This window comes from Trematomus bernacchii, unplaced genomic scaffold (assembly GCF_902827165.1).
Source record: "Trematomus bernacchii unplaced genomic scaffold, fTreBer1.1, whole genome shotgun sequence".
Classification (NCBI taxonomy): domain Eukaryota; kingdom Metazoa; phylum Chordata; class Actinopteri; order Perciformes; family Nototheniidae; genus Trematomus; species Trematomus bernacchii.
In genome coordinates, this window is record NW_022987876.1 from 2,176,752 (window position 1) to 2,248,840 (window position 72,089).

Below are 72,089 nucleotides of genomic sequence, written 5' to 3' on the forward strand. Positions count from 1 at the left end.
GAAGCAGGAACACAATTCCCCAAACTATCACAGTTACTTGTCTGTTTACTCCTCGCGGTTTGTATCTAAGGTCGCATTCACACCAGCCTTTTATAGTCCGGTTGAATCGAACCCTGGTGCGTTTAGCCGCTTGGTGTGGTTAATTTGGGTCGGTGTGAACGCGGTCCGAGACCTCTGAAATGAACTAAACAACCGGACTCTGGTCCGCCTAAAAGAGGTGGTCTCGGACCGCTTGCTAGTGAACTCTGGAGCGGTTCATCGCTGGTGTGAACGCAGTCCGCACCAAAACATAGGAAGCGTAGTATTTACGTGTCACAAGAACGCGGGTGTCTTCAAAATCGTTAGCGAAAGAGTGAAGCAGAATGAAGTGTTGAACAGTGTCGTGTAAAGTAAAAACAACTATCAAACTAAAAACTATACATAAAAGTCAGAGCCACCTGCCGTCTGTGAAACGCCCCTCCTTACTGCAGAACGTCTCTCATTATATGTGTTATAATGTTTTGTATCGCACGTTGTCTGATTATATAATCATATGCGCTGTTGATATGCTCTCCAGATTAACAACAGCATGAGAATAACCGGCCGACGCTCCATGGCGGAGGCGCCGGTAGAAATTGCCGGGATTTGCGTTTTTACCCCCTTAATGTCTGACCAATGGTTGAACAGCATTTCCGTGCACATGACTTGTGTTTAAAGTTTATAGTCCGTTTGAGTTTTGCCCGTGTGAACGCAAACCGAACCTTCTGAAAAATGAAACAATGTAACAAACTGTCGTCTGGTTCGCAGCAGAGAAGCGGACTATAGGTGAATGCGACGCCAGTGTGAACAAAATGCATTGATACATATTTTTTGTTTTCAATAGGTGAACTAAATTAACCAAACTACAGATGTGAACGCACCAAAAGTCCACAAATCTAGCCAGAAATAAGTAATTGTCATACATTTTTGTTGCAGGTAAAGAGGGCAGGAGCAGCTGGAACAAGTGTTGAAATCTTTGTCATTTTATCCGTTAATTCTAAAAAGAAGCATGTTGTGTCACTACTGTCTCATCGCTGCTACGAGCTATGCAGTGAATGTTGGTTGGAATGTTGCTCATCTTATGCTGTGTTTCAATTCAGATACTTCCCTTCTTACCCTGTCAGGTTATACTGTGAAAAACCACTTTGCAACTACGTAACATTGTCTCAAATCTCATACAGCGGCTTTGCCCTCACCAAGTGACGACTGCTGCCGATAGCAACAGTGAGCTATAACATAGCTTGCTAGCTACGTTAGCTATGTTAGAATTGTTAGCTAGCTAGATGTGTCAAGAGTTTCACACTCAACTTTGTTATGTTATGTACCATCTGGGAACTCCAAGTGCATTTTTCTATACTTTGGATTAGAATGACTCAAAATAGCAAATGTATAACCGAAGTATTGAGACACAGCATCACTCTATATCTGAAGTCTATTTCTGTTTCCCACGTAGGGGCGTGGTTCGTTATAAAAGCAAAATGCTTTTTGAAGCATGCAATTCCTTCCTTTGTTAAAGATAAATAAGCATGTACACTGTGAGGGAGATAATGGAGGGCAGACGCATATAAACACACATAGTAATTTTCTTCAAGTTTATCCTGATTCATCCTTCATAGCCAGACTCTTACATTGGAACTTCGCCAACAGTATCTATATCACAAGGCCTTAAAGATGCCATTGTCATTCTCAAACTGGAGAAAATATATTATTCAATGAAAGGCTCAAAAATGTCCATGAAAAACAATGGAAGACAAATTTAAATGTTGAGTATCAGGGATGAATACGTCTGCTTTAAAGCACTGACCTGTCGGAAAAACGTGTTTCTTTCAAATCATCTTTATTGGACTTCTTTCAACTCAACACACGTTTATTTGACGGATTTTCTAACTCAGGCATGCCTTAACACAGATCACACGCGTTATATTTGTCTTTATATCTGTATCTTAAATCACTATTAAATCCCTTTTTTGTGCTGCTGTTACTCACCATGACTACAGCTCAATAATTTGTTGAATTTGTTGTAACATGCAATGAAATGCAGCCATTTCCTGTGTGTTCAGTTGCCCATAATGATTATCCAACTTATCAACTTGGCAGATTTGCAAAACAATACAGATTTCTAGGCTACAGCCACAAAAGTCTATCAAGATGTATTGTCTGCTCCATCCGTCATTTGACCTGCTAATTCCACTATTTCACCAGGATATTGGTGAATAGAATAGGTTTTATTGTGTCCAAGGTCTCAAGTAAACGTAATGAGCGTGACTCATATATGGGAAATACAGTATTGCAAAAATCACCAAAAAGATGGCAGACTTTATTATAACGTTAAACAAACAATAGCTAGGCTACTTTTGGCATGCTTTCAACAGAGGGAGGGAAGACAAATCAGAATATTCAGTTTATAATTTGATTTGATATTTTATTGTATTTTTAGAAATTCTATAAATTATGTTTCTTTAATATTTTCTTTAGTGATTTTACTTTCATGACTGTATAAATCAAGTGAGTGTGTGTGTGTGTGTGTGTGTGTGTGTGTGTGTGTGTGTGTGTGTTGGTGGTCTTGTGTGTGTGTGTGTGAGTGAGTGAGAGTGAGAGGGGGGGGGAGAGTGAGAGGTGAGAGAGAGAGAGAGAGAGAGAGAGAGAGAGAGAGAGATCGGAGAGAGAGGTAGGATAGAGAGATATATAGAGAGGAGAGGAGAGAGAGAGAGAGAGAGAGATGATGCCTTCCAGTTGTTTTCCCTTATTTCCGGATTCTCTCAGGTGAGTCCCGCCTTCCTCCTCGCAGCTGATTGGACCACATACTCATCCTCTGTTTTCATTGGTTGTGCTGTGTGTGGACCGTCTCCTGCAGGTAGCAGGTCCATACTTGAGCTCAGGTAAAAACCTACCTGTGCGCCAGAACAGAGGGGAGGGCTTTGGAATACGTAGCATTTAGTCTAACAAAAGACGCATTTATCAGTCATAACTCTTCCTATTCTTATAACCTAAATTCAGAATAAGATATATATTGTATAAGAGATTAAATATAATGGCAGCGATGGTAGGACTGGCGATGAATCCGCCGCATACGACAGACGAAAGGGCTGTTTTCACGCAGCTGAAGCCGGTGAGGATGCCTGCAGCGGATGGCGTTGAGGAAGCGGCCGTGTTTGAGGACGTCAAACCCGGGGTGAGAATCTCCACCGACCCGCTAGGGAGGGCCGGGCTTCCCGGGTCTTTTATTCATTTTCCCTCCAATGCTTTAACAGGCAGTGTTGATGCAGGCTCTGTTAGAAGTAGTTTTGATTAGACACAACGCTGTGCAATTCTTTAAATCTACCAGGCTGCTTTTACCTGGGGAAGGTATCAGCTCACCTGTACAGGCAGGTTAAAGTCCTTCACACACACCTGACATGTTAGAAAAAGCAGGTAAAGTTCGCCTGGGAGCTGTTTAGTGCAACTATAGTAGCAGCACTGCTCTACAAATGATTCAAATGTAACTTTATTTATAGTTCTGTAATGTAATGAAGGTTGATTTTAGTAGCTTGAAGTTGTTTTTTAAGACTTTTTAAATATAATTCCATTAACAAACACTCACAAAACACTTACATTGATTGAATTCATACAAAATATGCTATGTAATTACATAGGCCTGATGTTACAAGCTTATTGTAGTTGTAGGGTTTTTATTCCTAATGTGTCGAGATATATGAATGCATTGTGAATAGAGCTGCAACGATTAGTAGCTTGACATTAAAATATATTACAATGTAGGAAAGTGCAGTTTGAGCCTCTCAAATTAGAACATTTCCTGTTTTTCTTTGATTTCTATCATATACAGTGAAGATCTTTGGATTTTGGACTGAGGAAACAAGATATTTAAAGACATCTCCTTGGTCTTTGAGGAACTGAGATGGACATTTTTCTCTATTTTCCAACATTAAAAAACTAATCATTAGTTGCAGTCCTTATTGTGAAGTAAATACCCTACTGGCCTTTTTTTTTGTTGATTACTACACACACACAGCTTGGTCCTATTGGAGCGGAGGTACATGTGGTTTCTTGCTCACTTCCCGACCTGCAGAGGCTGTGCAGTCATGGGGTTTGATCACATGATGGAAAATCAGGTTGAATTTTAGACACGTGTGCTAAATGTCATTTTCTCTCCATCCATCATTCCTCTGTAGATCTGTTGGTCCAAGATAGTACATATTTCTCAATCTGATGCCAGAAGCCTGCACATTTCAGGAAGTAACTCATGCCATATTTTAGCGGAGGATTGTGTCTGAAAATGGGAAAAAAGCTATTCGTACAAAATAAATAATAACGCTTTTGGACCACCCCACCAATGTTACACATGAACAGCGGCTCACAGCAGAGACATGACAGCTGCATTAAAGTATAATGGCTGTGGATTTTACGCAGGTCACAACAGAAACCAGAAGCCTTCGTGCGGTGCTGAGTTTGGTTTGCTGCCAGGCGTTAGATCCTGAGGGCTTTTCCCACATGAGAGACCCCCTGTGGATTAGATGGGTTTGTTCACTCTTGGAGCGTCCTTTATATTTGTGCAGATGCATGGGGATATGAGAGATTATTTTTGTGTGTGTGGACTCATGCTGTTGGTTTTTATGCAAACATGGAGTGGTCACATGCTGTGGCTGTTTTGAACAGACTTTATTGGCATTGTCAACGTGACAGGTGCGATGGTAGAAGCTAACCAACGTCTAGCAGCAGTTGAACTGAAATTAAACTCAATAGGATTAATCTTCTACATAACTTTTATGTATGTGCAAACATCATAAACAAGTATACTAATGTAACCTGCCCTTCTGTCAATACAACAAAGCCTCCTTAGTTATTTTGTCTTCAACTTTGCATAGTATGTTTTGTGTCAAACACTGTTTCACTGTCTGCAGATACATGTAGACCACAATGATTGTCATAAACAGGAAGAGGTATTTTATGGCCTTATGTGCGCTTGTGGGAATGAATTACAATAAAATGCAGTCTGATTAGAGCTCAACCGTGCAGGTTTTTATAGTAAATCATTGACTATAGCATCATAAGACAAATCTCTGTCTTCTTTTGCATGACAGTCAGCAAAGGTTGCGTCAAATAAAGCAACTTACAAGTTCATATTTCACATAAAAACATCACGTGATATTATCTACAAAATATCCCTTTTGTTGTTTGATTTGAGGTTTTTCTCAAGACAAGATGGCAACCAGTCAACAGCTTGTTCATCTGTTTTCCCCTTGCTGTGACGTGCCGTGCTTGATGTTATTCAAAACATGCCAAGAACAAAGCAGCCGAGTTAAGTGAAATAGTCGCCCCTCGGGCAAATATAAAGCGTGACTGGGTTCACCTTATGTGCTCCTGATTCACCATGAATGTGCATGAAGATGGTTTCTTAAACACATTCCTCACAAATAAGTCAGGTCACTGTCTGTGTTTCTTTCACCTCACTCTCCGTTGTATCCTCCTGACTATACTTTTATTTTAAACACAGGGTATCCCATTCCAGTAATGCACAAGAGAAAGTAAAAAATAAGTCTGCTTCTCGTCTTTTCCCCCTCTCTGAGACATGTGTTTGTGTCATTGTGTTGGCGTTTTAATGAGTGCTAAACTGAGCAGTGTCGTGACAGCAGTATGCGGCTCGACCTGTCTGAGCAGGGCCCGCATACACGCAGGCCGCCTCCAGGCAGAGAGCAGGATGGTAGAGGCCGACCTCATGAGAAAGTCTCGGCAGCAGTGAAAGGCTGTGAGGCTCCTCAAACACTCGCCACCTGCACGTCTTTGGTTCTCTCCAGTGTTGTTTTATTATCGTGCCAAAGGCTTTCTTTTGATGCTGAAAAAAACAGTCCAGAAATGAACTCACTGATCTTAAATGAGTGCCAAAGTGTTTGAGAGGGCTGATGAAGTGTTTCAATCCTCAGAAGATGACGAGATATTAGTGTGAAGTGTGTTTTCAAACCTTGCATGTATTGATTTTCATGCAACTTGGGTGCAGCGTAACAAGCTGTAAACCTAGCATTGACATTTTCCACTTTGTTTAAAGACAACTCTTTGACTGCTAAATGCAGATATGTTGACCAACTTGTATGCCTGCCATGTGGTGCGGGGCACATAAGGTTGTTGAGAGCATAGAAAGCGAAACTTTAAAGTGGCAGGTAGCTCAAACAAAACAGTGTGCTAAAAGACGCTAAGCGTTAATTGAGCAAAGAGAAACGGTCCAAGGCCATTGATCAGAACAAGTTAGTGTTTTTTTTTGGTGGTCTAATAATGGATAGTGAGGGGGGCTGATGATCAGAAGGTTGCGAGTTCAAATCCCGCCTGGAACACCACTACTAGTGTGCCCTTGAGTAAGCCCTTAGTTACTCCAGGGAGAATGTCCCTGTAATTGGTCATTGGAAGTCGCTTTGGAATAAGGCGTCTGCTAAATGCCTAAATTATATTTTTGGGAGTATAAACCCCACAGATCCTCAACTCTGGTGTGTCTCACTCATTAACAACGCCAAACAGAGCAACAAGAACGTTGTCTACGCATGTACTCGCATGTATTTTCTTATTTGAGCGGTGTCCCCACAGATAGAATCAAATTCTGTGGGAAACACTGAAGTAATCAGAGTTTATTGTGTAGTGCAGAGGTAGCATTAATAAATTGGTGTTAGGGTTGTTTTTTCTGCGATGTTTCTGAAGTCTCTTGGCGAGATGTTTTCAAACCAGTTAGGTTTCATATACCTATGATATGAATCAATTTCTTCCATTACTTACAGACTTGCTTTTTAATTCAAAAGTACAGAACCAACATTTACAAACATCATCTCTTTGTGACTGAAGTTGAGCTGCTCATCAAAGTTTGGTGAAGGCTGAGTCCATCTTTTTATCCTACTCTTCTTCCAAACAATGCATGTTTTATTCTGGAATTAATCCGCTCATGTACGTCAGCAGTAATGGCAGAATAAGTAACTAATATGAAACCTATTTCCAGATTATTTTGTCGTTAAATCAGCGAGAGGTTTCCTGTTAGACGGAGCACAGACTGGAGAAGTTACAGAGTAACTTCATGGCACACTGTGCTGCCAGTCACGCCTAATGATTCCTGGAGATCAATACTCAGATATGGTTTGTATTGGTTTTGGAGATGTTTCCTTTAACATCCTGTTATTGTACTGGGACATCACTTTGTGAGCTGACACTATCCACATGTTCTCCTGTCATCTCAGCCTTGTCGTACATTTCCTCCTCTTTCTCCGAACCTTGTTGATGACAGATGTTTTTCAGGCTGCTGATGCTCAAATGGTTTTTGGTTTGACTAATGATTTGACTTCCAGAACAGCACGCACAGCTTCTTTGCATATGAGCAAGTGTCTGCTTACAACCAGTCTCAGCTTGCAGGCTCCCACACTGATTGGTGATGCGAGTCAAACACTTAGGAAGATAGTTTAGACTTCTTTTATCTTTACTAATTGGACATTGGCATAAGGAGAGTTCAAGCTTGTCATTTATGGACTTTTGTTGGTCGGCTTTTCTGCTGCTTTCATTGATTTGGTATCACATGACAAAACCCTCAGCTAAGAGTAATGTATCATGTAAACGCAGCAAGCACTACGTAAAGCTGTTATGCAAATTCATCAATAAATGAGAAAAAGCAGTATACAGCGACACATACTTACCAGTGGCGGCGCTAGGGGGTGGCTACTTGGGCTCAAGCCCCGGATGTTTTTTTGCACTAAATGTCTCGTGAGTAATTTGCAGTACCGGAGTCCAACAGAGAGGCAGCAGCTGCGGGACAGTAGCCTGCGTACTGCGTAGCCTTCCCTGCCCTGAAGAAGAAGTGATCCTTCGTTTGCGTGAAGCCCAGCTGCCACAATATGGTCCAGCAGCGAGGCTCCGGCGAGTTCACAGTTCATGAGCATGCTAAGCCACGGATCTCCTACGATCCTAAATCCGCCACTGATACTTACTAGTTTTTGTAGGAATACATTTTAGCAACACTATTAAATATGTCTTTTATATTCAAGCAAACACCTACAGTATAGTAAAATATGCAAATTAAATATTTTATCCGCAGCCTTTTCTGAGCTGCGGTGAATGCATCATATTGGCATACAATGATATAACTTGCCCATAAACAAGTATGTTATATATGCTCCTCCTGCAGTCCACCAGCAGATGAGTGAGTGATGAGCTTTCGGGGAGATTCATCATCTGACTCAGTTCTCTGTTCAAATTGTTTGGTCTCCTGAAGCCATCACTACCCATAATGCCCGGCGGTGTCTCAATAGCAGACAACACAGGCCGCCCGCAGACAGTCCTGTTCTGCTGATCATAAATCCTGTGGTCGGCACACTGAATCTCTGTAATGACTGCCACTGTTTACCCTTTTTAATCCGTCTGGGTAAAGTGCTCTGGTGAATGAAAACAAAAGGTGAAATCATTCTGTGGTGAGACACAAGAATCTTTTAATATCTCTAAACATTTAGATACAGGGTGTGTTTGTCCACATCGTCAACCAGCAAGTCTCTTGTCTCAACAGAATACATTGTTGACTTGATTTTACGTTTCTTCATTAATTTTGAACTCCTTAGATCACATGTGTCAAACTCAAGGCCCGGGGGCCAAATCAGGCCCTTGGTGGATTTAATTTCGGCCCGCAGGATAATTTCTAATTACTATTAGATCTGGCCCTCCGGTATATTGCACGCACACATTCACTCAATCCTGAGGGTCTCCTCAGCTCAGAGCCTGACCCCAAACATTGATGACCTTGCACCCAAGATGAGATGCCAAGTATCTGGCTTGAACTAGCATCACAGAGCAGCACACTGAGTTTACATGGATGTTTCCTTCTGCACTTTGTCTCTCACGACAACAGGGCATGTTTGGTTTTTTCTTTGAGGGAAATAGTTTTTTGAAGCTGTTGTTGGCCTGTGGAAAAATGTACTCATAAGAAATGAAGCTGCAGATCGAGCCATAAGAAATGAATGCAACTGATTATTTAATGTTTAATGTTGTTTTTATTGGCAATAATTTAAGCTTTGTTAGTTCCAGGTTTAATATGTCCAATAAGTTCATTTCAATAAGTTCTGCAATAAACATTGAACCAGTCCGACCCTCGACTAGCACCCATTTTTTTTATTTGGCCCACTGTGTATTTGAGTTTGGCACCCCTGCCTTAGAGTGTGTTTAATGTAGAGCTGCAAATATGTATTGATTAGTTATCAGCTTATAAATGAATAGCCATCTGTTTCGAGTATCAGTTGTTTGTTTTAAGTTGTTTCTTTTTTGTTTAATCAAAATTCTCAAATGTTAATATTTACTGGATTCTCACTTCGTTTACTGAGGTTTTAAGACGCAGGGAAGTCATCTTGAGGCGTTTGGAAATTGACATTTTCCACAATTTTTCTGACATTTTAGACCAAACATCTAAGTCTGAGAAAAACCAGTTGAGAAAAGAATCAACTTATTACCAAACAATGAAAATATAATCATTTTGTGCAGCACTAAAGTGGATTTCATATCTCCTTATTCACAGCGATTATCCAATGGAAATCAGAATACCAGTAGAGTAACTCTTGATCCCCCCCCCACCCCCCTTGCAAGCTATATTTGAGAAGCACCTTTTCTGTTTGGTGGGACAATAGACAAGAGACAGGAAAGGCTGAGAGAGGTTATTGTTTGGACAAACTGTAAACCTGAATATAAGGATGTTGCAGTTATCTTTGTTTAAACCATGATTGATGGCAAAGATGAGTTTTTAAACAGGTGTTGGTTCATGTCATCATAAAGATTTATGTGCATACAGTATATTGAGAAAGCATGTAAACATATAATAATTGATGGACACTGTGTATACATAAGTTTAAATCATTGATTGTAACTTTATTCAACTTCTAGACTAACTTTTTTCAGTTGTATCAACGTTTAGTCAGACTAACTTTAGCCAAAACATAATTGCTGTAATTGAAAAGTATAATATAGAAAGAAGAAGTTAATAAACGGAAGTTTAACGTGAACGTTTGATCAAATCCTTCAGTTTACCAGACTTTCCCAGAACAGCTAAAGGTGTTCAGCCGCCAGTAACCTCAGTTGTTCCTCACCGCTGTCCTGAGAAACCTCCATATCTGTCCCTCCATCAGCGGCCATAAAACGTCTCCACAGTCTCAAAGGTTTTGTTTTCGCCATGATTTCTGCTCGGCTCACAGCGAGCAGACTGGGGGGGGCCCCGGCACTATCAGTTCACTTTTTTTTTTATGGAGATCCAAAGGCGAATGGCCAGCGTTTCTCTGCATTCCTGAGAGCCATAAAGACAAAGTGGTGTGCAGACGCTGCCATTTGTTTTGCAATTAGCAGGGGGAGATAGGGGGGAGGGGGGGATGATGGCAGACCTTGTAGCTGGGAGGCTTTTGGGTCAGATTAAGCAGAGACGGGTCAAAGTGCTGCTTCGGTTGTTTATCTGAACTAAGATGACTTCTGTATGAGGCTGACAGAGGTGGTTTAAACACCTGTTGAGCTGAATTAGCAATATGTATGTGAGATCTGTCAAAGAAAATAAATGTTTTTGCAGTTAGGAGAGACAAAGGCTGAATAGTTTGGCTGAACATAGTGATGCTGGATGGTTTAAAGATCTACCAGTCAATGCATTTGTTGAATATGTGATGAATCGGCACAGAAAAGTGGCAATTGGAGGAAAAATACGGATATGTCGAATATGTTGAACTTTTGCGATTTCATTAGGACTGACCCCGTCTTAGCTGACTAATTGGTTGAGTTGTATCTAGTTGACTTAGATTTATTTAGTAGCTTTCATGCCTTTTACCTGCTGATTGACTTATTTCCGAGATTTATTGTATTGCGTTTATGCGGAGAAACATTTAGAAATCTGTCGATTAACTAATCTAAAGTCGAAACAGTCTTAGTGTGACGTCAAATCCTGTTGATCATCAGCATCACAACCCTAATGATTTAGTTAATCAGGGAATCACAATGTCTGTTGCTATTGTGTGTAAACATTGCACACATTTAAAAAAAGTCAGCAACATCTGATTTGTATTAAGTGACTAAGTATTATTATGTAATTGTCCAATAGATAACCGTGTGAATAAGTATATCCTGTGTGCTGTAAACACGGCTAAACATAAGGAGATCTTACGGATGGATTTTAGTGTGGAAACTCCCACTCCATCCCATAAAGCTGAGCAGAGCTGATAAGAGAGTTTGTTATCAGGCAGAAGGACTCATAGCAGTTGTACATGTTCTCCAATTATTAACTAAGCCTTAGGGCCGGAGATATTCTCTTGCTTTCCACATAAAATCATACAAAGACATTTTTCAATCGTAGTTCATCTACTAGTTTCCTTTGAGGTTGCCGTGCCTCTTGTGCAATGTGTTGTGGAGCGCTAACTTTACTAACAAGACACTGATACACCCTCACCTTGTTATTGGAAATGGCAGGGTCTCCCTTTATCATCTGTAAAGTTTATAGGATGGAAATGGTGGAGATATACTGTTTGTGAACGGCTGCGATTCTATTTGCAGAGATTTTAGAAAGGGGAGGAGAGGAGGTATTGAATTGTTATAAAACTGCAGCATCAGCTAGGGCTGTGCAATTCATCGTTTTTTAATCGCAATTACGATTTTGGCCTGCCACAATTACAAATACAACATAATCGAAAAAAACGATTATTTTGCTTTGCTAGGTTGTGACAGTGCACTGCAACATATTTGATCTAATTAATTTGATAGTCTAATTTATTTATCATATTTATATATGTTTAGTAGCTTGTTGAAGTGCGCTCCAAAATATTTGTTGATCTTTTATTATTATATTATATTATTATTTTTTATTTTTATTGGTATTTATTATTTTGATATTATTTATGTACATTTATTATTTATTTTATTTATTGGTTTTTCAGTTGAATTATACGTTCAGGGTAATCAACAGTTAAACAGATACTGTTCAAATTATTATTTTAATTTGTTTTAAAGTTCAATAAATTGACGTTTTCAAAGCCAATGAACAATCGTATTTAATAATCGTGATATCAATTATTGACCAAAATAATCGTGATTATGATTTTTGCCATAATCGCACAGCCCTAGCATCAGCCTTTCTTTGCATAATATCATCTTTACAGCGCAAACAATTGCCAAATATGACAATGTCGAGAGAGGAAGCGGGCAGTCGGAGAGCAGAGGTTGACAGTAGCAGTGATCCACAGCAGGGAAGTGACCAAGGGCAGCGCAGGGTCACAGCGACACAGGGCTGTTTGTGAGAGGAACACAGGAGCCTCAGAGCGAGGGAACAGAGAGGCTGATTTTGTTTTCTTTTTTTCCCCTCCGTAAATACCCAGGACTTTATTTCCAGCGAGTGCTCAGATTGCACTGATGACAAGGTGGTGTGAGTTCACCGGAGACAAAACATGATGGACATCTATTAACCCTGTGGCAAAACTGAATAAAAACACACAACATGCTTACATAGACACTTCTGCATAGATACACCAACATATGTACACACAGAGACAAATGTGCAACACCCAAAGAAAAAGTGCAATCCATGCAGTTTTTACTGAACACTGAAAAACTGAAATTTGCATCAAGCCTGGAACATTTCTGGAAATATTGACTTCAAATATTATATCTGTTTAAAACAGTAACACATACTTAATGAACTGACTAACATTGATATTACATTCAAACTCTAAAAGGCACCTAAAGTGAAAGTATTGAGCTAACAATTAAACCATATGACATGTCCTACACAAAAATACGCTCAGTATTTGAACACACGCATGAACAAAAACCACATTCACATATGCAAAGAGCAATAACCTTCCAGTGTGTGTGTGTGTGTGTGTGTGTGTGTGTGTATGGAGATGTATCAGCAGGTTATTACTGGAGGGATGTGTTTTGAGTGTGTGTGTTGACGGTGCTGGCACTTGGAGCTGCGCTGCACAATGAGGTTTTGAAACAGGAACTCTCTCCTGCTCGACTCGACCTCGAACACTTCAGCACCTCGGCGGGTCATTTGTCCCAAAATCAGGACTCCACTGTTCACTCTGTGTTAGGGTTTCTTGATGGTCAGATAACTTAGAAACTCAATCTGCTTCTTAATTAAGGGTCGCTCAGGTCAGTGGGTTTAAACCTAATTGATTTAATGATTTGCCTCCTTTTTCCAATTCAAAATGAGCATCATTTAATACTTTTGGGTGTTGCTGAGCAGGCTGCAGATTTATACAAAAATTAAACAAGAACGTTGTATTGTTATTGGACATGTATCATACATACAGTTGCATACATATTTCTATTAACACACTTCCTTTGTTGTTTTTAATCATTTTATCTAATCATTAAGATCATTTTCAGTAATAAGTAGTACAATTTGTTTGACAACTATTCTGTTATCTTAGCCTGGTAAAAAAGAGGTTTTTGAGAATCCATAAGATAACAAGTAAGCCCTGTATTAAACATGCATTGTACACAACCAAGATAAATGCATGTTGTATAGAAAATGATAAGTTTCATGGCTGCATTCACACATGAGCCCCAGTTTCATTATTAGCTGCCATCTTTCTTCCTTCTCTCTTTGCTTTGCTCTCCCTCCATTTCCTCATCCTGTCTTCACTGCCGTGTATCAGCTGTCACATGGAGGATCACATTTGTCTGGCAGGTCTATTTTTACCTGACAGTGTTTAAGTTTCGCTGCGTCGTTGTCATGCCTTCAGCCTTTTGTTTTGGTTTGACTGGTTGCTTTTTTCACGCTTCAAATCACCTCCATCTGCCACACCCATGGAGGGAACTCTGTTTGTGTTCTTGTGTGCAGTTGAGTGTGCGTTCGTAAGATTGCCTACTTGTGTGGGTGTGTGTTAATGTGTGTGGTCTGCAGAAGAGATCCTTAATTTAACGGTTTGTGCACCTCTAAAGGAGAGATGCTCGCTTCATAGACTCTGAATGACACACACACTCACTAGTTAATCAGGATTAAGATCAGATAATACCTTAAATACCTGCTATCTATTTCCCCATACCCTCCTCAACCTGTCTAGACTTGTTGCTTAAAGAAACTTCTCTCAACATCCACAAATGCAGTGTTTCCACACCTTTTATCACATGTAACAAAAGCAGATCTGATCAGATATGTTTGACCGTTGCATCTCCCCAGAAACATCATAAAACAACAACAGCTGTCTTCAGACTTAGCTTGTTGTATTGTTCAGTTTGATGTGGTGTACAGAAATAGCTGGAGTCACCTTTAACATGAATACCGAAATGTTTTGTGCGTAATAGTGAGACTGTTAGATAATAGTGTGTTTATGTGAAGGGTTTAACACTAAATAAAACGTGTTTTTTGGTTTCTTTGCAAATGAACCCCATTCTGAACTGGACTGAGAAACAAGCATGTGAAGAAAGGAGGAGGAAGTCTTGGTATCAGCTTTGCTTAACATTTTCTTTATCATTTCTTAAAAGTGTTTATTCTTTTGTAATTCCTCTACTACTTCCTCCTCTTCACCTATACTGTGTATCTATAGATGACTGGACTGGGTGGAACTGAGCCATGTCAAAGTCTCCTTATCACCATCTGCAGCTCATTCATCTCTCAAAATAATTACATCAGTTAAACAATGTCCATGTTGATCCTAAACAAATGCCGCGCCACATAGGAGCCGTAGTGAATGATTCCACAGAGTTTTAAGGAAGCCTTTAGTTCAGTCAGACAACTCGCGTGTTTCTAAACCCACTTAAAGTGGACCTATCATGCTATATTTGAATAATATAGTGTAGGACCATACCTATATAAGGCATATTTATACTTTTTTTTTTTCAAAATACCAAACAGATCATGCATTTTAGCCATGCCTCATTTTGCTCAATTTGACATTTTTTAGCTCTGTTTTTGCAAGGGCAGATTCAGTGAGAACAGCACCATCTACAGGCCTGGCATATGTACTACAGCGTCTCCAGCGCTTTCGAACGGCAATGGCCGTGGCTGTCTCCTCCTGATTGGTGGAGTTGGCCCAATAGCCGTAGCGCCACTTTCCTGACGTCAGGACAGTGTTCAAATCTGGATCAGTTTTTATCAGATCCGTTGCAGCCCCTTTTTTAGAGATTTGGGTATGGAGGAAAATAGAGAGGGTTGTGTTTTCTGACACTTGGTGAGTTCCCTGGAACACCGGGGACACATATTCATGTAGAAAAGACGTACAAAAGTGCATTTTGCATGATAGGTCCCCTTTAATATGTTTATTATAGCAGCATATAGTTTGAGTTTGGCGTCTAGGCTCGGGCCTCATCACTCACAGATTTACAAAGAACATTGAGTGATGATTAGATAACTATCCCCCCGAGCCTACAGGTGGAAGCTGGGGTGGAAGCTGGGGTGGTGGTGGGGCAGGCGAGCAGCAGCAACATGAAACACAGCAGCAGGAACATGAACGTAGCAGTAGCAAGTGAACACAGCAGCAGCATGAGCGAGGCAGAGGCAGGACGACCTGGCAGCTTCAATAGAGCGGCATGTTTAGGAGAATGTGTTTGGTTGGTTGTAAGAGGGACGAGGTGCGTCACGTGGTAATGTATCATTGGAGCTCGAGTTGACTGCCTGAACTAGCTCGCAGGCTTCTCCCCATTTGTTTTACCCAGCATGATATCCAGGATTTTAACAGGAAATGCTTTCGAAGAGATACAAACCCACAAACTCTGGCAGATATGGTGCAGCATTTTATACAGTTGTTTGAATTTGTCTGATCATTTTTGTGTCCGCATTTATAGAAAGAAGTTCCAAATTCTATTGTCTCTCAAGTTTAACATTTTTGGTAGGGTTTCGTGTAAATGACCCTTCTTAGTCACACAGATTGTTTTCTCTTGGACACACCTCTGTGTTCTTAAACTAGTTTGCTAGGGTTGTTCTGTTTAAATGGCTCGCTTTCTGACAGGTACATTCTCAGGAAATCTGGGAGAATGACTTAGTGAAGAGCAGGTTGTATAAAATAACTACTTATAAAACCAGGTATCCATCCACCCGAGGGTTGTAGTGAGTTGCAGTTTTGACATGTTGAACTCCTGCCTCTAATGTTTCTCTGTCTTCTGTTTCTTCTCAGATTCGATTAGAGTTGGACAAATACCTGCCGGAGGTCAACGGTCCTCTGCTGAGTAACCTGATCGACACCGTGGAGAGGAAGCACCGACGAGGCAGCGCCTCCTTGGTCGACGAGTTCTTCTCGGACGACAAAAGTGTGACCCCTTACAGCCTCAACATCAACGTCATCCTCCCCAACACCACCCACCTCCGCACAGGCCTCTACCGGCCCAACAACAAGACTCTGTCGGTGCAGCAGATCAAGACGGAGCCCGGGCTAGAGGTGCCCTGCTCCATCACCTCCTCCAGCACCCAGGCCCTGCCCGACTTCACCTCCGTGTTCAGCGTGCCGCCTGTCGTCAACAACGTCTTCATCAAACCAGACATGAGCTTAGGGGTAGTGAATGTGTCCACATCATCCCAACAGCACCACCACCAGCACCAGCACCAGCAACAGCACCAGCAACAGCACCAGCACCAGCATCAGCACCAGCATCAGCACCAGCAAAATATGGACACGGAGCTCCACATCGGCCCCCCGGCCCCTCAGTCGCAGGTCTACCACATGCCTTTATCCAGCTGTGGGGACCTCACCATGACTCTGTCCCACAGCAGCCCGTCAACACACGCCTCAGCGAGCGGCAGGACCATGCTGAACCTTGGCAACGTCGCATTGCAGACAAACAACGGCAACTACATGATGGCCGAGCACCAGGTACAGCAGCATCATGGTTATTACCAGGCCTCTCCGTCACACACAGCGCCACACAGCCTGCCCCCGTCCCCCCCCAACTCTCAGCCGGGGAGTCCAGACAATCAGGCGGAGCTGCTGAGTTTACCGCCGCAGCTCCACCTGGCCTACCAGCAGCGCCTGGGAGGGATGAAGGTGACGGGGCTGTCTCCACATGCCATGCTGATGACACACGGCCAGGGGGTCCTGACGGGCCCCAAATACAACAGGCGGAACAACCCGGAGCTGGAGAAGAGGAGGATCCACTTCTGTGACTTCCAAGGTCGGTTTTAGTCCAAAGAAAATGTTCACTAACACAATTGTCCCTATTTTCCACCATGCGCTATAAAAAAAAAACAGTATAAGTGTACATGTTTTGTTTTAAAATAACTGCCATGTGTGGAATAAACAAATAAATAAATTAATAAATACATTTTATGGAGTGAGATAGTATGTCTCCCTTGTTGGCAAGAAAACATTATTTTTGTATCGGCATGTAATTCAGAATCAGAATCAGAATGCCTTTATTAGTCCCACAGAGGGGAAATGTACGTTGTTAGCAACCAGGTCATTCTACCAGTTGTCTACAAAAGTGAGATATCTGACTGTATTGGCAGTATACTTGTATTTACATGCTGTATTTTTACTTTTGCAAGTTAAAAGTGAAGATACTAAACCAGCCCGGACTTTTTAAAGGCTTACTTCACACAAATAACGAAACAATTGAAAGCAAGTCACAACACTACCACTTCAGCAAGTTGGTTCGGATTGCTTTCAACCAATGTCCCTGTTGTGTAAATATTAAATAAGCTCGACTGCCAAAGCAAAAACACATGCAAATCTTTCAGTAACACAATGCCTCTCTTTAATATCAAACAAACAATAACTGGGTTGCCAGCATTCTTTAAAACCCACTGGAAAAGCGTTGAGTTTTTTATTCAGCCTGGAGGGCAATTGTTTGAAATGGTCCTTCTGGGTTCGCTTACCAAAGATTTCTAAACATGTGATTGAGTTGTCCTGTGTTAAGTACCATTCCCACTGTGTCACAGGGGAAAAACAACTCAAAAGACAGCACTTTTTCTGCTTGTTAACAGCTTTATGGCCAGGTTAAACTTAGCGTCAGGTGAGCACATGTTCCGCAGTCAGCCGGGCTCATCCATCTAACTCTCTCTGTGATTTATTTTCAGGCTGCTCCAAAGTTTACACAAAGAGCTCCCATCTGAAGGCTCACCAAAGGACGCACACAGGTAAGAAAACACTCCTCTGTGGATTTAACTTGACACAAGATGACATCACATTGCACATCACTGTCTTTATCTACATGCAGTTCAGTCAAAGACACTAGAGGAAAGTGACCATTTTTAGCAAATGGTAATAAGCCACTGACTTTGAAGCAGAAATTGAAGCAGCTAATGCCAATAACTTGCTGCAGGGGCTCCTTCAGCAAGTTATGCATGAATTAGCACAAAGCTCCATTAAACACAGTAGGGGATAATCTGGCAAATTTGTATTTGTACTCACCTACCCCAGTAGTGCTAACAGCTGACTGGTTTTGCCGTTAAGAGAATTAGTCACTGACAGATGTCGGTCTGATATAAAATAGTAAAAAATACAACTTTACTCTATGATATGGAGAGGAAAAACAAGCATTCTTGTGCACAATGCAACTTCATGAAACTTTTGGCATTCTTGTGCACAATGCAACTTCATGCATTCTTGTGCACAATGCAACTTCATGAAACTTTTGGCATTCTTGTGCACAATGCAACTTCATGACACTTTTGGCATTCTTGTGCACAATGCAACTTCATGACACTTTTGGCATTCTTGTGCACAATGCAACTTCATGACACTTTTGGCATTCTTGTGCACAATGCAACTTCATGACACTTTTGGCATTCTTGTGCACAATGCAACTTCATGAAACTTTTGTCCAAAGTGTGTCCCTTTGTGTTTTTGCACAAATGTACACATGTGTTGTATTTATTTAGCTTTTCTGTCCACATATGCAAACTTATCCCAGGGTTCAAACTAGCGACGGTTAACTCACAAGCTTTGCAACGTGACCATTTATCATTTGGCTTCAGCTTATTTATTTTTATACTGCATAGTTTGTCTCGACGTCAGTTTCGATACACCCAGTTACTATAATAGAACACAATGAAGAGGAAAAACATCATAGAAGCAACATTTGCTTTGCTCAAGAGTTTTTTGTTGTGTTTGTACATGCTCATACCTGTCCTCTGAGATCCCAAGAGAGGTAGAACAAAGAAGGGAGGGAGGAGGGGAGGATGAAGGACGGAGGGAAAAAAAGAGGGAAGACGTGCAAAGCAAAAGGCCAAACCAGTTACTCCTGCTTTTCAGACGATGCAATAGGAGGAAGGAGGGGGTTTGCAGAATGGGGGAAGGCTGGTTTCGATGTGATTCCCTTCTGTAACATGAAACCTGTGGGTTTCCCAGAAGCCTCAGACCTGGATTTTAGAGATTTACTCGTGCGATAAAAGCTGCAGAGAGAAACAAATGAATGAATGTGCAAATAGAAACAGATCGTTCTATGGTCATAAATAGATAAGCGGAAACTTTATGGATCCCTTTGGGGGAAGTTCAGGTGTTGCAGCAGGATACAGCAACACAAAAGACAAGCAGACTGTAAAATATGAAGTGAGAACAATACAAGAGAGCAGTAAGAGAGACAATTTAGGAGTGTGTCGACAATTTTCACGCAAACAGTCTGACTTTGTCTTTGACGCACCACATTGTCAGTGGTTGAATCATTCTGTGGTCAGTGCACAGCAATTATTTAGTGCCCGGAGGAGAAATGTTGTATTAACTTGTAAGCTAATTGTCCACTGTTCCCTGAAGGCATGTGTCTGAACTAGTGTTCTTCTTTTTGTTGCTCATTGAATGTAACTTAGGGACTGACTACCACTGAGTTGAAATGTGCAACAGTTTTCAAGGATATCCAATTGGCTTTTGATTCACAACTTATTGGCTTTTGAAACCCCAAAATAGAGTTAAGTCTCAATGCAACTTCTAAGATTGAATGTCAATAGGTTTGTACAGTTCAACAGCGCCACGTGTAAACAGTCGGTCTGAAAACGTGTATAAAACTGCCTCGTGTTTACGGATTGTGCAAAAAGTGAACGCCCTGGTTTACTCATCCTGGTCACTCTGAATCTCACTAAGAGGCTTCACTTTCCAACTGGCAAAACCAGGCTTGCCTATTCTGTTCTTTTCATTCAGTTCAGGATGACTCATAAGTTGAACATGTTCAGAAACAGTGGGGCCTCATGCACGAACATATTTAGTTTTCTGATCTTAACTTTTATCTTACTTTAGATCTTCATTCTTATCTCTAAAACAGAAACCTCATTGTTGTTAAAGGTCTGTCTGTAACTTAAGCTGTGGAATACCTCAAGGCTCTGTCCTCGGTCCCCTTTATTTTGTCCACACTATTGTTTTCTTGCAATAATGTATATAAAGTATACATCTGCTCCCTGAACTCGCGTTTATAAGGACATTTGAAAACTGACAACCTATTTTAAGCCTATATTTGACTCTAATCTATGCTATAGAAAGTAGGCAGGATAAAGGTAGTCTGGTGCTGTTTGCTTAAAATGAATGTTTTTTTCCCAATTCTCTTACTTGTGCAAAGCTATTCATGCCTTATCTTTCCCAGCAGTGATTAATGCAGCTCACTGTTTGCCATCTTGAGCCTGTTCACACCTTCAAATCATACATGCTGCAGCCAGTCTACTATCCACAGCAAATATAAAAGATAACATCAGGCACATTGTAGACTCTTTACATTGGCTTAAAGTTGATTTTCTTATTGCCTAACAGTCATGGACAGACCTACGGATAAAATATAATTCAATCTTTATGTTCATATTAATAAGTGATTTAATATTTAAAGGCCAATGTCAGGGTTAGGAATGTTTTTCAATATAAATATATATCGGAAAAGATATATCACTGTTCAAAAACCCAAACACATTTAGTTTAGCTGACTCTAAAACAGATAATCCACACACTGAGAAGCTGAAACTAGTTTGTGTTTGCTTAAAGAGAAAAATATGTTGGCAGTAACTTCTCTGTAAATCCATCTGCTAATCCTTTCTGCTAGTGTGTACCCGTGTGTGCATACATACTCTTCTGTGAAACAGCCAAAATAGGTATTTCTTCATGCATGTCATCATCATTCTTTACAGCAGCATTTATCCACATGTTTTATCAACACCCTGTCATGTGGTGAAACATCCACACAATTAATGTCTATTTCACCTCAATGATTCAGATTTATGTATTTTTGTTTCCCTTAAGGCGATAGTATCAGAAAGTTGCGTGTGGGTGTGTGTGTATCTGAGTGTGTGTTTGTGGGTATGTACTGTATGTCAGCGTGAGTGTGTGTCTTATAAGTATAAGTATCAGTTTCATTTTCTTTACTAAGGATAACCTAATTTTCGAAATACTGATTTAAAATTTCAGAGAATTTATTTATTTTTTAGTTTTTCGTGAGAAATCTAGTCATGCTGCCTTCAGTTCTCAACATTAGTAGGTGTTTTACTCTCCTTAAGTTATTATGTTTATAAGCTCCTTAAACCCTACATTGTTCCAGGTTGTCCCCCTTAGGTCAAAGACTTTTGATATAAATGTTTGTGCTAGCTCTATTACCTGTCTAGTGCGTACCCTGCGTCCCACACAATGCATGCTGGGACTTGCTCATGGCTAATGCTCAGCCTGCCGGTACATGAGGCACACGTATAAAGTTTGTTTGATAAGGACTACTATACTAGACCTTTTTAGCTCCAATTTGACCAGTTGGGAAGTTTCTGAAGCTATTAACTATAGGTGAACAAGCAAAAGTGAGTTTTACCATGCTGGATTACTAAGAAACGAAACCGTTTACTCTTCCCCTATCATACCACTGAGATCTGTATTTGTTGTTCTTCGGTATTCCTACAGTTGTTTGTTTTGCTCTGAAAAGTAGCGTTACCAAGGCTGCTAGCGGTAGCCATGCTGCTAACAATGTTGTAGAGCGATCTTTTCTTTTCAGATGTTCTTAAGTAAAGGATTGTAATACTTTGACAGCCATTAACAAGCTGTCTTTGTTGGACTGCATCACTATCTGTTGAGTGGTTATTTGTGGCTCAATATACCCGCCGCTACGAGGGTCCAACCTTGACCATGGCCTCAGAAGCCATTTGAGCTTTGCACGTTGTCTTGTAGTAACTGTGTGTTAGTGTGCGTACGTGTGTGTGTACATGTGTGTGTACATGTGTGTGTGTAAAGTGCTATCAGCCTGATTAAGGAACCCTCCAGCCCTCTTCACAAACACTAACGGAGCTGATAAAGCTAAGAGGTCTACAAACAGTTTATGGGCGTCCAGGAGAGCCTGGAGTTGTTTGCTCTTTGACTCATTAAAAGCAGGCAGAGATGTTATAAAATGATTTTATCATGCTCTGATGTTTTATACCAGACGGTGTAGAGTCATTTAGGGTATGCATTACAAGTGGTTTGAACATCTGAAGACGTTTAAGAGTGGGTGGAAACCTTTTTTTTACCGTCAGATTTTGTTCTACTTTTAGAAAATGTAATTATGTCAAAGAAATGTTCGACCTATTCTTTAGTCGGCCAGAGTAAGACCATCAGTTAAATGCCCTCATTTGAAATGTAAAGAGACTTAAGATTTAGGGAAATATAGTAGTTATAATTGAACAAAAGCATTTTAGAATATTTTAATACGTTTTTTCTTGAAGTAAAGCAAAATAGTTCTCTTTTTGATTGGATCCACTTTTCGTCTTTATTCTAAAGTTGTTCTAACGTTACCTATATGGAGAATTAGCAGTAACAAGATAAGGGGTTAATACATGTTCCTGCTGCGGGTTCATGGAGTCAAAGAGACTTAAAGCCCCCTATAGAGTAAAGGTATATGATCCTTACAAAGTACACATCAGCCTGCAACAAAAGATGTTTTGTCCCAGAGTGATTAATGTGCTGTTATGCTGTCTGTACACTTCTGAGTGTGTGTGTTTTGTTGTGTGTGTGTGTGTCCATTATGGTTTATGACGTATTCATACATACACTCATTCGTTTTTGTTTGAGAAAGAAATAATAGTAGGCCTCTTTTTATTCTGCCACCTGATCAAATAGCTGCTGTCTGTCTTTTGAAAGCTGATGCCTTTCAGTTTTAAAAGAAAAAAATGAATATATCCATATGTGTGTTGGGTCACGTGCTTCAAAATGCCAGAATATCATTTCCATAAGTGTATTATGTTATTTTTATTCAAGAAAGTTTTGTCAGTATCCACACAAAGCTCAGTTTCCCCCCCCTCACAACCAGTATATTCAAATGGTCCATCTACCACTTTTCTACAGGGTCTTGTTATTAAACAGACACACAAGTACTGCTTTCGTCACTTCACAGGCAATTAGTTACCCAACAGGTAAATCTTCCCAAACTGTAGTCTAAAGGCAGATGACGGATGGATGAGGGGGGGGTATGTTTCCACCTGACCTCTTGGCAGCTTGTTTAGGAATATATACCCCTCACGTGTGTTTGCTCTGTGTGTGAATGTGTCGTATTTCACCTGCCTGTTTGCTGCCTCTCGAGGATAATAAGTCTCCGAGAGGCGGCTGTGCTTTGACCCCCACAGCGCAGCCATAGAGCAAAACCAAACACACCTGCCGCTCGAGAGCCTCGTCTCTTTATACGGAGACATTTGTTCTCCACCTCTACACACACATCACGAGCGGTTCACTCCAGGAACAGGATATCGTCCTGATTGGAGCCTGGAGTGCCTCTGATGTGTGTGTGCTCAGGTTTTAGTGCTGCAGGATTATTTTTGACTTGTATTGTTGTTTTAAAATGATCATAGTGTTCATTTTTAAGAGAATCTGTACAAAACCAATATGTTTTGTTTAGTCTATAGAATACTTTATGTAGGAGAGTATATCTCTGGTATTTTAAAACATATTTAGACTTTAACGAATATCTGGCTTTCTGCCATTTGAATATAGCCCATCTCACAAAATCTATAAATTGTGTAGCTTTATCCAATTAAATCATGTTGGGATATAGTACATTGAAACAAGTGTTTATAATCACTATTGAATATGACGTTGTTTTAAAAATGAATAGTTTTGCATCAAAATTAACTCAAAAACACATTTTCTGCTGCACTTATTTTTTAGTTTTCTTATCGCCTGACCCCTCCTTTGTGTTCTTTGGACCCCTCACCCCACTAATGGCTGTCACTGAGTGATTGATGGCCAATAGCAGAAGCTATCTAATCAGCGCTAACGAGGCCCGCTGTGGTAACGAGCCCTCGATGACCCACAGAGCCAGAGACAGACACACCCCCTCCTCACACCACGCTGATAACAAAGAAAAAGGGTTTCCTCTGGGGTTTTCAGCCAAGGACACAATTAGGGATTCACTATATACTTATTTAGGTACAACAACAATGAAGCACAATTATGTCTCATAAATGTATATCATTCATTTTCAAAAAAGATGAATGTGTTTCGAGAGAATATGAATCGGTCTTTGTTGGAGAAAACAAGATCCCTTATATCATGAAAAACATTAAATATATTACAGTACATGACATGTCACTTGTTAGACGCTCAATACTGTGGACAATCCCCACAGGAGTAATTTGGGGTGAAGTGTCTCAGGGACACAACGACATGCTGACTGCAGTGGGGTTTGAACCTGTGCTCGTGATCCGAACACCAACGCACAACCCACTGCGCCACACGCCTCCCTGTTGCCATGAACTCAGAGTGTTATTGTTTAGTTATTTATATCTCAGTTTTCTTTGGGCTCTTGCCTTTCCCTGATTGCCTGCCATTCATTTGGACTGTTCCATGAAAGATGACATGTTTTTTGTTCCAGTTGTTTGAATAGCAGCCTATTGAACAGATCTTTTTTCTCTGTGTTGATGATTAGCTCACTGTTTGGCAACAGCACGTAGCGGCAGAGCAGAGAAATGCCAATGTTTGGGAGGGGTGGGATAAGTGGTGTGTTAAGATAAGTGGCGTGTTAAGATTTACTTGGCTCGTTGTTCTGCACTGCCATTTTACAAGTTCTGCCTCCAATACCTTATTATGCAGAATCCATTAAACTTCTGTGAGAAAAGAAATCACAAACCCCCAGAAAAAATTACTCAATAGTGCGACTACAGCAGGTCAGAAACTCCACATGGCATCTTTAGAAAGAAATAGCAACACTTTTTATTTTATTTAGCGTTTAGAAATAGTTGGTCAAGGTCACAATCCTGAGCGACATGTCCTCTGGGCTCAGTTCAGTGAAAACCCCCCAGGCATTTTGGTATTTACTCCAGTTTGAAATATATTCAAATATTAAAAGTTAGTCAGATATTAGCTTTTTGTGAAACATGTAAATTGCCTCCCTAACGAAAGTTGCTTTAATGATAAAATGACTCCCTCACAGTCAGTTCATCAGTGAATATTAGACTGAATAAAATAGCAGTGAGAGTTCCTCTAAGATTCAGGTGAAATATTCCACCAACACACACGAACTGCGTTAAAAAGCCAAACATTATCCATTACAATCTCCCTCTCATCACTCCTAAATCTCACACACAAACACACTTAGTCTGCTAATGACAGATGTAACCGCCAAGTAATAAGGTGTGTTAGGGACAACAAATTGAGCTGTGATGGCACGCACACACACACACACACACACAGCGGTTACTGCTAATCGTTCCTCACAACCTGTTCTTCTCAGGAATTTTATAATTGAGCATTATTATATTTGATAGTGTTGTCAATTAATCAACCAAGTCCTCTTTCAATCGAGTCTAGACGTGTGTGTGTGTGTGTGTGTGTGTGTGTGTGTGTGTGTGTGTGTGTGTGTGTGTGTGTGTGTGTGTGTGTGTGTGTGTGTGTGTGTGTGTGTGTGTGTGTGTGTGTGTGTGTGTGTGTGTGTGTGTGTGTGTGTGTGTGTGTGTGTGTGTGTGTGTGTGTGTGTGTGTGTGTGTGTGTGTGTGTGTGTGTGTGTGTGTGTGTGTGTGTGTGTGTGTGTGTGTGTGTGTGTGTGTGTGTGTGTGTGTGTGTGTGTGTGTGTGTGTGTGTGTGTGTGTGTGTGTGTGTGTGTGTGTGTGTGTGTGTGGTGTGTGTGTGTGTGTGTGTGTGTGTGTGTGTGTGTCGTTACTCGATGGGATGTAATCTCGCCGTTGAGCTTTATGGAAATGAGTGGAGTGTTTACAGGAGGGAGGTGTGAAAACCACAAATACACACTCTGTCGCCCGCACTGCTAACTGCCATTCAAACAGAAATACTGATTACACACATTGACCAATACAGTGACACCCACTGTGGAGGCACACACACTTTCTCACTCACACTTGTATTGTGGTTTTATTGTGAAAGGACATTTTTGACACCAGAGTTATTGATGAGATGTGGGAATGGGTTTCACTCTGTTCACAGTTCCACTACCACACGTCAGGAATTACCTGTTATTTTTCTTGCATTAGCAACGAGTTAAACAGCCAGGTCTGACATCTTAGAAATCATGATGCATCTGATAACTGAACAGGCAGAAACCTGAAGGACAAAATAGCTCTTCTTTGAATACGTTGACATGTAATATGTAGATTTGACACATTTTTTAAATCAATGGAACTTGATTTTCCATAGATTTTAATGGATTGCTTGAAAGGAAGGAACAGTTATATAACTCATTTATTGATATTAAACAATGCAGGCCTTTTGCACATGTAGAAATAACATATGAATTGAACTTGAACAACTTCCCATAATGTATTCAGTAAAACAACATGTAAGTTAACTTAAGTCGATATAGAGAAAACATATTCTAATAGATATATTTACATTGCCTTTACAACATAATCTCTTTTGTTAGATTTATTCCCTTTTAGTGAGATGAACTTGTCTGATTGTACAGTGTAATATCAGCATCTGGAGGACACTGTTCAGGAACTAGTTGTACCAAATGCTCTGTATGTGATGACTACTTCCATTCTTGAGAGGATAATAAATACATGTATATTGATATGATATTGAAGCTCAAGCCCGGTGACGAGTGATATTTTTCTAACGATTATGATAAACCTTCCCTTATATTTCTAACACCTCTGCCCTCTCTTCCTCCCCCTGCAGGTGAGAAGCCGTACCGCTGCACATGGGAAAGCTGCGACTGGCGTTTCGCCCGGTCAGACGAGCTCACCCGACACTACCGGAAACACACCGGAGCGAAACCCTTCAAATGCATCGCCTGCAGCCGCTGCTTCTCCCGCTCCGACCACCTGGCCCTGCACATGAAGCGCCACCAGAACTAACATCTGGATGTACACAAACCATCCCATAATCACACACAAACACGGCAGGATCCACACACCTGAACAGACACAAAATCATCCCTGTGGAGCCGTGGAGCTCCATGGTAACACACCTTGATTGATAGCAGAGAAAATAACAGAGACTTTGGTCAATCCATGGTGGACATTTGAAGGGAAATGGGAGAAAATTCAAAATTAAAAGCAAGTTTTTAATGAAGGTTCTGGTTTATTCAATGAGACTCGGCTATTATGGTTGGATAGCATATTCTTCCAGACTAGTAGAACAGTTCAAAATACACATTTAGATGTTTATTTGACAAATGGTGTCTATTTGTGTCTTAAGATGTCTTCTCGATTCACAAAAAATAGCATCAATCTTCTAATATTAAAGTATTGAACTGCCTCATTTGCATATCATAAGGTACAATTGGCAAAAACTTGTACCTAACTTGGAAAGTGTTATGTTTGTATATCAGGTACAAATCTGGCCTTGTGTTATTCTGCTGCTTTTTCTCTTCTCATGGAAACAGAGGAAGTGGTTTCTGGCGGTTGTGAACAGAACCGTCACGGCGCTATTATACGCAATATTTCTGCTATCAGTCAACACAGTGTTTGCTGAACATTTAACAGCAGAGCTAATGATCTACCCGGGACTCCGAGATGATTTTCTGTCTGTTCTCATCACTGAAACAGATTTAAAACACACGTACACACACTTCACATCAGAACATTTGGGACTTCTTCTGATTACAACCTGGAAACAACATGAACTGTCTGTTGTCCAACAAATCTGCCACCACCTCCATCTTTGATCAGTTTCCGTCTTTTCTCATTTTGAGATATGAACTTTAAATGACAGGTTCGTCCTGCCTTTGTAAATACTTGTTTATACATGTGTGCATATGTATGTGTGTGTGTGTGTGTGTGTGTGTGTGTGTGTGTGTGTGTGTGTGTGTGTGTGTGTGTGTGTGTGAATACAATGAATGTATTGAGATTTATACTTGACATCCCTTTTTTTTTCTACATCAAACGTTGTAAAATTCCATGTTGTGATTTAATCTCCCTCTAAGGGCCCTTTACAAAAAACTCAACAGACTTTCAGAGAACTGGAAAAGTTAATAATCTGCCTGTCATGCTTGTTTCGGCACAGGTAATACCTGTCGATCTCACAGCGGAGCGATTTGCCAATGTTTGTATCCGTGATATTACCTGTTGCCACAGCGACCAGCTCCTCTGACGACAGTTTCTATTCAGTGCTGTGTTCCCCCCGTGTTTGTTCATCACTTGAACTAAAGAAAGAAAGACAGAAATGGGTGGATAGACCTGTTGTGTAATCGTTCCTGATTGTGTTTTTAAATGTAGGCTACAGTGCGGTGGGTAAATTGCACTCACGGATTGCAGAGTCCTGTTAACTGGCTGAACGACAGGTTAACGTGCACCTGATGCGCGGTATTAATAGTCACTTGTGGCGGCTGCTTTTAAAGTATATACATTTTTTGAAAGCTCTGGGATGCCCACGCATTTTTGTGCAGTGATGTATGCTTTAAAACGACAGGAATTACAAGAGGGGGGGAAATGTTGCTCAGTACAAAAAGGATTCACTCTATAAACTGAACGTGAAAAATCCTCATCCACCATTTCTCTTTTAGATTAAATAACATTAAAGTTAAAATGAAAGAAATTAAAATCATTGTTCATTTGTAAATTTAAACATCCCAGTATGAAATCTCTCTTGATACAAGGCAAGCTATTTCTTAATTTACTCTTTTTTTGTTATTCTGTGTAATAACTTAATTGAAGTCTTCCAATGGAGCTCATGGATGGATCCATGCCATTTATTTTACAAAAATACCGAAATTCAACGATTTGGAGGCTGGCAGTGAATTATGGCTAACTGCTTTATTGTGAACCAATATTTTTAGAAGCCTGATTTTGACTTTCCTTCACTGTTTCAAGCACGTTTAAGTCATTAAAACATAAGATCTGTTGCCCCCAGTAATGCCCACAATGATACATCATGCCTGCAGCTCAAATTTTCTTTCAGCACCGGAAATATTTATTCGGTTAAACGGGTCATAAAATGTTATATTGTAAGAACAGTTCTGCCTGTTCACCTGCGCCACCTATTAAACTAACAGTAGAAGCATCTAGTGAACGTTGCCATTATCGCCCCCTACAGGCAAAGATAATAATAACTCCTGTAATTGCACCACCTGCAGGCAGTGAATGTTAGCGGTGAATTTTGTTGTTTGTTTCCTCGTAAATTAAACCTTTTTCTGGCACTTGACCATCAGAAAACAGCACTAACATACACAAATGCAAATTAATTTACATTAACAGTTCAAAGACAGAAATATTGGTGGTATTTTGTGTCTATTCGGCTTCTTTTGTCCTCTCTTTAAAGCTTTAAATTAAAAAAATTCAACCTCAAAAACACTATCTATATTAACAATTGCAGTTGTACTTTTTGCCCGTATGGAGCAGACCACAATGTCTACGTTTATAGTTTTTTTTAACTTCTGATGCTGGTAGTTTTATTGCCTGTAGGTGGCGCTGGTTGGACTGGACCTGCCGCTCTGAACTGATTGAACGATACTGCCTGAGTTGTTAAAGATATTTTGTTCTTCGCCCTTTTAAAAACTCAAACTTTAGGAGCAGAAACTTGTCATTTCTTTAACAGTTATATTTTTGTGATGCAGGAACGTTTAGACTGTAGCTTCTACCCACCCTGTACTCCATAAAAACAAGCGTTTATCGACATATTATTATTTCAACTCTTTGATTGTCTTAATTTTACTTCTAAACGTTTCTCTCCAAGGAAACCAGTTCTCCTGCCTCTCTCTCGGGGGCGCGGACCACCCACTGTGTAAATATCTGTAGTTTAAACAGAAGACTTTGTAAATATTTGTTTGGTTTTATTTACTATTATAATATTAATATTTTTTTTCTTTTTTAACTAATGGGATTTAGATCAGTTGTATGTGAATATGTGTTAAATTTGTTTTGATACTTATGTTTAAGAGAATGTATCAGTTTATGTACAATTGATGAGAACAACAATGGTGTATTTACTGTTTTCTGTTTGTGAAAAAAGTTGCAATGAAATAATAAAAAGATTCATAAAACAAAAGCACGTTGTTTGCTTGTTTCCTTGGTCTTTAAAATATGTTTAAAATGTCCTATTGTCTTTCTTATAGGGTTAGAAAATTAATAATGAAAGAGAATCATTCAAGAAAAAATAAATTATTATGACGTTTGCTAATGTCAAGGGGATTATACATTTATACGAATTAATGTAGGGAACCTCTTTTTTGTGATCTTCTTATTCATTTCCTCAGAGTTGATCCTTTAAAGATCAAGTCTTTACTGATAATTCTTTGGTTTACATTATCGGGAACATTAGAAATGTTAAGAAAAAACTACACGATGCCATTGGACCCAAAATACTTTTTTTCATATATTTATTTTGGGAAAGAGCCCTCTGTAAATCAGCAGCAGAGGTCGCGTTAACCGAATATTTTCCGTCTATGACGTTTTTTTTATTAACGGAAAAATCTGAAAGCCGTCGATTAGAACAAACTCAGAACAGCGCCAAAGTTTCCCCGCAGCGAGGCTCCGGTGTTATTATGCCGTGTTATTATGCATGCCTTCCCAAAAGGAAATTATACCGTTTCCAAACCTAACTTTGCCGAACAGATCATTGAAATGTCTGTGAGTGCAAGCTTTACGCTGCGCTCCCACGAGGTGCAGTGGGCATGCATAACACGGCGCTAACAGTTCACGAGCGAGTGTTCGGCCCCCCCCCCGGCAGAGTTGTGTACAGGCCGACGGGTTATAATGGATTTTGACGGAAATGTTACGATCCTGTCCGACCTCTGATCAGCAGATATGTTTTTTTGCTGCTAATTTCTCAATACGAACACTTAAAAGGGACCGATTATGCAAAATGCACTTTTTGATGTCTCCTATACATAAATATGTGTTCCCGGTGTGTCAGGGAACTCACAACGTGCCAGAAAACAAAACCCTGTCTCTTTTCCTCCGTACTCACATCTCTAAAAAAAAAACGGGGGTGCAAACGAGCAGATCCAGAATGTTGGCTCCTATTACGTCATTGGCGACATCCGGCACACGTGACACGTCCCAACATATCGTCTCCGGCACACGTGACACGTCCCAACATATCGTCTCCGGCACACGTGACACATCCCAACATATCGTCTCCGGCACACGTGACACGTCCCAACATATCGTCTCCGGCACACGTGACACGTCCCAACCTATCGTCTCCGGCACACGTGACACGTCCCAACCTATCGTCTCCGGCACACGTGACACATCCCAACATATCGTCTCCGGCACACGTGACACGTCCCAACCTATCGTCTCCGTATACAGTCGTCTAGCTGAATCCCCTCTCGCAGCTGTGTGTCTGTGTATTCAGCAGGATGTCTGCAGGAGGCACTAAGAGTAAAGTTGTTATATATATATATAATACATATAATGGCACTGTTCTAGCGGTAAACACTTAAGAAAGAACATGTCAAGCTATGTGCTGTATCAGAAACAATGCGCGGTGTGTTTTGGGAGTAATATGCTCTGTGTTTACATAAGCATGCTAACACTCAGAGCTAACCATGGAGCTAACGCTGTAGGCTACTGGAGAGAATATGTGTAACGTAATGTCCTTGTGGTAAACCCTGCGAGAGAGAAAGGTTTGAGCTCCATACTGTTTCAGAAATAATGCTTGAAGTGGTTTGGAACATAATATGGCATTTAATCGCGGCAGCGTTTAGCTGAGTTTCTCTCGGTAGAAAACTCTCTTAGCAGGGGAAAGCTGCGTGACGCTACAAAGGGGCGTGGCTAGCAGCAGCTACAAAGGGGCGTGGCTAGCAGCAGACGTTCAATTTAAAGCAGAATCAGCCTGTTTGGAACAGGGCTGGAATAGAGGAGTATGAGGCATGGCTACAATGGGTGATCTGTTTGGTATTTTAAGCAAACAACTTCACAGACATACCCTAACCCTAACCCTAACATTTTCAAATATAGCATAATAGGTCCTCTTTAAATAACCCCATCAACCGGTGCTCACAGTAAAACAATGCTCTAAAGCCGAATTCAGAGTTATTTTACTTCCCCAAAATTCGAAGGTGGGGTTGAAAGAAAATACTAGCTCGTTCTTTTAGCTAGTATATCTGTTGAGTGTCAACATAATTGTATACTTTATACTTTTTTGGCTTCATGTGCCAACGGGCAACTTTCATGGGACTAAAAAAGGCCCTTACTCCAAACTTATATCCAGTTTTCTTTATTCATCAATGCAGGAAAGAGGAAAGTAAACCGAGGTACTGACCGGCGCCAAACAAAGCCAAAAAGGGGCGGGGCTTAGGAAGGGTCACCTGCATGATACATGACTTACATTTATTCCTGTCTTCCAAAGATTTGACTTTCCTGTGTGCGTGATATTTTAGCATGGTGGCGATAACCTCCTATCTGTGAGATAATAGATCGGGTCAAACATTAAAAAGGGAATATCGACAGCTTTTGACAAAAACATGGAGGAACAGTTAATGATTCCCTCCCATGGATTCCTCTGATCCGTTATGGCAGGTCTCAGATCCCTGATTGTGTCTATAACGTGGCAGCTGAAAGGTCACGGCAGGAAGCTGCATGACACAGAGATCCTGCTGGGTTCACCGGGGGGTAAGACGACAATTAGACAAGGAGAATAAGTGGGAGTAAAGAGTTATAAAAGCAGAGAGGGTGCTGCTGTTCCACTGGCAGGGAAAGTAATCATTATGTTTCTGCCAAAACGCTTTCAGCAGAGATTTGCTTCTTCGTCTGGGACAACGCCCCTTATAATAAACATCTACTTTACTGTATGTATGAGTCTAAGCGTATATTATCTTTTTATATATCATGCATCAACAAGAAAAAGTAACTCAGGTGAGTGCAGGTTATGCAGTCTGTGTTTTTGTTGTTGATGTGAACTTCACTTTTTATCATAGCCATTGTTTGTCTTTTCCCCTCTGTCTTTTCCCCATACTGTTTGACATCCTTAACGCTGCCAAACCAAGTGATCAATGCCTCATTAAAACATTGTGATCCCACAAAACATTATTTAAAATTACACTCGAAATCCATGTTTCTGAAAGACACTGAATACCGTAGGCATGTAAGCATGTTGTGGTCAGACAGTCAACCACTATGGTCCGAACCGAAGAATCTTAAAGGGGACCTATAATGCAAAATGCACTTTTGTACGTCTTTTATACATGAATATGTGTCCCCGGTGTTCCAGGGAACTCACCAAGTGTCAGAAAACACAACCCTCTCTATTTTCCTCCATACCCAAATCTCTAAAAAAGGGGCTGCAACGGATCTGATAAAAACTGATCCAGATTTGAACACTGTCCTGACGTCAGGACGGTGGCGCTACGGCTATTGGGCCAACTCCACCAATCAGGAGGAGACCGCTACGGCCATTGCCGTTCGAAAGCGCTGGAGACGCTGTAGTACATATGCCAGGCCAGTAGGTGGTGCTGTTCTCACAGAATCTGCCCTTGCAAAAACAGATCTAGAAATTGTCAAATTGAGCGAAATGAGGCATGGCTAAAATGCATGATCTGTTTGGTATTTTGAAGGAAAAAAAGTATAAATATGCCTTATATAGGTATGGTCCTACACTATATTATTCAAATATAGCATGATAGGTCCACTTTAATACATTTTTTATGGATTTCTGAAAAATGTCCGTACAATCATTCATTTGATCATCCTCAAATTATTAATCTAGTGCCACCAGTGGGTCAAATCTTTAACTTATCTCATGAAATATCTCCCAGATATATTGGGACATCATGTAATACAAACATTCTTTATTTGCACATTTTTGTATTGACTTTTGTAGCAACACAATGAGGTTGTTAAATGATGAGTGAAATGTCTCATCAACTACAGAGCGGATCAAAACAATCTGCATAGACTGTCAATATTCAAAGTATTAAAAGAACATAACAGATGAGTGATTTGCATATTAGAAACCGGTCCAGGGGTGTTTCTCAATCGCGAGTAAAGCTGCTTCAGAGCCACTATTTCAAGCATACTACGTCATCGAGTGCCGCCGTAGTACTGTTCCAATCTCCAGCATACTTGGAAATCTACCGAGCCCGGCGTACTTCGTTTGGAGAAATATCGAGGCTGCACATGAGTAGACTCCGCGGTCTTAAAATCCCCACAATGCTTTGCGCACGGACCAATTTCCCCAAATCTGTGGCGGAAGATGTAAGAGGCGGGGCCTCTCATATGACGCACACCTGCACACTTGCTAGCCTGTTCCACTCTTTGTTTTCCAAATGTCAGGAAGTATTCTTGACTCGCTTCTGAAGCAAGATGCTCGGCAGACATGTGCTACCAAGCAAGCGTACTCGCGATTGAGAAACACCCCATGACTCACCGTCACTGCAGTGCGTTCCTCTCTCTCTACTGTTCAGGTACATTTCCTTGGCCTCCTCCTCCTGAACATTTACCTGAGGGCTGGTGAAGCTCATTCCACAGTCGCAGCAGTAAAACTCCTGTTAAGACTTGTCTGACCTACTCTGCACAGTTAAATATCTCTCTGGGCAAAAGGCAATAAAAAGAGAGACTTAAGTGTGGATTGTGAAATTGAATAGTTGAAAAGAAAGTCAAAATAAAGCCTAAACTCTGCTCATATACCAAGTAAATGTCACTGCTTTCACACCGCCACTCAAGGTGTAGGAACATGCGTGCGTGCGTGCGTGCGTGCGTGCGTGTGTGCGTGTGGCCTAGCATTACCATCCTTGTGGGGACCTACATCTGTTTACACAGTCACTTGTGGGGACTCGCCCCCCTTATGGGGACATAATGGAGGGGAATCATTCATTTGAGGGTGAAGACTTAAATGTAGGGTTAGGGTTAGGCATGTGTTGGTTATGGTTAAGGTTAGGATAAGTCTCCAGGAAATGCATGTAAGTCAATGTAATGTCCCCTGAAGTGATGTATACATGGCGTGCGTGCGTGCGTGCGTGCGTGCGTGCGTGCGTGCGTGCGTGCGTGCGTGCGTGCGTGCGTGTGTGTGTGGGAGAGAGAGGCCTTTAACTCGTGAGATAAACACATAATGTCAAATTGAAGATCCCTCTGTGTAATCACATACATATGCAGGAGGAATACAGTGGGATACGTTGAGTGGATATAACCTTTTCTCTTGTTAGTTTGACCCTAACATGACTTTAAATCCTCCCTGCAGCACCCTGAGGCAGTAAGTGGCCGTTAGGGAGGATTCACATCACCTGGTCTGTCTGCAGAAAAACCTACTTCAGTTCTCTCAGCCGGCTGCCACACATTAGTTTGAGCTGTGTTTGGTTTGTGTGTTTGATTTGAACCTATTTGTATATCATTTCAATTAATCCTCTTTTAACTTAAGATCTGACATGTGTTTGGTCTTCCCTCTTTGTCCTTCACTGAGAGAAGAAGTTTGAGAACATGGTAGAATAAGTTCAGCTCAATTCATTGAAACCTCTGTCTTTTCCCCCACTGTGGTTTCATCCATCGTTTTACATTTTTGGTAACTCCTTATTTTACGGATCTTTTACTCTGGAATTATTATCTTATCATTCCCAGAAAGTCATGTTGTGCTAATGAAAGGGGAATATGCACTGTAATAGATGCACCGAGATACAATTCATTCCAATATATTTATAATATTACCCAGATTGTTAATCTCAGTGAAGCAGGCTGTGCATTTGAAACCAACACACAGGTCAACAACAATTCATTGTTCCCGGCTCTGGTGACTCTGAGATCACTTTTATGGCGCGTTTCCACTACAGCGCGCAGCCCGGTTTAAGAGGGCTGTGACGTCAGCGGCCCGTCTTTGGTTGCGTTTCCACTTGGCCTAGTACCGGCCGGCGGGTCCTAATTCACAGTTTTTCTGGCCTCATAAAATCTTGGGTCCAGGGCCAGAGACAACGAGGCTGAGTCGGGCTGAGTATGCTAAACTAGAGAGAGCGTCGCTGGCAAGGGGGCTACAGCTACAACAAGATGGACATATTTGACCGTGATTTAATTGTAATACACGTTTCAAAATGATGCCTGAAGTAACAACATACTGATACCGGTTAGTAAAAACCATGAATTAATGCTTTGATCAAGTCTGCAGACAGACGGCAGGCGAAAAACCTTTTAAAATGCTTGTTTTCTAAATGGAGATTGGCTAAGCTAACGCAGTATATGCTCCGACCGTCCACACTCACAACAACGGCCTATACAGACATAAATAAAGCAGCGACTGTATTCACCATGACACAGGCAGTCTGTGGTTTGTACTTGTTTAACTTTTGTCTAGTTTCTGAACATATATGAGGAGCTGTGAGCTCTGAGTGCTAACAGCTAACGGCTGTGTTGTTTTTCTGGGGTTCTCTGAAGATCACGTCACGGCTCCGCCTACACTGCGTTACTATAGATACTGCCCCAGTTCCTAAACTGTAATGGAAATGCGCCATAAAGTGAGCCGGTCCTAACGAGGCCCAGCCATACCGAGCGGGGCCGAGCAAGGCCGTGTAGTGGAAACGCGCCATTAGAGAGTGGACAAAGAATTTACAGAAGCAGCGAATATGTGGTTTACAGTCTTTAACATCTTTTACATTTGTTGACATCTTTAAAGCTGATTTCAGAGTTCCCTGGTGTATGGCCAAACGGTGTACCAGGATGTGAGAGCAGCGAAGTATTCAGGAAGTAGAGTGATGAAAGCCAGAGAACAGAACTTGTTGGATTGCTTCATCAGTCATCATCATCAACCCTGTGACCTTTTTTTTTTAACACAACATTAAAACTGAGAGGCAGAACTGGCACATCAAGATCTCTGCATCAAACGTCATTCAAGTTAAAGACCTTTCTGTCAACACTGCTGGACCGGTATGAGGCGTTGTCTCAACCGTTAACAGCGTGACATAACTCTGCTGACAAAAGCTGCTCATGGTGCCATGCCCTCATGTCTTTAGAGCAGATGGAAAAGGGAAACCGGACAATATAACCGTGAAAACAGACCTGCAGACGGTGAGCTGTCACTCAGACATGCAAGGATCAGCGGTGATTGTTCACCTGGCTCAACGGTTTCACAAAGAGCCGCTCGGACACAACCCACCAAACCCACAGAGTATTATTGTATTATAACGTCAAAACAACCTGTCTGTAGCGGTTACATTGCACGGGCAGAACAAAGCATCCTGGGAGATTCCTGTCAGACACAAGGATCTTTGCATCAACCTGTGGACATATTACATCAGATCGAGGAGATATCAGTTAGACAGCTAGTCAATTGGTTCGATGGAGACTCCCCTGATATTTTATCATGGTTGGAAAAATGTCCAATTTGCCATTTGAGAGATTGTCATATGTGTTAAGAGGAAGTTTGTTTGGGAATGGTCACAATTGCACCATAGACAAAAGAGGAATACCTATGTATATCTACAAATAGAACCAAATAAGCACTCACAGTTGGTTAATGCACATCCTTGTGACGATTTTTTTGTTGTGTTATCTGTTTTTTGTTCTGTGGTTTTTGCCATGTTTCGTAATGGATCATCTGACTGTTGCAGGAAAAAAACATTGAACATAAAAAAATACAACTTTTCTATCAGAAGAAGGAAGGCCTGTGCTGTGTCTCAGTATGAATGCTTCTAACTTACTTATGTGCGATTTTTTTTTAATGTGTATAAGTGCGTCACAGTTGGGGATTACATCACAGACATGGCCAAATGCACCATAAGTACCCGGACGCTGCACCATAACGTTCAAAAAGTTGAGTCTGAAATGCTGGAAACTTCTCACAATCATCTTTGTTACGTAACTGAAGTTGTGCAACCAGCCGTGATTGCAGTAGCTCCAATGAGCAAAATAGATATATATCACTATGAACGTTCCACTATACTGGTTTAAAATGAAACCACTGTTGACTTTATTAGGTTGATTGAGCAGCCTGTCAGGATTTTTGCTGCTGCTATTTAACGTTGGTTTCATGCTAGCTAGCAAACATTGGGATATAGGCCTACCATGTTTTTAGCAATAAAAACTCTTGTGTTTCCAACGCCAAAGTGATTAACAGAGTAATAAAAACAATACATAGTCACACAGAAGTAATACAAATGTGTTCAAAGTAGCTTACAGAGTACTTTTCATGAACCCTTAGCGCCTGATTGAGGCAATAACCGTTTAACACAGATAGTATACTGATATATATTGGTGTATAATTGTTCGTGTCCCATGTAAAACCAAGTCTAAATGTTGAGTTTGATGTACTAAAGTCAATATGAATGTGACGGCATACCGTTTCCCGTAACACGTCATTTAAACCCAAACCCTTCATTACCCTACCCAAGTACGTTGTGTTTAAACAGCGAGCGTTTCACAAAGTTAAATAGAACAGTCATATATACTGTATTGTGTCATTGGCAAACTATTCTGTCATTTAGGTATGGAGACAAGTTGAATGATGGGTAACAAAGTTCACTGAGTCACAGTGAGTGGGCTGTAATGTGTGTGTGCCGATTGCACAAGCTCAGTTATTAGAATAAACCTAGATTTGGGTGCAGATAGCCGATACAGAACACAAGCTAATTGTCTGTCCAGTTACACAATGTGACTATCATTCCATTAAATCATCTGAATCCGACAGTTATGACAAACCGGTTTGATCTGTTATCCCGGTGCACAATCACACAGTTTATATGGTGTGTGTCTGTCTCCATCTGAATGAATGCTACGCCCGGCGCTGTGTGTGTTAATGATTGGCCGGGTCATGACTGCAGGAGGCTAATAAAACCATTTTAGAGCTAACTGCAAAGAGAGACCACACACACACACACACACACACACACACACACACACACACACACACACACACACACACACACACACACACACACACACACACACACACACTTAGAGGGTTTTATGACTTTCTTCATGTTCTTTATTTTCTAAGTTTTTCATGTATTAACCTCGTTTGATCTTAGTGTAAACTTAAGGTCAGTTACTTTCAAAGAGCGTGAGGTAATTTGCTATTTATATTAGCTAGATATTACTACTCTTACTACAGGGAATAAAGGGTATGCATACCTCTGCCTTCTCTACCTGAGTTGGATGTTTTTAGGCTGTTAGTCCTCCATAGTGGGATAACTTCACACTGTTCTCTGTCCCAGTGCGCCCTCTTGTGGAGAGAAATCAACTTGCAAGTGAACTGTGTCATTCTCCATTTAACCCTTCTCTTGCGTTAGGTCATACCCCCCTTCCCATACTATTTTCGGTCTAAATTGGTGTGTTTTGCACAGTGATATCTCTGGAACCCCCAGTGGCGGCGCCAGGGTATGGCTGGGGTAGGCTACAGCCATACCAAGAAATGGCTTAGCCCCACCTTAGCCCCACCATGAAAAGTGATGCAAATTCAATTAAATAATAAGCGAAATGCTAAATGTTGAGAACACGGATTGCGAAAATATACGGGTCGTGTCCACAGCACACAAACTGATCCTGCTGTAACAACAAGTGCACGTTACTGATGCAATATGGTTGAGACCATTCGGGCTTATGCTATAAGAGGGGTGCAAGGAATAGTCTAAGTAGTGGGGGAGTTTTATACACTAAAGGTGTGGAAATTCTCTGGCGTTATAATATCAGCGCGGCCGCGGTCAGATCAAAATGCCTCCGAATGCAATTTGAATAGACCTTCAGCCAATCAGAGCAACGCAACGTTGGATCTGCGTCATGCCTTATTGATTGAGATCAATCGAAACCGCCATTCAGTATCCCCATTGGATCTTCAACGTGTACTATCATACGTCATGTTCACAGTGATTCCTTTTTATTTACTACAAGACAAATGTGCCGTTTTATTTCATACAGTTCCATTTTGATTGAGACAGGGAAATAATCTAAACCTCACGCGTGGCGTTTCACTGTCAAGGGGGGCGATATAGCGTGTATGTAATTACATTGCAAATACTGATTTGAGCACCACCACTGTATGGGTTAGCCCTACCATAGATTACCCAAAAAAAAATGCTCTGGCGCCGCCACTGGGAACCCCTTATCCAATTTTGATGGGTTGAATCAAGGGGTGTCAGACATAATGACATGAATTTCATGTTATAATTTTGCAGTCAGTTCAAAGATAGTGCTTACTGTACATTACTGTATATTATAAAAATGCTTGCCATGTAGGCTGTGTTTACTGGAGATGGAAATGCGTTAGTTGGTGTTGTAGCTGAGATTCTTCCCGTTCCAATGATGTATGGCATGTATTGATTTGATACAAGCAAGTCATTGTTTCATTGTGTACTTTCAACTACAGTATATGGTCCGGACCCACCGGTGGGCCCATCAAGTTCAGCATTCACTGCATTCACTGTGATGAATATAAAATAAGACACTGATACTGTTTTCCTCAATGAACATTTAGAGACAAATAAATATTCAGGGCTCCTCTCCCTCAGGGGCCTCTCCCTCAGGGGCCTCTTCCTGGTCTGTTGACTGTTGGTCAGGCTCATAGTCTGGATCGCTGTTGTCTTCCATTTCTGAGACATCGTCCTCTATGTCTGGTTCAATCTCCTCTTCATCTGGTTCAAAACATTTGTCCAGAGCCTCTCTGACAGAAAATCGCCTAATCGGTCGCCTACTCATTGTGTCAGTGAGTCAAATGTGAGCAAGGCACAAATATAACTGCATGAGAGACAGTAATGGAGGGGCATTTACTGCCAGAAAGTGAGAGGTTTTTTTTTCTCGAGGGGCACAGAGCTCGCACCTGTGAGAAGGTACGATACATCATACAGCGCGAGAAAGTGAGAGGTTCCCGTAACTTACAGTAAATAGTTTTGTCTGGAAGGTGTGGGGGGACATAAGCACAAGAAGTGTATGTGTGTGTGTGTGTGTGTGTGTGTGTGTGTGTGCAGGATGAACATAATACACTCATACCCATTCATTTTCTATGGCGGTCAATTCTGACCGAAAACATCACCGAAACGCAAGAGAAGGGGTGGTACCACATCAGCCCAGCATTTGGTAAATAGTTAAATGCTCATTTGTCTTCCACGGCATTTACCATAGAACTCATATATGAGATTATACATGAGAAGTTATCATCTTGCAAAGGATATATAGAGTGGCGAAGTCACGCCCACTTACTTCCGGGTAATGGGACCTTATTTCGGAAAAATTATGCATTGAAGTCAATGGGGAGAGAAAACTTATCTTTCGATCCCGTTTGAATTGTGCCATGAATTACACATATGATGTTTGTCAATCTTAAAAAATAATTTCCATGTCAAAAAAGTCACAGTTTGTCGTAAAACTGTTGAAATATAAGACTATGAAAAATACGTAACTAGAAAGACTACAAATCCCAGAGTCGCGTAAGTGATGTCACAATTGTTTTCCTCCACCATTCAGATACCTAAGATCAGCGCAATACAGATATAATCTATCTATATGGCGCTGGCTAAGATAAGATAACTTTCACAAGATGCCTGTGTGCTTAGTACCAGGTTGTTATTATACCAGCAATGGGTCTTGCTCGTTCTTTTGCTTCCCGTCTGATGAAAGGACCAGGAGTGGCTTGATCAAGTTAGCTACCTAGCTAGTAGCTAGCACGTTAGTTAGCATTACAGCCTTGTCATTTTTATTAGCCTTAACATGAAGTAACATTAAGTAACCCAAAATGTTAAACAGTAAGAGTAGTAGTCATATTTCGTGAACCCTTTGAAGAGTACTGTCACCGGTGTGATCATTCTATAATACACCATTTAAGCCCGGGGGAGAAATGCTAACGCTAACGTTAGCATCGGCGATCTTCTCTACTTCATGCTATCTGCACAAATGGTTGACATTAAACATTAAACGACCAGGCAGTTCAGAGAGAATCAAAGGAAGGCAGGCAGGCAGCTTTGCATGACATTCTTCAGGACGTGTTTCATTGTGGTGATAGTGAGGGTAGTCAATCGTTTTGTTGACAAGACAGTAGTGACGGCCATCTTGGTGACGTGTGTTGTTGACCAGAGATGTAGTTCATTGAGCGTTTCACACAAACAAATGTGTTACTTCACAGTTTTACGACACATTTTTTTTTTGACTTGCAAAATTATCTTTTAAATTGACAAACATCATATGTGTAATTCGTGGCACAATTCAACGGGATCGAAAGATAATCTTTCTCTCTCCATTGACTTCAATACATAATTTTTCCGAAATAAGGTCCCATGGAGGTCCACCGGAAGGGGAGGGACTTCGCCACTCTATATATTGAGATATAGTGATAGATAACCATTTTTGGATGTGGATTATAATGAGGGAATATGAGTTGAAGGTTCTGTTATTTGAAAATACTTTACCTTGACAAGCATTTATTATTCCAAACATTTCCAAATTGTGATGTGTGATATTCCATTTAGAGTACATATTTATATAATTTCCAGAAAACTTCTATCGAAATATGACATATCTTCTATCGAGAGAGAATTGTATCCATATCGCCAAGCCCTAATAACTAAATGAATAGAAATAAACTTGACCCTTAAATTATTTAACACGTTCCTGTTGAACACATATATTTCATACTTGCAAAGTAAACTTAGTTTGAACATATGGTGCTTAGATTATGTGTCAAATTCAAATCCAAGGTTGAACTACATTTTCTATTCTCTACAAATCTGTAATTCACTGGTATCAGAGGGTGGTGAAAACTGCACAGCACATCACCAGGACAGAGCTGCCATCCATGGAGGACCTTTACTCCCAGCGGCTCAGGAAGAAATCCCTACGGATTATCAAAGACCCCCATCACCCCAGACACAAACTGTTCTGTCTGTTGCCGTCTGGCAGACGTTACCGCAGCATCCTGGCAAGGACAAAAAGATTCGGAGACAGTTTCTTCCCGTGGGCAGTGAGACTGTTAAAAAATTGAACTGCTGAAACAACTTCAAAACATTCATCTGCTACTTATTATATATCTACTATCTAATATATATCATTCCAATAACTTGTATATAGACTCGTACTGCACTATTCCACATCATCACTTTATTTTAGAACTATTTTTCTTTTTGTATTGCTCTTGCTATCTGTATTATTATTATGTTGCATTGTTGGAGAAGCCTGTGACATAAGATTTTCAACGACATAATTACTCTGTAGCTATGTCAGTTTGACAATAAAGAACCTTGAACCTTGGTATCAATTTATTATAATGTATTTTTTAAATGTGTCACAGATAAAAGAAAACATAAAAACATATCTCGTTCGAATTGTAAAGAAAAATAATAATCTGCGTATATTCCATAACTCTGATAAACCACTGAATTCTCGATAGAAGCATTTCTGAATCATGACAAAGAGCACAGACACAGCAGCCATTAAATTGCACCAAAAACATGTTTTATTCTATAAAAGAAGAAGGGGGAATAATCACAACTGTACAGGGAGAAACTGACTTTGAAACACTATGAGTCACAGTATCAAAAAGCTCACGTTTTCCTCACTGATCTTTACACATTTGTTCTGTACAAATACAAAAAAAAAGAAAAAAAATATTATTAATAATTGTATTATTATAATGATAACTGCATTGCACTGAGTAAATATAGTACTGGCCCATAAGTTACTGCATTCAATAGAAAATACCTTAACATTTGTGATCTTGCAGAAGGAGCGGAGGAGCGGAGGCACTCGCAAACAGTGACGTGAGTCTCAGCGGGGATTAAATCACTATCGTTCACAGATTCCTGCTTTAACAGAAGATTTAGGAGAAAACAAGCTTGCACAAAACAACAACAGGAAGCAGGAAAAACACGACGCATGCATCAGTCTCCCTGCAGCAGCTCCAACACTGAGATATCATCATAATTCATAGTGTGAAACTGTGTGTGTTTGGGAAGAAAAGACCACATTTGCTGATATAATGGACACCAGAGCAGATCAGTGTGCTTGTAAATTATCTTTTTCAGGTATAAAAACGTGTGCTGCATGGGATCAATGTGCTCAAATTAAAGGGGAGTGGGATCCATGTAATTCAATCCTTCAATGTATAAAATCAGAAAAAGATATTTAACATATTTGAATAGTGGAAACTGGATTTCTGCATGGTGGTGTTTTGTTACTTGAAATGGAACAAACAGGTTGGATATGTTTTATATATTTTGTTACTTTTCCATAATCAAGCTGCGATGAGTCTGCAGCGTGTAAACCCGACAATCAAATCCAAAAGAAATCACAAAAACATTAATATTTTTTAGCCCTGTATGACCTGAAGTTTACTAAAGCTTGAGTTTTCTAACCCAATCCTAATATATGTCAAAATGTCACGACTGTTTTATATTTTGAATGAGGTCCAACGCAGAAAATATCAAGCTCTGTTAGTATAATAAATGGATCCCTATAATCTTTTCCTCAGGTCATCAATGTTAAGTCTCACACACTGACATGCTCACCAACGGCACTATAAGAAAACAAGAAGGCTACTCTCCATGCAACAAGTGCACAACACAAGTGGGACCAACTCTTTTTTTTTTAAGAAACTACGAAACAAACGTCTCATTTCGATTTGAAAAGAAACAACACGTGATGAAACACACTTCATCAAACCAAGAGGAAGAGGAAAAGAAAGAGAGATTTTTCACATTATCTAGTCAGTGTTAAAAATAGAAATTCACCCGTTACATTTACTCTGCACTTTTTGATTATATACATTTATGTACATGGATTTATCTTAATTATTTGTCATTGTCCTTTATGTCTTTATCAACAGTTTACAAAAGAAAGAAAGTTGCAATCAAATGCATATACTCTTCTAGAAAGATGTGCTTAGTTACTTTTAGTTGAAGCAGAGGGGATGTTTAGAGGAACTTTGCATTGCTTTGCACACTGCATTCAAACCTCCAAATAGATCGTTTTTAGTGCAGTGTGCAGAATAACACTGTCCCTGCTCATTGCATGCACTCAGCTCCATCTCATACTGCAAAGGTCAGACATTATGCTCTCACTTACTAGCTTTTGAAATGACAACAACTCCATTTGGAAAGGATCAGGATTTGGAAAAGCGTGCTCCATTGATCACCGTCCTCTTGATTAAGACGTCACTTCCCAAGTTTGAGTGTCTTGTTCTGAAAGTGACTTCTGAGGAGGCTCAGGGATCAACAGCGCAGGCTTTCACACATCCTGACCTCCCTTTTTTAGAGGATCTGCGAGCTGCATATCCGCAGAATTAGCAGCTAGTGCTCAGATCAGAGGAGTGGAGCGAGGTCTGCGTCATGTTGCATAATCAAGTTCAGCCCAGAGCTGGAGAACAGCCTTTAAGACACGGACACCCCGGGTGAGCGGTTCAGTTCTGTTCCAACTGCCTACATCTGGTCAAAATGTGCTAATTGAGAACTATATCAGGAAGGGTTAAGACAGTAACAGGAGATTCTCTGTTAGACTTTGTAGGGGTTTCGTTTTTTGAGGCTTGAACTGGTTTGAAAGAGAATGGACCCCCACCCTGGTAGAAATGCTAGTGAGGAGAGCGCTAAGTTTCCCCTGTGGTTTAAATCTCCGGCACCACGGACCCTGCAGCCCGACACAGTGCCTGGTTCCTCTCAGAACCACTGACAGACGGCGGCCGTGTTGGCTCCATGTCCTGCTGCTCCTGTGAGGTCATGAAACCAGTGCAAATGGAGTAGACTTTCAGCAGGATTTCATGGGACAACTGTTCTATTCTTTTCAAAATGTCCTCCAAAAAACATGTTACAAATGAGACTCTGCTGCTATACTTTATACAAGACCACATTGTCCATAATAAGCCTTGTGTGCATCATTCTGTGATTTTCTCTATCGAGCACCCTCTTTCCTTTGTGCAAAAAACAAGTATACTTCCTAACCCTAACCCTAACCCTTGACTGTCTGTCCCAGTGTTGGACAGTTAGCTCGCAGCAAGAGTCTGTTTACACTGTAATTGTGTCTCTAATTAAAATGTGAATTTGAAAAGTTCCAATACCAAGCTTTTTAATTTCGAGGAGTCCATACGCTTCAAAACAAGTAATAGAATGTCTTTTCTCCACACAAAGTAATGAAAGAAACGAGCCAGCAGTGCAAATATCCGTCCTTTAGACAGGATGTTGATAAACGGCGTCTCAGTTTATCTGTCAGTGGTTCTGGTGTCGCCCTTTACAGATTGACTTCAGTTATTAAGGCTCGACGGGCAGGAGGTAAAAAGAAGTGCCCGGAACACACACTCGTAAAAATCTTAAATTCTGATTCTGTGTTTGTCTCGAAACATGCACACACTCACACACACACACACACACACACACACACACACGAAAACACACACTCACAAAAGCTCCCCTATTCCCTGCGCGAGAGTTCTACTTGTAATCTCAAACTACTGGTGTCTCCTCCGTCTTCTTCACAGCCAAAAACACAACATTTTATTTTTTTAAAAAGGATGCCATTTTGTTAAGAACCTGGCAAAGAAGGAGAAACAGAAAGAGAATTGAAGGCCTTATTTCATAAGACGACAGCAACAACGACGCATAAAAAGCAAAATACTGTTATCGAAGAACAATCAGGGAGGTGTGTGCGGGGAGAACACGCAATAACAATAACTTGATTGATACAATAAAAACAAAATTCATCTTTATAAAGTTCACAGTCTTGTAGCTCCCTGTACCTGGGGAGGGGGGGTCGTGGGGAGGGAGGGTGACGGGACAAAATAGTACTTTTAGATGTTTGTGAGACGTCACTTCAGCTGCTCCTCACAAGCACATACACACGATCAAATATGTGAGGGGAGCGTCTACTTTCCGAACTGGAGCAGGAACTAAAATGGTCTTTTGCACATGTTCTGCTGCATCGGGAAAACTGTGAAATGTCTGCAAATAAAGCCGATGTTTTAGATTGAGACACAATGTTGCCTGTTAGGTCAATTATTACGGCACACAGTTCGTTCCTGGGTTCTTTAAGAGAGCATAGCGATGTTTGGGAATTGAATTTTGAACACTTTTTTTCATCTCAAATGTATTTTTAACACTGATAGAGGGTCACACAATTGTTCGATCAGAAAGCTCCTGATGAAGATAAATATTTGTACCTCAAAATAAATGTAGTTTCTTAAAACGTTCCTGTGGTTGGAAGGGGATAATTCATTCATTTTTTTCTTACTGACATTTGTTTTAAAAAAAATCATAAAATATCAAATTCCAGCTTTCACAACTTCCCGACTTCCCGATATGTTCAGAGTTCATATTGTTCAGGCAGCTGAAGTGACATCGCTCTGCTTTCAGTTCACACTCTACTCCTCCTCCTCTCCTTCGGATGGATGCTGTTGTATGACCTTCAGAGGAGATGGAGGATGCTGGGGAGTGTTGGGTGGACGGTGATGATGATGAAGATGTGTTGAAACACACATATTATTAAAACTAAACCTCCAACACACACACACACACACACACACACACACACACACACACACACACACACACACACACACACACACACACACACACACACACACACACACACACACACACACACACACACACACACACACACACACACACACACACACACACACACACACACACACACACACACACACACACACACACACACACACACACACACACACACACACACACATTCCTGATATTCCTGTGATTCCATGATGATGATGAGGAGGAGGAGGAAGAGGAGGAAGGAGAGGAGGAGGTACTGTGTCTCTTTTTCTCTGCTGATAAAAATCCTGATGTAGGCTCCAGCAGAGGTGAAGTTTTTTTAGCCTTAGTTTGGAGGGGGGTCTCTGGTACAAGATGTGCTGTGAGGGGGGGGGGGGGGGGTTAGGGTGAGGGAGGGGGGGTCAGAGTTCACATCATGACGTGGCGGCGGCGGTGCAGGGACAGGTGGTCCGAGCGGGAGAAGGAGCGGTCGCACTCGGTGCAGCGGAACGGTTTGATGCCCGTGTGTTTGCGGAAATGTCGGGTGAGCTCGTCGGAGCGGGCGAAGCGCCAGGTGCAGCCCTCCCAGGTGCAGTGGTAGGGTTTCTCTCCTGGGGGGGGGGGGGGGGAGACAAGGAGACAAGGAGTTAGGAGAGATGACAGGAAGGGAGGCGGTAAGAAAAAGATGGGAGGCGAGAAGAGTGTTTGGATTCTGGACGGATCTACCAGAGAAAAAGTCATGTTATCCTGCTTCAGTTAGGTTTGAACTACATTTCCCAGAATTCCCAGCCCAGGTAAAATGTCTCTCTGCCTCTTTTGTAAAGATCTTTTACTGTAAGATTATTCATTGTAAGAATAAGAACAAATAACACTAAACAAAAAGCATTTAGCCTGCTCAACTTTTTATTTCCGGCTCTCTTCACCTTTTAAAAATTATTTTGCAATTGTTATGTCTAATAATTATCAAGCTTTTCACAGAACTACCAGTTACCTGAATAAGATAAAACAGCAACACCATTTTGTAGCATTTTCTTTAGGAGAGCAAATAACATTTTAGCTTTTGGACTGGTGGACCTTTTAAGGGTTCAACTCTTCGTAGATACATGACAATTAATATACCAGCAGAAAAATGCTCACTCTTTGATTGAAGTTTAGCTCATTTGAAACTAATCCATCGGCACTTACAATAGTTAGGCTTTTTGAACCAAATGTAGCTGCAGGTTTTGTGATGTTTTGAGTTTACAACACTTCAGCATCAGCTAAATATAATATAATGTAACCGGCAGTGATGTTCTTTTTAGGGGTGAACGGCTCCTTTAAACCTGGACAGATGTTGCTTCTCTGCTCAGCTCTCACCTGTGTGTATCCTCCGGTGGGCTTTGAGGTGGGAGCTCTTGGTGTAAACTTTTTGGCAGCCTTCATAATCACACATGTGGATCCGCCTCCTCTTGACGTCCGGAGAGTCTGGGTCCACGGGCTCCAGGTCCATCACCGACCTGAGGGGGGAACGGGAGGCAGTGAGGCTGAGTTAAACAATTCAAACATTATCCATAGCCATATCATGAAAGCAGGTTTATTTCAACGTTATGTTTGTGCCACAGGGGGGCGACAGAGACATACTATTTCCCACACAGCTTCCACCTCACTGCGTCTCCTTTTCCCTTCATATCTTAACTCCTTCTCTCCTCATACCAACGAAAGAGAGAATGAAACTACATACACCCCCCCATATTCTCCCTCTTAGATTCAATCTAAATTATGTTGTCATTGATAACATTGTTTGTACTGTGATCTTCCGATTTAATTATGATATTCATTCAAAAACCATGATGTAGGTAAAACTGTATTGAAAGAAAAACCTTCTCTGTTTCTCACTTGCCATTACACACACACACACACACACACACACACACACACACACACACACACACACACACACACACACACACACACACACACACACACACACACACACACACACACACACACACACACACACACACACACACACACACACACACACACACACACACACACACACACACACACACACACACACACACACACACACACACACACACACACACACACACACACACACACAAGATTAAAGCACTAAGCTAACCGTCTGCGTCCACACCCTGGATTTCAGTTACAGTCAGCAGCCTCGCCCACTGGGTGTGGCAGGAGCTCTGATTTACTAACCAACACCCTGGACACCCTGGACACACACACAGTGTTGCTGTTTTGCGTGCCTCTACACTGGCACAGTAACCTTCACTCTGCAGCCTTGAGTTAACAACCTTTCAAAATGCCACACTTCACTGGAGAAGAACAAAAAGTCCTCAATTTGTACTGAGCATGCAAACATGACACACACACACACACAGAGACACACACACTGATACATCCAGGGCGTCTCCGTGTGTTCTGCTGAATACAGAGGGTTACATAAGGTTATATAAGTGTCCAGCCAGGCAGCGCCGCAGTAATGTAATTACTCTGCAGGGGAGGAAGGTGATCCACACAAAGACCACATTTCCCAGAAACCCCGCTGCGCATTTACTCTCTCTCTCGCTGGCCCTGTCAACTCCCATCATGGACTTTGAACTGAGATGACATCATGCATGGTTTGTTGTATTTATGTCCTGTCAACAGCGGCAGACATCTCGTTTATAATGGACCTTAGCTGTAGCAGAAGACAGGTTTTCATACAAATGTATTGCAAATTGTAACCCAACATTAAAACATTGGCATTCTGGCACAGGTAAGAACTGATTTAAAGTTTCAAGGCAGAGGTAGAATACAAAACAATCTAACAAATATTAGAATATAGCCTTAAAATCTTTATATGAGGTCAAGGGTAGTTTGTCTCCTCTACAGACTTAAGCTAATGCCATGTAAATTCCCCAAATGACCATTTAATTTAGGATACTTTTGTGGATACTCAGATCAATGTGGCTCTACATCTGGCATTTCCATCCTTTGTAGTTGCAGCAAACAGGACTGCATCCCCTACATGCTAATACAGATGCTGGTAGAGAACAACACCAGAACAAAACAGAGACTAGTGGCAAAATAAACCACATGTGCGTCCCACTTTGCGGGAATGTATCTCTCTCAGGTGTGGGAACATTTTGAACTCAAGGTGTCTTTAAATATAGTCAGCTTGTTGTTTGCATCTGTGTCTGGACTCACCCTGCGTCGAGGCTCTGGGCGCTGAGGGAGGCGGACCCCGACTCTGTGCCGCTCTCTGCATCGCTGTCACTCTGAAACTCCACCGGAGACGTCGAGCCGGGCTTAAAACGAACTGCAGAGAGAGGACAGGATGGAGGGGAAAAGATAGATGGAATAAAAAGAGAGAATCAGGGGAATGAAAGTAGGAGAATGAAGAAGTGAAAAGAAGGAAGGGGGAACAGACAGAAAACAGCAGGGGGTTAATAACTTCTTAACAGAGATTCCAGCACATTAGCAAGACAACGCTCAGTGTGTCTGTCTGTCTGTCTGTCTGTCTGTCTGTCTGTCTGTCTGTCTGTCTGTCTGTCTGTCTGTCTGTCTGTCTGTCTGTCTGTGTGTCTGTGTGTCTGTCTGTCTGTCTGTCTGTGTGTGTGTGTGTGTGTGATTAACTTTCTGTTACCAGGTAGAAACTGCTCCGTGTCTCAACACTGCTTCTCTTTCTTGTGTTGCGATTTCAACAACCTTTAACAATGTCAGAGCAGGGGGAGCCGTGTGAACAGATGTTAATGAAAAACACTCTGCAGAACTGAGAGACAACGCTAATTAGCAATTAACTGAAAGACAAATCACTGGAGGCGATCCGGAGCCTCTGCTGGGCGTCCTTCAGTTTAGGCAAGCTGCTGGAAATACTAACATATTTTGGGTTTTCAGCAAGAAAGATTTTAAAGAAGTGGTCTTGCTTTGCTTTGAGTTTGGTTGGATATTTGCAAAATGAAATAAACGCTAATCTCTGTAATGCCAGGTATCAGTGAGATGAAACGAGATAAGAAGATCACAAACTTGATCTTCAGAGCGGTTTTAATCAAGTTTTTTATACAAATAATGGTTTAAATGACAATGAAAATGATCATAAGACTCTATAGCGTTGTTGTTTTTTACGTACTATGATAGGATGGGGAATCGGATTCGTTTTCCGAAAATGTACTCAGAATATTTCAAATTATCTAAAATGTAACATCACTGTTTAATAAATATAAAAAAATGTAACTTTTACCTACAAAAATCTGACTTTCTTTTCTCTTTGAACATCTTCAATGCAATATAAAATGGATTGTAAATATTTAGCATTTAATTAGTCATTTAAACTGGCACAATCTTAAGAAACACACAAGTCAACAGCAGGAGTTTTCACGAAAACATTTGCCAAATTGCCCTATTTGAAAGTATAATCAAGTGACACTAAGTAGGATCTAAAAGCATAATATATAAGTATAATCTTGACTAATTATAGTCCATTTTTGCTTTAAAAAAAGCTTTAGGTAATCCCATGACATGTTAACAGTTACCTCCAAACCCTGATCAGATGTTAATGTTTATTCTTCATTAAGTGACGTGGTCATGTGTCGAGTCATTTTCATTAACATTCCTGACATAGCTTCTGAAATGTAATTTCTAAAAGGATCTATTTGGTAATATGATTACTATCAATGGGCATGATGTGAGAAGGTATTCCTATATCATATTATCTCGATCATATCATATTGATTTCCTTGGTGAGACGTGATGTGTCTGTAAACATCATGTCCTCTGCGGTCAGATGATCTGTGTCTGGATCAGAGAGCAGCTCTGATTCACTTAGTCTCTCCGGACATTTCTCCCACTTTCTCCCCCCTCTCTCTCTCCCCTCTCTCTCTCCCTCTCTCTCTCCCCTCTCTCCTCTCTCTCCTCTCTCTCCCTCTCTCTCCCCTCTCTGCCTCTCTCTCTCCCTCTCTCCCCCTCTCTCTCCCCCTTCTCTCCTCCCCTCGGTCTCATCCTCCCCTCTCTCTCCCCTCTCTCTCTCCTCTCTCTCTCCCCCCTCTCTCTCTCTCCCCTCTCTCTCTCTCCCCTCTCTCTCTCCCCTCTCTCTCTCCCTCTCTCTCCCTCTCTCTCTCTCTCGACTCTCCCCTCTCTCTCTCTCTCTCTCTCCCTCTCTCTCCATCCCTCTCTCTCTCCCCATCTCTCTCCCCCTCTCTCTTCCCATGTTTCAGTTAGTCTCTTGCTTCGTCAGAAATAAAACTACTTTAGCTAAAAAACACTACAATAGCAAACAAAGAACAGAGGTGTAAAGTAACTAAGTACATTTACTCAAGTACTGTTCTTAATTATAATATTGAGGTACTTTTCTTTACTTGAGTATTTCCATTTTATTTTATTTGTACTTCTACTCCACTACATGTATTTAATACCTTTAGTTACTTTACATTCCTACACTCTGGTACTTTTACTCAAGTATAAGATCTGAGTACTTCTCCCAACACTGCATATTCAGAGTGTGATTTTTAACTCTTTGGTCAAAAATCTTAGTGAATGCTAAGAAAAAAGCCGACCCCCCTCCTCCCATCTGTCTGCAGGAATGTGGCCGCCATGAGGTTTAAAGTCCAGAGAGAGAGCGAGGAGGGGTGAGGCGGGGTGAGGAGGGGTGAGGGGGTGACGCAAGGAATTTGGGTGGAGTATGTGTGTTGGTATGGAGAGGGTCACACAGCAAGAGAAGTGTTCTTTGTTTCCGGAGACAATTAAAACCCCCGACCCCTTCACTGTTCAAAGACAGAACAGCCCATCTCCTCTTCTCTCGACCCCTGAAACCTCTCCTCCTCACCCCGACACCCCCCCCCACCCAGTCTGACTCCTTTCCTCCATCAGTGTCTACCTATCCACCCCCCTCCCCCCTCCCTCCCCCCTCCCTCCTCCCTCCATCCGTTTCCCTCCCACACAGCTCCACAGGAACAGAACAAGTCATGCTGCCTCCTGCTTGTTTCGCTTAGCAGGTACAGGAGGAAACAGAACATATCAAAGTTCCTGTCTCCCCTCTTCCCCCCCCCTCACTCCCCTTGCCAGGCTCACATCTTCACTCTTTGTTTCCGATCAGTGTTGAACGTGGGCTGATGACATGCACCAACAAAGAAGAGTGTCTACACGACTACAAGAACAGGCGGCAACTGCACTTAATCAATTACAGAGGACTTCTTTTGTTCATCTTCAGGTTCATATCAGTATGTAGTGTCTCTACTTTAAAGAGTCCTTTCCTGCTGATGTTCAGGTGTATATCAGTATGTAGTGTCTCTACTTTAAAGAGTCCTCTCCTGCTGATGTTCAGGTGTATATCAGTATGTAGTGTCTCTACTTTAAAGAGTCCTCTCCTGCTGATGTTCAGGTGTATATCAGTATGTAGTGTCTCTACTTTAAAGAGTCCTCTCCTGCTGATGTTCAGGTGTATATCAGTATGTAGTGTCTCTACTTTAAAGAGTCCTCTCCTGCTGATGTTCAGGTGTATATCAGTATGTAGTTTCTCTACTTTAAAGAGTCCTCTCCTGCTGATGTTCAGGTGTATATCAGTATGTAGTGTCTCTACTTTAAAGAGTCCTCTCCTGCTGATGTTCAGGTGTAGATCAGTATGTAGTGTCTCTACTTTAAAGAGTCCTCTCCTGCTGATGTTCAGGTGTATATCAGTATGTAGTGTCTCTACTTTAAAGAGTCCTCTCCTGCTGATGTTCAGGTGTATATCAGTATGTATTATCTCTACTTTAAAGAGTCCTCTCCTGCTGATGTTCAGGTGTATATCAGTATGTAGTGTCTCTACTTTAAAGAGTCCTCTCCTGCTGATGTTCAGGTGTATATCAGTATGTATTATCTCTACTATAAAGAGTCCTCTCCTGCTGATGTTCAGGTGTATATCAGTATGTATTGTCTCTACTTTAAAGAGTCCTCTCCTGACTTTACTGCAGTTTGTCAAATGGGTGGAGGCCCGTTTCGCCAGCTAGCCTGAGCAAATGAAGAGTTTCCCGTCATGTTTACACAGCCTCCTTTAACCCCTCTGTTCACAGTTTCTTAACACTAATCAACTGGATTCAAGGGAACATTTGCGTTTACGCCGCATATGCGTTTTCAAAAAGGTATTCCGTTCACACGCGTTCGATTCATTCAACGTGTCCGTTCACACGAGACTGCTGGAAACGCTGTAGTACATATGCCAGGCCTGTAAGTGGCGCTGCTGCTGCCACAAAATACACCAAAAGCAGCGAAGAAGACCCCGCCCCCGGAGCATTGTTGCCATGGTTGCCCTTCTGTTTATTCTCCGCGGTGGACGGCGTGTGGAGTCCACCGGTGTTCTTCATCTGCTGGTGGACTAACCAGTCCACCAGCAGATGAAGAACACCCACCTCTCCGCCTCTTCCAAGGGACGAGGGGACCATGTGGCAGAGTTTCCGTTAACATTTTTTTTCGCCGGTCAACATGTCCGTTAAAGTTTAAATCTGAGCAGGAGACGTGGGGAGACGGAGGCGGGGCTATTTCATCGTTATCAGAAAATGATCGTATAGAGGCGATTACACGGAGCCGTTTGACCCCCCAGAGCGCTCCGTTTGCAGATCTATCCACCTTGGGACCCGTTATCGTTTGCGGGGTCCGTTCCTATCGTTTTGTTACGGCCTCGTGGAAATGAAAGGGCTATACGCAAGAGAAACTATGCGGATACAACCCGTTTCGTCCTCGTGTAAATGGGGTCTAAGTCTGACTTGATGACAGCATGACAACACGTGTCCCTTCAGCATTGATCACCTGTTCACACACTGCGTCATCTCAGAGTCAGAGAAAGGTCACGGCAGAGTGTTTGAGTAGCAGCTCAGGTAAAAGTAAAAAAAAATGACAGAGAGTGACTCAGCAGTGTCGAACAGTGTGTGCTCTCATTCTGATTCATGAGACTTGGAGAGAATCAGCTGCTGAGATGTTGACAGGTGCATTTCAATCGGGAACAGCAATAACTTTTACTTTCATGAGGTAGAACTTCTGTGTAACATTTCACCAAGTTTCCTAATTTAGACGGCAGCATCGGTCATCTGGCACATATGGACGGCTTCCAGAATGACAAAGATAGACAGGCCGACAGACGGCAAGTCTAACATATCACTAACCACAAACACACACCAACCGTCCCTCAAGAGACACACTGAACTCCTCTGAGGCCGAGAGCGCCCTGGAAATAACAGAGTGGGCAGGAGTGACAGATCAGGGACGAACAATGGCGGGCGTGACAGTCAAAGATAGGAATAAATAGAATGGGAAAGGAGAGGTATGGAAATAAATCAACCATCTCCTTCCTCTTCCTGAATGATATTGACTTGCATGATCTTTAAACAACCACTCCCTCCCTGTGCAGTGGACCTTCCCAACATCCTGTGTGTGTGTGTGTGTGTGTGTGTGTGGTGTGTGTGTGTGTGTGTGTGTGTGTGTGTGTGTGTGTGTGTGTGTGTGTGTGTGTGTGTGTGTGTGTGTGTGTGTGTGTGTGTGTGTGTGTGTGTGTGTGTGTGTGTGTGTGACTGTGTGTGTGTGTGTGTGTATAAACATACATCTGGGTATCTGAATTGCCTCACAACAAAACAATCCAATCATTTACTTGTAAAAACATGGGATTTAAAAATAGAAATCAGAGATCTCACACCTTCTTAAACATAACATTCTTTTGTACAGGACTTTCTAAAAAGTAACTTCCCCCAAATTCTATTGGCAGAGCCCGAGACTCAAGATGTCCATGCACACAAGACAAAACAGGTCTTTGAATCCTTTAAATCCAATGGGAAATGTCCTTTATGGTCTATTACCTTTTTCATGTGTTTTTTATATGTTACTAATTTAGTCTCTTCCCACAAACCCGAGTTGGTGATTGTTGGAACAGTGGAAAGACTAACAAGAAGAACTACGACAAGAAAAACTACTTTTTTTCCTTCAATGGAGTCTAGTGGCTTTGAGAGGAGAATATTTATTGTATGTTCGGTACAATATAAATCAATATAAGAGTCCAAATCACTGTTGATTCGATTTATTTTATAATAACTGGGTGTCATCTTCCCATCACTTTTGATAGAAGCTAGAGCCGATAATAATGTGGCTAATGCAGTGTCATTTGTCACGAAAATGAACAACGATTGTAACCTTTTACTTAAAGTGGACCTATCATGCTATATTTGAATAATATAGTGTAGGACCATACCTATATAAGGCATATTTATACTTTTTTTTATTTTTTTAAATACCAAACAGATCATGCATTTTAGCCATGCCTCATTTCGCTCAATTTGACATTTTTTAGATCTGTTTTAGCAAGGGCAGATTCAGTGAGAACAGCACCATCTACAGGCCTGGCATATGTACTACAGCGTCTCCAGCGCTTTCGAACGGCAATGGCCGTGGCGGTCTCCTCCTGATTGGTGGAGTTGGCCTAATAGCCGTAGCGCCACCGTCCTGACGTCAGGACAGTGTTCAAATCTGGATCAGTTTTTATCAGATCCGTTGCAGCCCCTTTTTTAGAGATTTGGGTATGGAGGAAAATAGAGAGGGTTGTGTTTTCTGACACTTGGTGAGTTCCCTGGAACACCGGGGACACATATTCATGTAGAAAAGACGTACAAAAGTGCATTTTGCATGATAGGTCCCCTTTAAGTCAAAGTCAAAGTCAACTGTACAGACAGAGAGATCGAAATACTGATTCCCACAATCCCGAATACAAAAATACCGATATATATAAAAATACTTATAGAAATATGTATATCCTATATATACAGATGTTGGTGGATGTAAGTGTGTTTTGTATGTAGTGGGAAAGAAGCTTTTACTGGAAGCAACACTCACCAGATCCTTCTGAGCGGCCGTCGCTGCCTATGAGCGGCACGGTGATGGCTGCCGTGGCGACGCTGTCAGTCGTCATGGTGGTGTAGACGACAGGAAGCGACTGCACCACCACCGGGATGGTCTGCAGCTGGCCCACCTTGCTGGGCATGCTGACGGAGGGGATGGTGTGGATGACGTGGAGGATCTGCTGACCCCCGGCACCCTGAGTGGCCAAGATGGAGCCTGGAGAGAGGACCTGGAGGAGGAGGAAGAGGAAGAGGAAGAGTGTTACATCTACTGCGAAACTTAACTTAAATTGGCAAATTAATTGCTCTGTATGCTGCATGCCTCACAATGGAGTGGTGCAGAGAAGACATATTTTCATTGGCCTTTCCGGAAGTTAGCATCGCAAAGGTCTCTGGCCTAAGGAGATTCTTCCATCGGATTTGGGAATATTGCAAAAATTAAGATCAGCGGCAAACACATAATGATATGATACTTTTAAAAAAAATGTCAGCAGGATAATCCCTACATGTTAACACCGCTTTTATCACAAAAAAACATCTGACTTCCAGGGAATATGCTGACTCATTATAAGGGTTTGGGACTCATTCATTCAAAACATTGAAAAAGAGAAAAAAGGTGTTTATCAATAAAACAGATAAAATAGTGCAAGTAAATACAATAAAATAGTGCCATAAGAGTCTATATACAAGTGATACATGATTTGTAAGTTGCAAACAGGTGAATGTTATGGATGTTCTTAGTTCAGGTGTTTAACAGTTTGACTTCAAGGGAATATTCTGACTAATTTCAAGGTTTTGGGACTCATTCATTCACACCATTGAAAAAGAGCAAACTGTATTTACCATGGAGCCTATGGTTTGTATTGTGGAGGGGACGGGTGTAGCGGACATTTGTGTCACCATGCCGCTGGGGGCAGGGTTCATGGTGGTGCCCGCGGCGGAGGAGGGGAGCGAGGAGGGGCGGGGCTTGTTGAGTGACAGGTCCACGGGCTCGGTCTGGTCCTCAGCGGGGGGCGGGTCGGGGGAGGCGGGCTCCGACTTACACACCGGCTCCGTCTTCACCCTCAGGTCTGTCGTCTGCGTGCAGTCCTCACCTTCACCCACCTGCAGGGGACACGGAGGGAAGAAAGAGAGTCTTAGGACGCTGATTGTACTTTGGGATGTGTGTGGCACTTCCTATTCATGCTTAATTTTTATGTATATTTCCCTTATTTTGAATCCCTTTTTGCTGCTTCACTTGTTTAAAATATCGTATCCAATTAAAGACAAGTATTATTATTGGATAGCTGTTGGTAACTCATTATTACTTTTACTCCTGACCTTTGCTGAGTCAAATGATAAGCTCAACTCAATCAGACTTTCACAGGACTCATTTCATTGACAAACCGAGATATTAATTCGACTAATGTAATCACGCTTAAGTGAAGTATGTCAATGCATGCTGCTTGAGAGTTTAGAAAGCCAGCAGGACCCACAAACACAGAAATGATCTCATTAGTTTTATTTGAATTAGCTGAAAACACACGACCAAGGGAAACACAGCAGCAAATGGTTTTTTAAAACGTCTGTCACATGGTCTTTACATGAACATGGCAGTGGACTAAAGGCAACACATATTCATATTTATCATATGGGTGCAAAGAACATGAAGTTATTTCACATTCATTTTCCACACATACAGTGATGAGAATACTTCCTGATTTAAATCGCTCGAGTTAAACTATCAGTACCATTAACTTATATAGAGAGGCGAAGTCCCTCCCTTTCCGGTGGACCTCCATGGGACCTTATTTCAGAAAAAGTATTATCTTTGGATCCCGTTTGAATTGAGCCACGAATTACACATATGATGTTTGTCAATTTAAAAGATAATTGTGCAAGTCAAAACATTTAAAATGTGTCGTAAAACTGTGAAGTAACACTTTTTTTTGTGTGAAACCGCTCAATGAACTCCATCTCCCGTCTTGCACCACACACCAAGACGGCCGTCACGTTGGCACATTTCACTTCTTTCTTTCAGAATGAGGCGGAAAGTATTAAAAGAGGTGAAAATCACTCCAAGTCTGGGCATGTTGAGAGCTGTACATACACACAAGGGGAGTTAGTCGGTTCCTAAGAGCCAGCATGCGGGACCGGGACTCTGGGATTTGTAGTCTTTCTAGTTACGTATTTTTCATAGTCTTATATTTCAACAGTTTTACGACAAACTGTGACTTTTTTTTACTTGGAAATGATTTTTTAAGATTGACAAACATCATATGTGTAATTCATGGCTCAATTCAAACGGGATCGAGAGATACGTCTTCTCTCTCCATTGACTTCAATACATAATTTTTCCAAAATAAGGTCCCATGGGGCGGAAGTAGATGGGCGGGACTTCGCCTCTCTATAGCTGGTCTTTTAAGTTAAAAGTCCCAAAAGTAAACGCCTTAGTGCTTCAATTTAAATGGCATTTGAAAACTCACCACTAAAGTCACAATTAAAATGTTTTTTAACTTTTTTTAAATGTTAGATGTTGCTCGTTATCTATCTTTGCTTGACCACTTCTTGAAATCCCTGTCTTTAGTGCATTTTCTGTGTATGATTTTGTTTTAAATTCTGTCTTTTTGTTGCACCTTTATTGTATATCGTTGCGTTTTGTACGAAAAGTAAAAAGTGCAAGCCTATGTACATCAAATAAGCTTGAGGAGATAACTTAACTACAACTCCCAGGGTGCATTGTGGTACAAAGCATTCCTTCACAGAGCCTTCTTGTGTGCTGCCAGGGAAAGCTAAAGATTTCACTTTGTCTCATCAAACATTCAGCCAACATTTCAGACTCTGGGTCAAAGGATGAAATCACCAACTAAAGCCGTATTTCACCAACAGTTGCACACAAAGAAAAGCATTTTCAGTTTGCTGCAGCTCTGATCTGATTCAGCTCAGTAAACTGGACTTCTCTGAACAACCACGGCTGCTGAGGCGTTTTCATATCACGCCCTAGATTTCTCTCAGAGCACCCCACTCTCCTCGACAGCCACCCAGGGCTCAGCTGTGGAGCTCCTCACAGAACAATGGCTGCTGTGTGGGACTCAGAGGGGGAGGAGGGGGAGAGAGTGAGAGAGAGGGCTGCTGGGTATAGAGAGAGAGACTGGTACTGATTAAGAGAGAGAGAGAGAGAGAGAGAGAGTCAAAGAGAGAAGTGAGAGGGAGCAGCAGTCCAGGAGTTGGCCTCCATCCAGTTCTGCTGAGAGGGTGGAGACAACGCTACGCCCTTTTATCGGGTCACACAGTTCGGCTGCAGGCTGATGGAGCAACTATCATTGCACACACAGATACAGGAGTAAGAGGGAGGGTTTGCATTAATTCAGTGCATTACAAGTCCAGTGAAGGGGCGTGGCTGTGGCTAAATGCTAACTAATTATCTGGATTTTAGGACTCATTCCTGCACAACTCTGTACACTAAGTCTCTGTCCTTTCAGCTGCACTGAATAATAATAAAGGGGGAAAGCAGCCAATTAAAAAAATGGTTGTATTCCTTACAAGCATTGGTGTTTTTCTTGAAGTGACAATACAAAGGTTTGGATATGCTCACGTAAAAAAAAACGATCCAACTTGACTCAAACTTGGTTCAGGTAAAGAGGGGATGGAGGAGCTCCCATAGGGAATAAGGAGAGGACAGAGGAAGCAAACACATACAAGACAAACACACAGAAACTGCACCAAACTTGGCTGAGGTGAGGAGGGATTTCAGGAGCCCGATAACCAGCCAATAGGAGAAGAGAGAAGAGGAAATGAAAGGGAGGATCAGCGGGGCGAAAAGGGACGAGCAGGGCCGTAACGTGATTATAGAGACAGCCCCCCCAACAACAAGAACAACACTGAAAAGAAAATGAAGTGTGAAAGAAGTGAGGGAGCGGATGAGGCAGAGAGAAAAGAGTGAAAGAGAGAGTGGGTGGGAAAGGCCTTCAGTTGCCATGGAAACTGGGAGCTATCAGCTGACTCCATGTTTGTTCCACTCGTTCCCCACCCTGCACCACCACTCCTAGTCCGTTCATCTTTCCATCACTTCACCCCCCACCTCTTCATGTTCTCTCTATCTCAAGACCACACCACCTTTTCACCTTTTTTCTCCCCCCCCCCCCCTCCCCCTCCTCTCTCACTCCTCACATCAACCACACCCTTGTATCTTTCCGCCTCACCCTTCTTTTTCGGCTCCATTTCCACCCACTCCCTCTAGTATTCCTCCATTTCTCCATTTCTCATCTGGGTTTTTTTTTCTTCCCCTCTGCTTCATTTTTCACGGTTGCTCAGATTAAACATTAAACCCACAATTCTTTGCTAAATCCCCAAAAGAAAGGGCTGAGAGAGAGGAGGAAAGAAAAGAGAGAAACCCTCACTGGACTTCTGCAAGCTCTGCGATCTGAGAGACAGCATGAGGGAGAGAAATGGAAAATGGAAAGAGAGACTTTCTGATAGCAGGACCGAAGTGATTAAAAGGAGGATATCCAGCAGCTCATTACCCAGAGAAACAGAAAGCACTGCTCATTGAAGAGTCCAATGAATATTCAGTGCTTCAACACATTGTATGAAACAACATTAAGCTAGCTACAGAAAACATTTTTACGTCATGGTATCTTGGATTCCTATAATCCTTGCTTGCACGATGCAATTATTCATCTAGGTCGCAATTTCCCTTTCACAATAAAAGCCCTGAACATATTCAGCATCACTGCCTAACAGAGTGCATTCAGCTAACACTCAACATCTTACAGTAGCTTTCCCCAGGTAGCTGAACAACCCGAGTAACGTTACATATCCTGCGTCTTCAGCTGAAGAGCCACGTTGATGGAAGCAACAGGGAGAGTTGCTAAAACATGCAACACAGTCTCACGGCATTTCGTGTTATAGTCACGAAATTAATCTATTGATTCGTGTTCACCAACACGATTTCGCCATTTTTTTCGTGTCACACAGAACGATTTTAAAAGCAATGTAAATAATAACAAATTAGAAGGAAAAACACATTAAAAAAAATACAGATTTAAGTATTCTGACACAGAACGATTTTAGAAGCAATGTATTTCTATTGGTAGTATGTTTCGTGCCTGCACCAAATAATAACAAATTAGAAGGAAAAAGAGATGACATAAAATACAGATGTCAGTATTCTGAGGCTCTGAGCCATTTCTTTTCCTCACTGACGGCAAAAAAACTCAGACATTATACAATTTATAAGAAAAGGGATAGGGTTAGGCTTAGGGTAAGATATTGAGTAAGAACATGTTTTTATGAACCACACAGCTTCTGGTCTTCCAAGACCCGACCGGACAAAAAGACGTGTTGCAGGCACAAAACATACTACCAATAGAAATACATTGCATTTAAAATCGTTCTGTGTGACACGAAAAAAAGGTGAAAATCGTGTTGGTGAACACGAATCAATAGATTAAATTAATTTCGTGACACGAAATGCCGTGAGACTGGGTTGAAAACATGCTACAAGCTACATGCTTCAATTACAAAACCTGCCTTCCTGTTATTACTACCAGGTGTTTATCTCTGCTTTTATCATGGCACCAACTTAGGGTTTTCATTTCTTTGAGATGATTACAATTGTTTCCTTTCTTTGGACAGATATGTTAGCAAACCTGCTAGAAGTAGTCATGTTGCTAACGATATATAAACAATAAGATATATTTTCTTCATATAATTAGAAACATCAATGGACAAACTGTCTTTTGCATCAGCTAAATGAAATGTAACTGACATCACCACCAAAGGAAATACAGATTAGTAATGCTTGTGGGAAAGTTGGAAAGCTGTCGTGTGTCTACCCCAAACCATATTGTGTCAATTGTTGTGATCACAAAACAATGCCCCTTCTCTATCACCAATAAACACCACCAATCGTGATTTAAATATCAACACAAAGACCCTCTTCTCCGTGTTGTCTCCATTTCCTCACAATGGCAGGAAACCTGGTGGTAATATCCTCACCTTTCACTTGCCCTGAGGTAACATTTGCATTGTTTGTGAGTGAGACAAAAGGGCCATAAAATAGCTGTCACAACAATCTGTCAAACAGTAAACGGTGTGAATGCAACAGGAATGAAACCCCTGGCTGAGATAGACGTGTTGCAGCGGAGTCGCTGTGCTCCCCCTGCATGTCTCAGTTCAACAGCTCCACCATAAAATGGGTCACCCAGTCTTCGCCTCGCAATTAATTCATGTGATCTCTAACTGGAATGGAAGCGGGAAGCAGCTGTGACTGCAGCGGTGAGGAAGAGAGGGAGGACTGTAATCATGTTGTACAAACACTGGCTCTCATATAGATAAAGTAATGAGTAATTTACGGAAGTGATACAGCTATCCTTATTTGTCCCCCAGAGGGATATTTACATGGTACGGTGTGCATGTTTCTGGCACAAGAGCTCAAGCATTCATCATTTCTTCATAGAGAGGAGCCTTTTTTTAAATGTTATCTGTCCAGTTTTCTCCAAATGTCGTCTTTTAAGAACCACAAGCTGACCCGGTCACCAAGTGTTTCCAAGTGGTTCTTTGTTAAATAAATGTGCCAGTTTTACAAAGGCTAACAGATAACAGTAAAGATGGCAACAGTGAAGGAGCAAAACACATTACATGACATGTCACTTGTTAGACGCTTTTATCCAAAGCGACTTACATACTCAATACTGTGGACAATCCCCACAGGAGCAATTTGGGGTGAAGTGTCTCAGGGACACAACGACATGCTGACTGCAGTGGGATTTGAACCTGTGTCACACGCCTCCACAAACAGCTACTTTAACCACCTCCCATTAGGTAATCCAATTTTAGGGACACACATTTTCCATTTTGTTATGCCCTTACAGACCAGTAGTCATCACCATAAACTCTCCTCAAATGTTCAATCCAGGAAATGTTCCATTAACTGTTGATATAATAGATCACTTATTACTTGATCTGTACAAACCACAGCGACCGAGTTCAGTTTGAGTTTATGGGCCGTAGTTCCTCTAACAAAAGAGCCGTTCCTCCTGAGGTAACCGCCCATATAGGATATAGGAAGAGACCAAAGTAATGAACTTAAACTAAACACAAGATTTGGCTGCTAATACATATGTCTATAATCAATCTGAATCTGATTCAATATCAAGATGGGAGTAAGACAAAGAGACAACTTGACACAAATCTCCCAGCATATCTACTACAAGCATTTATAACGTTTATCACACTGTCAAAAAAAGCCCTTTACCAACTTTCCATCAAATATAATATAACTGACAGAAGGGGTGGACATTGGGTCAACAGCCCCTGTACCAAACTCCCATTAAGAATCCCCTTTTTGAGACACAAACTCTCCATATAGTGTTATAGTCTACTTCTCAAGAGACTGCCCTTAAAACAGACCACAGGGAATGTCATAATCAGATTTGATATGTCTTTTCCATGAACCGTTGATACAATAGTTCACTTATTACTTTATCAATGCAAACCACAACCGCCAAGTTCACTTTCAGTTTATGGACTGAGTTTTCCCACTGTCACTATCACCAACTCAGGATTGAGAGGGGAGAGGGAATTAGTAACAGATAAAGAAGTAAACACACATATTATTCTCCCAATTATCCAAACACGACACTATTAACTTTAATTTAAAGCTTTCATCCATGATCAAACGAATACTCAAACATTCTTCAAACGGGCACATGCCTGTTAGTTCTTATATCGTATTTGGTGGAAAAGAGCCAGAAGTTACTGCCAAAAGGCCAGAGGGGACAATCAATCTTGCTGAACTTAACCCTTACGTTGTGTTCGGGTCTCCCGTGACTCGTTACAAGTTAAAATGATATAATAACTACGCTCTAGTTTTTTGTATCTGAACAAGGCTTCATGATATCCTCCACAACAGCTATATAAACACTACAAATCTGATTTTGACCATTTTAGCCAAGTCTGAAGGTCTCTAAAAAAAAAAGTGTATAATTTGGTGTTGGGGTCTGGGGAGACCCAGCAGAATTGTTTTGGGTCACTTTGGGTCAAATTTGGTCCAATCAAGATCCATCTTTGACTTTAGACACCCCAGCCCCGCCCCCTTCATCCACTGTAACAATATTGTTTTGCAACACACACCTGGTCTCCCCTCCCTCTGCCCCCCTCCCCCCACGGGAACTCAACCTTTCTCAAAGAATATGACACTAACACGTGAACCTGAACACACACATGCACATGTGCAATATGTGGTGTAATGTGTTTTGGGCCATAGAATACAATAACAACAGGATTGTATGGTTATTAATGCATAATAAGTTAGTTATGATGTAGTTAAAACAATATTGGATGATAGTCATTTTTTGTGTGTGTTTTGGACTGAAATAAATCATGAACGGTAACAGCTTTTGAACACAACACAAGGGTTAAACAACTTTGGTGGAGAGATCTACACACAGAAAGACATTGAGTAACTTGTATTACTAATAAAATGTTTGTGCAAACCATAGACTGTATATATGGTGCAAACATTGTCATCATTAGCGTGTTCATTCTTGATTTATGACAAAGATCGGTTCATATTTGAGTCCAGCTTTGTGCCAAATTTAAAGAAATTCCCTCAGGCCCCCAGATACATCATACATCATCAAAAACATAGAATTGATAGGCTTTGCAGTCATTGTCACAGATGTCTTTCTACAAGGAGAATCAATACAGCCCCAGGTTACATGGACAATAATGTGACTATGTGTAAAAGGTGAAGGGAGGATGGGAGAAGAGGGAGATAGGAGGAAGGGAGAAAGTCCTCAACACTGCTTAATTCAGATTTTTGGGAGGCAAATGTGTGATTTGTCAGTGCATGTGGTATATAGATGTGTGTGTGTGTGTGTGTGTGTGTGTGTGTGTGTGTGTGTGTGTGTGTGTGTGTGTGTGTGTGTGTATTAATGCCTGAGGAGTGGAGTGTGAAGGCAGATATGGATGATGAAGACACAGAGCAAAAAAACAACAGCTGGGGGAGATATTAACTGAGACGCATGCAGCCCCGCCCTACTACACACACCCCCACACCCCCACACAACACACACACACACACACACACACACACACACACACACACACACACACACACACACACACACACACACACACACACACACACACACACACACACACACACACACACCACACACACACACACACACACACACACACACACACACACACACACACACACACACACACACACACACCCCTCACAGCCTGACCCACCCAAAGAAGCTCCAACCGGCCCCATCCTGCAGCTAACTCCTCTCCGGCTCACCCACCTGTTAGCAGGCTGATCCCAGAGCAGCTCACTGAGACTCTCAGCCTGATGTTACCTAACACCAGGAGCCAGTGTTGATTCCCCGGGTGCTTAGTAACCTTAGCCCGCTTCACGCATGCAATGCAACCCTGAACATATCTTTGCTTACCCAACAAAGCTGTATGCGAGAACACAAATGTCTGAAATCATTCGGACGGGACATGAAACTGTGAAATAGTCTTTGTAATGTCTGATTGAGCCGTGAGCTGCTAATGATCCAGAACATTCACTGCAAGTGCTTAGATGATAAAGAACAAACAGTAAAGTGGGAATAAGGACTTCTGGGAGATTCTGGATTTGTTTTGTTGGTACGGTCCAACACCTAAATCTGCAGAATAATTAACCAAATGCCTTTAGTAGTAAGAGGTAAAGTTCTATAGGGTATGTTCTACACTACTTTGCTTCGGGAGTCGGGACACAGGAAGAAATCTGTCAACAAACTGAGCGTCATCTTCATAGTTTTTCATTATGAACATGTTTTACTAGATAACGCTTCACAGGAATGTGGAACATTTAGCCAAAAACAAACACATGTAGATGCTACCGCTGTTTACTTTTGTTTTCTATTCTAAATAAGTAGAACTGGGCTTGTTTAAAACCTGTCTGCTTGTGTTGCAACGCCCCATCCATTCACTCTAAAGTCCACTGACTCCTTATATGTGATCAAGGTTGTAAATAAGATGCTGAAACAAATCAAAGGCATTTTAGAGGCAACATTATTTCATTAAATGTTCAGATGTATGTTCTATTGTGTTTAACTATCTACATTCTTGGTGTGCCCAATAACTCCTTTCTTAACTGGCTTAATGAGTAATTTCCTGTTTCTCAGCAGGCTTGGTTACCTTAGAAAAAATTCCTGAACTTGTTGCATCCAGTTGTACAATACAGTAGAGAAGGTGTAGGCGTAGAAGAAAAGAGCCTCAATATAGTTCACAGGTCATTTCAGTTTGACAAAGTCCTCAGTTAACGCCTCAAAAACACTCAAACACAAGATATGAAGCAATTCTTGTAGAACGTCTCCTACGTCCAGTACTTGAAGCGTGACCTCTTTTGTGGTGCGACAAACAGTTTCCTCTCTTTTCAAATGTCAAAGAAATAAAGGAAGGCTCTCATTGCTCTGTGGATAAAACATCATTGATAACCAAGTCATTCATTGGGGTCTACTAACAACTAAGCAATAATTACATTACATTACATTACATGTTAGACGCTTTTATCCAAAGCGACTTACATACTCAATACTGTGGACAATCCCCACAGGAGCAATTTGGGGTGAAGTGTCTCAGGGACACAACGACATGCTGACTGCAGTGGGGTTTGAACCTGTGCCCCCCTGATCCCAACACCAACGCACAACCCACTGCTCCACACGCCTCCAACCCTAACCCTAGAAAACACCTCCAACTAAAAACGAATCTAACCCTAACTACTAAATAGTCCCAAAACAATATATAACACTCTCAGACAAATGACAAGGGGGAAATGGTACAATTTAAATGCCTTTCAACGTATAATAACCTAATTATAAGTCCATAGCCATGTCTTGTATTCAAGCGTTGACATGTTTGATGTCCTTAAAAGAGGCAAAACCTGATCCGAACACCAACGCACAACCCACTGCACCACACGCCTCCTATAATTAAAAGGTATAAATCCAATTACAAAAGTAACAAAACAGCTACAAAAACATCGTTCATTGAGAGGAGTCTATTGACCCATCCATTGATTTTCACACCCGCAACCCATCAGCTTCAATTAGGGACAGTCTGATTGTGTTGCAACATTTTATCTCACCACAATGCAGACATGTCCCTTTGTTTAATACCATCCTTATTTGATAGCTAACCAGGCTAAGTTACTGCTTAATAGAAACATTTTTGCTGCTTATGTCAGATGACAAAGCTACAATTTAAATGCTTTGAGAAGGGAAGAAAGAAATAAAGAACACCTTGCAATCGGCCATTTGTGGCTGTTTGAGTAAACGTGGAATTAGCATGAATTTAGTGCAGCAAGAGACAGGACACTAATGAGTTTTAAACAGGCAATGAATTTACATTGGACAATGCATGATGGCTACCTCCTGTGATTCTTTAGAGCTTTGCTTCTGCAAGTGCTTAGTGATCGAAGTGCCCGTTAACGCAAAAACTAGTATATCGGAAATGGTTTACATATAGAAAATATACACATCGTGCCAGAAATATATGAGGAAGTTCTTTACGTATAGTTTAAAAGGTGAGGGTCGTCTGATATGTAGTCCCAATGCAATAAAGGAATGAAATATGCAGGCCCAAAGAAATCCAAGGTGTCACCACCACCTCTTTTCCCTCCATGACATCACCTAATCAAATGTCACCATTATGTTTACGTTGAGCATGAGACACAAGTTCAAACCTTGGCTGTGCATTCCTGACCAATCACAGCATGAAGTGAGTGCGACTGATGGATTGTCAACACTTCTTACACACACATACCTATCTCTTTCCTATGCCAATCAGAGCTGCTGTTTTTTACTTCCAGGAAGCTGCACTCTGGGAAGGAAGTGGGCTGCCAACAATGACATCATCATCCTGCACCAGCAGAGGGAGCTGCATCAGACCAATATCTGCACTGCATCCTTTAAATCCCCCCCCCCCCCCCATCTCTGCATCTCAAAATTGTGAATGTGCAGACCTCTGAATGGACCACACACACACACACACACACACACACACACACACACACACACACACACACACACACACACACACACACACACACACACACACACACACACACACACACACACACACACCACACACACACACACACACACACACACACACACACACACACACACACACACACACACACACACACACACACACACACACACACACACACACACACACACACACACACACACACACACACACACACAAGCCCTCCTGGCAAAAGCACAGCAAATAGGCCTCTAACCTCTCATGTCTCATGGTCGCTCACATACACACACACACACACACACATGGGAAGTAGAGTAATAGAGTGTGTGTACATGTGTGTGACAGTGTATGTGTGTGTGTTGTGTCCTGTCTTTGTGCATGAGTGCTCCTGTTTGCTGGAGGACAACTGACTTGTTTATGTGCATACATCAGTGAAACGCACACAGACACACACACACACACACACACACACACACAAGCACACAGGGCCTCATTGTGTATTTGTGTGTGTATATGACAGGGAGGGAAAGAGAGAGAGAGATTATAGGCAGGGCTATTCACTGTGCTATGCTGGCAGGTATTCAGTGTGTGTGTGTGTGTGTGTGTGTGTGTGTGTGTGTGTGTGTGTGTGTGTGTGTGTGTGTGTGTGTGTGTGTGTGTGTGTGTGTGTGTGTGTGTGTGTGTGTGTGCCTTTGGCTGAAGCAGTGGGTTAGAAAGAGAGAGAGAGGAGGGGGCAGGGAGGCAGGCTGGTTTGGAAAGGTGGAGGAGGAAGAGGAGGAGTGAGGAAGGAGGAGGGGGGGGAGGGGTCAGGCTACACAGTCTTTTTCGACAACTCCCGCCAGAGCCGTGGTTGCCATGGCGACCGGGCGAGCGGAAGCAGAGCCTCCCTCGACATATCCTATTAGGTCGAGAGAGAGAGAGTCAAGTGTAAGAGTTTGAAAGTAGAAGAAGAACCATTGAGAAGGGGAGAGAGGGGAGAGGTAAAGGTGTGTGTGTGTGTGTGTGTGTGTGTGTGTGTGTGTGTGTGTGTGTGTGTGTGTACAACGAGAGAAAGAGATAGTGAATAAAGAGAGGAAGTGTACATGTTGCAGAAAAGTCTAACAAGTCTGCAAAATGACCTTTGACCTTGTGCTGACATCCTAATTTATGACACTTATATAAACCAAATGTCCATTTACAACAACCAACTTCCATCTGCACTTGAGCAAGGCCCTTCACTGCATACTGCTCAGTGGCCATGTGTGTATCGTTCAACTGTACCAAACATATCAAGCTCTTCTGCCTTCAACACAAATACACTCCATTATCTCATACTGCCTGTGCTGCAGCGCCTCTGTTCACCCTCTGTCTGAAACCAGAGCCCAGTCTGCTCTGATTGGTTAGCTTACTATGTTGTGATTGGTAGAGATGTCCCGCCCCTTAGCCTATCACGTACAATGTGTGGGAACGCTAGCCAATAGAAGGGGGTGGGTATGGAGGCGTCTGACCCAGGGGGGAGTGGGAGAAAAACTCTCTTTGGAGGGAACACGGGGATTTAAGCCTTTGCAGACCATTGACATGCACCAACACCTATATAACACACTACAGGAAAGGGAAAACCCGTTTATTTTAAAATGTAGGCTCCACCTAATTCTACAGAGATGAAACCATGAGTCTTATTTTCCAGTTGAACCAGCATAAATCTTTTGTTTTACTTTTCCTTTTGTCTTGTCAGTGTCATTGTGTTTGATGACGCAAACGAAACAGAACTGAAGTGCTAACAATGACTCCGAGTTAACAGAGGTAGCATTAAGTAGGATGTGAGGCGTTCGCGTGTCTCCCAGAGGAGCGAAAACCAGGAGGACATACTTCCTGCTGACTTTATCTTTGGACAGGAAACTCCACTCCCCTCTGTGCGAGGCAGACAGAGGTGTGGTCCACGCACACACACACCAACACACACACCCTCTGCTTAATGACGCCTTACGCAATAGTGCTCCACCCAGCCCCCACCCTTCACTAACCTAAACCACACCATGCCACACACATATAAGGCTTCACTAGCCCCCTCCCCCATCTCCTCAGCCCCTCGCAGCCTCACGAGAATTCTGCTTTTTCACTGAAATACAAGATGTTTTTTTTTTTAAATAGCCATCAGGAGTTTATTTTTCTCTCAGCAGGTGTTTGTGGGGTCGAGTTATATGACCCAACCCTCACACTCCATCTTGGTGTTACACTTTCTGTACATTATTTGGCAGTTATGTCTTCTGTCCAGCTAAATAAATGATCAACTGAGACGATCAATGAAAAAGAAATAACCGGATCAATGGAAACATGGCAAATAACCTTCAAAGCAGCAAATGAATATATTTTTCATTGGATGTTTCATTTCAAATTGTCAAGTCGAGGGCATTCAATTTGATGTATATAGCCCAATAGCACACATTTCCCTCAGGGGGCTTGACAATCACTACGGCATACAACACATATGGTCCCTTGCACAAAATAAGAAAAAATACATTTTAACAGGGCAAACATTTAAGACACCTAAAGAAAAGCAACCCTTCTCCCAATACATTTAGCATGTGAAGACAAAATATCAATAATTGTAAAGGC

At 41.6% G+C, this 72,089-nt stretch overlaps 2 protein-coding genes across 5 annotated transcripts in view; one reads left to right on the plus strand and one right to left on the minus strand.

Moving 5' to 3' along the window:
- Positions 1-2,922: 2,922 nt before the first annotated feature.
- On the plus strand, positions 2,923-30,269 carry klf5l (Kruppel-like factor 5 like). Its single transcript, XM_034113972.1, has 4 exons — positions 2,923-3,190; positions 16,104-17,094; positions 17,999-18,058; positions 26,967-30,269. The coding sequence occupies exons 1-4, from the start codon at positions 3,050-3,052 to the stop codon at positions 27,143-27,145; spliced, it is 1,371 nt and encodes a 456-aa protein (XP_033969863.1). The 5' UTR covers positions 2,923-3,049; the 3' UTR covers positions 27,146-30,269.
- A 17,546-nt stretch (positions 30,270-47,815) lies between these two features.
- The window catches only part of klf8 (Kruppel-like factor 8), a 71,507-nt gene continuing 47,233 nt past the window's right edge, over positions 47,816-72,089 (minus strand). For 3 of the 4 annotated variants that reach the window (XM_034113974.1, XM_034113975.1, XM_034113977.1), the window contains exons 3-8: positions 58,302-58,562; positions 57,786-57,866; positions 57,454-57,688; positions 50,815-50,926; positions 48,973-49,112; positions 47,816-48,227 (exon numbers count right to left, since the gene is read on the minus strand). In XM_034113974.1, coding sequence (XP_033969865.1) covers positions 48,046-48,227; positions 48,973-49,112; positions 50,815-50,926; positions 57,454-57,688; positions 57,786-57,866; positions 58,302-58,562 — 1,011 coding nt within the window. In that variant the 3' untranslated portion in view covers positions 47,816-48,045. The remainder of the gene's footprint in view (positions 48,228-48,972; positions 49,113-50,814; positions 50,927-57,453; positions 57,689-57,785; positions 57,867-58,301; positions 58,563-72,089) is intronic. The other variant, XM_034113976.1, reaches the window with a different exon arrangement.

What these genes read in the sequence shown, in the direction of transcription:
- klf5l (XM_034113972.1), top strand. Translation starts at nt 3,050, where the DNA reads ATGGCAGCGATGGTAGGACTGGCGATGAATCCGCCGCATACGACAGAC. An exon ending in TTGAGGACGTCAAACCCGGG is followed by an intron (nt 3,191 to 16,103) that starts GTGAGAATCTCC and finishes GTTTCTTCTCAG; the next exon opens with ATTCGATTAGAGTTGGACAA. An exon ending in TCACCAAAGGACGCACACAG is followed by an intron (nt 18,059 to 26,966) that starts GTAAGAAAACAC and finishes CTCCCCCTGCAG; the next exon opens with GTGAGAAGCCGTACCGCTGC.